Raw genomic sequence first — 60,948 nt, 5'->3', positions numbered from 1 at the left:
TTGTTGTCGAATAACCCACGGCCGGAAGTTTAGATGCGTAGGGATTAAATCACGAGTGCGACACTATAACGTACACGAATTATTTCGATTCTAACACGGTTTTTACTAAAGATTTATACAATGTATCTAAATTTTCTTGTGTACTATTTTATGTCAAGTTCCGCTCATAAAATTAAGTTTCGGCTGTTCTGTCGATCAGATCTCCGCCCTTCTGACTTTAATTCATAAACTACCGGATTATTGCGCTTGTTGAAAATGTATCGTCATGTTTTGTTTAGTTACAGCGCGTGATTTCAGTGTAAAAGCTCCGCCAATAATTAATGCAAATAACACATATACGATGTTCTTCTTTGTTTATATGAAATTTGGCAAGTGCCGTGTTAGAATCTTTATTATATTTTGTTAGTTATGAATGATGTGTCTGCAATTAAACGTTGTATACCTTCTTAGCCAACCAAATACCAAAAAGGTCCTTGTGCGGGCAACGAAAATATGTGGATTAAGTTACCATGTCATATATGAAACGTAATATTGAAAACAAATACAAATTGTGGTGCATATGTATATTATTTATTGCATGTATGAATCATAATAAAATTGCAACAACATTGACATTATGTGCATAATGCAGATAACATATGATACTATAACTAAGCTCTTACCATGTCAGTAATAAATATGCTGAAGCGAAGTGCAACACGAATCTTGAACACATGTAGTTAATACCAGCACGAGTTAAATACCTTTTGCATTAGCAACATGATAATAGTATCTTTTATAAAGACCTATAACATTATTTTAGTATCCATCTTCTCGTACATATCTTTGACAACAACTGTTGAAAATGTCGGTAACAAGTAAAGCATTGTTGAATAAAATGCAGATCATTTATTATACGGATTATTTAAGCATATAGAAGAACGACTTCGGTCAACAATTAAATATAAATTATATACTTTATTTTCGAAAATGTGGCACACATAACAAATAATATTGCAAGACAGTTAATTTAATTAACAATTCATATATTGGCAATAGTCTTCAATTTTTGCTACATCTGTATTTTATTATTTGTTTGGTGATTACCTGTTTGCGTTTTGTGGCCATAAAGGTTTATGTGTTTCACGTTTGTATATTTTTGGTATTTTTTAAAGCTTGTTAATGCTTACAATTACTATTTATTTGTATGCATGTATGACACAACCAACATGACAGGATATTATAACCTTGAGAAATCAAAAGAACAAATGACGTAAAATTGCTAGATCATTTAGTGAAATACGATATGAAACACACGTTTTTTATGCACAAGTCGTTACAAATCATTTGCGAAAAGTTATATGCATGGTATTTTCTAAAGTCCTCTAGACATGCAATATCGATACAAATCATATTTTCTTGGTACGGCAACGTTCATAAATGAACATATCAATATTTCCCATATGTTTGCAATTATATTGGTCAAATTTACAACCTTTGGCTTCTAAACATGCAATTATCAAATATTTATTACATAGTTTTCTACTATATGTGTCCTGTCAAACGAAAGTCTTTTAACAGGTTTATACAAATTAATCTACATGTGAATACATGTAAACGAAGATGACAAGATGCTTTACACATATTAAATTTATCAAAACTTAAGGTACACGTTCATATTTAAAGGTGCAACCGATAAGCCCCATTATGCACATATTACAGAATATCATAATATAAAATAAATAAATTATATATAAACAAATTACGTTAAATTAATTACATGTGTAACAAAGTAGTTGTTGCCATTTCTAACAAAACAAACCATTGTACAACACTTGAAATCGATACAATTATTTCGAAAACAATCGAAATTCATGTACACAGTGTGCACATTTGGTTTTGTCAAAACATACATGTGTAATTTAAAGATTTCGACACTGGACAACTGCTCCGTGTGACACTTATGCCGCCATGTGTGGTCAATGACGACTTGCATTTGTGTACAAAATGTCCGCATGATTAGTCAAAAATGAAAAAAACATTTTAGACAAGCATATTTAGTCACCTTCCATTCATATTTATACCGAACAGCACATCGGTGTTTAAAACGCATAAGGCACTGTTAAATGTTCGTTTTTATGTCAGTGTACGAAACATAAAACTAATTAAATATAATTTTAGGCGTATTACATATCAATGCGCCTATGGTGGATATAACCAATTGTAATATATGTTAAGAGAAAACAATACAAGAATAAATACTAAGTATTAAAAATAAAAGAAATCCGATGTCAGGACTGAAAGATATTGAAAATTTGACAACGAATTGAAAAAATATACGTCAATAGACTTATAACAACATTTGGATGTAAGGCTTCAGTGTTGTTAGATTTCCTTGATTTTGTTAAGGGCCCGGGATGTTTATTGGTATCTTGTTGAGAATTGTTTCGCCTGACGGTAGATGTAGTCTGCAAAAAAGGGACAGGCATTAGACACGATTGTAAGGTCTTATTAGGCGAAAACATAGTCGTTTGGATCCACTTATCCGATCGGGCTTACCTTTTGCGCCAAACTTACACGTGTTATGTTTGTTCCAGCTTGATTATTTGGTCCTGTCAGCTAATTCGGTCATATTTTCAAACTCAACAAGAACTTTTGAGTGTTCGGTCATTTAAGGCATTTCATCAGATTTGCTTAATTAACTTTTTAATAACCAAAACTAAAGTAAAAAAAGACGCCAATAAATATTCAGAAGGTCTCTGTATATCAGTTCATATCATTAAAAAAGTGGGAAATTAATCGTGTAAAGTTCAAAAGAACATTGACATAATAAATTTTTTTAAAGGTTCAGCCGCTTTTTGGAGATGTAGTGCGCACAAACAACATATGCTTTGTCCAAACACACGAAACACGCTGTCATATATAGATAATTAATATTAGTATTTTATGTACATGTATTTAAGAACTTTGGTACTGTTTAAGGAAGTCGAAGTGGCAAATTACTTAATGCGATTACTTACTCAAAAATTATTCCGCTTCCCACACAATTATTCGGGTTCAATAAATCAAGATAGCTTTGCGGACCGACAGTGCGCAATATGTAAAAAAATAATAGGAACAAATCACTCAACATTTCTGGTTACCTCCGGGTAGAGCGGGTACACGCACTGGCCGCTCCCAGGCACAGTGGGCTTGACGAGGAGATGCACGAGGTCCGCCGCCTGCTCGCCGCAGCCCAGCCGGATATTGCTTTCAATACACCGAGTGACGGACAACATCCTACTGAAAGCGATAACGATACAATGCTGTTTTAAAGGGACCGTCAACCAGATTGACAAAAAACAAAAGTTCTAAAATACCGTATTTGTTACAATAATTAGTTTATATTGATTAAAATATCACGACTGGTATATTACATTACTTGAAAAAAAAAATCATATTTTCAGTATATTCAGTAATACAATTTTAATGGGTATGTGTACCAGGTAACTACCAGTTAACTATAAATAACGCAAGTAGATTGATCATGATCGTCACGTTGTAAACCCAGGAATGCAAATTGTGGATGCGTAGTGAATTGTATATATTATATATATATAATGATCAATTTTCTTGCGTTATTTATCTTGTGTATATCGTTATGTTAACTATTTTCGCGATGTACTTTCGATTTCACACGAAATTGTATTACCGAACATACTGAAAATATGAACTTTTTTCAAGTAATCTAATATACTTGTCGTGATATTTTAATCAATATAAAACTAATACTTGTAAACAAATACGGTATTTTAGAAATTCTTTTTGTGTCAATCTGGTTTACGGTCCCTTTAAGTTGGAATAAATCGTTCTGTATTATTTCATACAAATGCGAAATGATCAAACATTGCATACTGGTACGAAATTAACACACCAGTAAATACTGAAATTAAGATAATCCATTCATCTTTTGTGTAAACAACTCAATTTAAATAAGTTCATCATCACTCATGAGCTGATATTCGGGTAAAAAATAAATAACGACAATATGCTATGCAAATATAAATATGATCAATACCTGAAATATTCTGATTTCTGGTCATTTCGTGACGATAAAGATCAGTTCAAACAAAATGAACGGTGTTTAATGACACTGAAATGCTTGTTTCATAACTTAAAAAAACTGTCGTTATAAGACTTAGTAGAAGGAACTATTTAGCCAGTACTATGCAAAATGTTCGTTGAAATGTGTTTAGCTTAAGCATAGTATGTACACTATAAATACTACGTCTGAAGGCGACATATTTATAATATTACTTTGATACAGATCGCTTGTATTGGAGGCCCCTGCTTCAAACGTTCATTTTCCAGTAGCTTCATGAATGTTTGTTATTTAAGAAAAAAAACTCTTGTCATTGGAATATTTACCATTGACTATAAATTAACTTTAAAACCGCACACCCTTATGGCCTGCTTACTTGCATAGCTCCTGTACATCCACTTGGTATACGTGCATCACTGAGCTGCTGATCTCCTTATCAAAGCACCAGTCCGACTTCTTGCCTCGATCAGAGAAACAAATCATATACTGGGCGTACACTGCAATAATAGGAGGATCATCCATATACAGATACGGCTAATACATACTATAAAGGCTTTATTTCGGGTTTTAACTACAATGAGATGAAGATTTATCATGTAAATCACATAAGGGTTGAAACGGTTTTATTAAATAAATAAGATCTACAAACAGGTTGTATGTTTTATGCATCGATGTATAACAAGACTATTGCCAAGCAATATATGTCCCCTAACGGCTTTACCATTGTCAGATTTTTTTTAATTATTTGTTGCCATAGAAACGAAAATTTTTGACGTAGGAACAAAATGAAATGACGTGCATAACGCCATATTGCAATCAATCCATGTTTCAAGATTCATGAAAAAATATGAAGAACTTTTAAAGTCATCGCAGGATCTAGAAAAGTCTGACGGACTGACAGACAGACAGACAGACTGACACACAGAGCGCAAACCATAAGTCCCATCCGGTAAAACCGGCAGTGGACAGTAAACCATAAATGACTACGTGAGCGAGTGCTCGATCCATGTATTATATAGACAACGCGGAATATAAACTTTTAAGATGAACGAGCACTGATACATTTGAAGAAATGAATGTTACCTTGTTATATCCCCACTTTCGGTGAGGGAAGTATATAGATTCGCCCTAGATATAAATAAATATGTTCGTCCGTCTGTCGGAGTTTCGTGCGCGCGTTACTAAATCAAAAATTGCTTTCCACAATATTTATAAGTCAAGTTAAACGTATTGCTGCAGAGTGATGCAACTTTTAAAACAAACCCACGACCATGTGATCCATACTAGTGCACCTTCGTAACTTTTTGGTTCATTTTTCATTCTCACGATTCGTGTCATTGTTTAGCACACAAATATTGTTAACTCGTAATAAACTGTCATTACTACATGTAATCTCAACTGGCTTATTAAACCCTTTTTCGGAAACATTCCGGGTATTGTATGTGAAAACGTGCGACGATCCCAAGGGAGGTAGTGTGTCTATAACTATTCGGTAATATGTTTTTTTTATCCGCCCATTAAATTTCAACTGATCCAACTCGTGAAACAAAAATGCACTTCATATTTGAAGCAAACCATAATGATCGGTGTTAAAAAAAATTAACGCGTTTAATAACAATGTACTATTACTTGATATAACTTCATTACGATCAATATCTCCAGCATATTTTAAAGCGCCCTTAACAGTCCGCCTCCAAAATCTAAGTTTCATATTGTCGTTTTACACTCTGCGTCAGTGTCTGCTTTAAATTTTACAACCTGACTGCGAAATGAATATCAATTTAAAACCTTTTAGGTACAACGATTGTCGATTAATTAAAATTATTCGGAAGCTACGCATTAAATCTTCTTGATTAATTGAGGTAATGCAAATAACCAGAGTTGACATTTCGTGAGGGTCTTTTAATACGATGTACGAAAAGTACACAAGCTGAAAACTTACCTGTAAATAAATCATGACACGTTAGTAGTATTCTGTTCCCTTTCAGCATAATACGTGAGCAAATTTATTTCAAAGCAGTCATCAGTCAAAGTAGTCAAAGTACAATATCGTGTACACCAGATAAACTCCGGATAACGCAGAGTGTGTTTTAGAACCGTTTAAGTTTTATATAACTAATTAAAATACAACGATGAGAAGAACCATGGTGAGAAAATTTATCCATTAAAAGTGTCTTACCAAATTTGTTAATAACGACAATGCATCTTAAACATTTCTCCGTAAACTTGCGTATACAAACGCGATATGTTATGCATTGATCCGTCAAGATACAGTCATTAAAAGATGGATGTGCATAGATCCGCATCGAAATACGTTCATAAAGACGCTGGGTTTTGATTAGCTCTTGCCACGAACAATAATCGAGACGATGAGTTTTTCTTCATACAGAAGACTTTGCAACGCTTTGTATACTTAAGTGAATGTAGGCGCTGATTTTTTTCAAAGCTCCGTCAACTTACGTTCATAGAGGCGATGAGTTTTGCACAGCTCTGTCAACTCTGGGTCGTCTGCAAAGGGTGTAAGTGCGGCCTTGATGTCCTTGTGATGGGAGGTCGGACAGGACTGGAGTAGCTGCCGTACACAATTAAAGGCATCCAAGTACGCACTACAAAGCATAGACGTAAGATATGACATTGCAACAAAACACTTTTCAAATAGTAAAACTCTAAACCGTTCTGGTGAAGAATTTGACGACCACATGTTTTCAAATTGACAAGCAACTGAAACTTTACGTCATCACCATTATAATCATTACTACCATTATCATAAAATAGCATTATATTGTTTAAAGTAAAGAGAATTACAACAACTATATAGATGGTTTTCAAATACTTTATTGGTTGTTTTTTAGCCTGTTCTGATTCGGATACACATATAAAACAGAAAAGAATATCAGTATTAATCAATATGGATTTTGAATCTCAGCGCTTACCAGTAAGATTCAATACTGTTTGCACGTAATGTCAGAAATTGAAACACATCTACTATGTTACTACAATAAATATTTAATAACCTTAATTAATGATAAACATATTAACGCGTAGATAATGAACCGCCCGCTATATTCGCGTGCGATTTGCGTCTCACATTTTAAGAATGAAACTTGCCATGTGTTACAGTGCATGTGATTCAGTTTGCGTTATTGTGTTGTTAAGGTGTTATAACCCTTTACATAAAATCACATGTGTGCTTCAAATCTAAAAATCTTTAAATCATTTTACGTTACGTTTTTCTGTCGAACTGCGAGCGGAATAAGTATAATTATGCTTTTGATTCAGGGAATATTGTCAATATTTCAATATTGCGTTATTTTTAAGGCGTTATTGCTCTTTTTATAAACAAGCTTATGTTCTCAACAAATGCAATCGCTAAGTGCAACCTTTCGAAAAGTATGCAACTGTTGCGGGAAGGTGAACGGTCTGACACAGCTTGGTGTATGTTTGTTTGGATGTATGTTTTATTATATAGTTTAAAGGGTAATGCATGCAGCTTAAATTTTATTTTCCTTAAAAAGATATCTGTAATTGAATGCAGCCTAAGAATACATAACCCTTACCTGCAGTATGCTCTGAGTATTTCAATATCGACGCCAGAGTATAGTCGCCGCTCGCCCCTGTCCACATATACTTTCTGAATGCTGTACTCCCGGAAGCACTCTTGTGTCGCCGCTTGCACCCGGTCGCTCGTTGGGCACAGTGCGGCGCATATCGGCAGAAGGCATACTAGAAAAAAAAGGGCGCAAAGAAATTGTACAGGCATGAGTATGGAGAGTTATCTATCAAGCAATACAAATAGCTAGGCACATTTAAGTGATGGCATGGATTTACAGTCCGAAATCACATCGTTATAAAGCAATTTGTTCAACATTTGTTTTGTATATCATATGACCTTTTGTGATTGCATAAACAAATGTTTAATTGTACAGAGCTTTAAACTTTACAGGCATGCGACGCACACGCGTCGTATTTGGACAAGAACATATACCGTGAGGCTTAGCCCAAATATTACAGTATATCAGATAAACTACTACCAAACATTAAAACAAGGCCGAACAACAATTAAACGTGCAATAACAACATCATACACGGTATTTTGTGGCATTTGAGTACTTTGAACAACCGCGGGAATCCCTCAACAGAAATCAAGAGGCATAACCATCGGCATTACCTCATTTTTATCACTAGAATACAAACGCCGCTTACAGTGTCTCTTATCTGAAACACAATCTTACATCGGCTCTGGATCAATGCAGCCTAGGAATCTCGTGTTCTGATAGATTCGTAAATTAAGTCATAAAACGCGCTATTGTTTTGCGATTACGGTAACATGTCATTGCCCAGATGAGTTTGCAATCATTGACTCAGTTTATTTTTACAGTCAAATATGTCAGTATGACTGATAATATTTCCAAGGGAGCTAGATAAAAGCCGGAAAATGGTAACTAGCCGCATCCAAAAATTAATAGCTAAGGTTTAAAATGTGTATTACATATTTTCGCAGAAACGTTTGTGATCTGATGTCGGTGCTGTATTTTCAAAGGAATGGGTTAATGAAAACTTTCGACAAGTTCTAGTCGAAATTATCAGGTCATGTGGCTACATCGTATAATGCATCGACTGTCCGACACCAAGCTTTTACCTTTATCATAAACAACAACACACCTCAAAACGAACACAGAACTGCAAAAATGCATATACAATCGGAAATGCTTTCTCGTTCTATGCATCTTATATTTGAATATCTGAAATTCTAAGCAGATATGAAGGCTGCTTTTATTATCATTTGCATGATTCATAAAGCCAAACTTTACATTTACAAAGTATTCATCTCACACATACCATATTAAACCAAATGACTGTAGGTTTGCTTTGGGTACTATACACTGTACATAATAATGGAAAGCAAATATAAAAAAAATCAAGATCGTTGAAAGTATGAAACCATGGTTATGCTTACCTATAATTTATGGTGAGTAGAGTTGAAAAAGTGAACTGAAAGTACATGTTTAATATTTTTGTAATACAGTGTTATGCATATACACGTCTATTAACTCTATATGGTTTCGCATCACCATGTAAATGTTTGTATTGAAATTGTAGTGTACTGAAGTCTCTTTTTCCCCTGACGTTTGTGACGCGCATGTGTACCCGACATTTGCGGCGGAATGTGTTTCATTTGTTCATTTATAAACTGGAAGCATTTTCCGATTTGACAAACTCAGATAATATAGGGTTATTTATTCTCAATGCAGCTGACGCCGTATCAACAACAATAAAACGTTCGCAGACAGTCCACAAATTCATATTACACTGTTTGCAATTTTTGCCGCTGCCAGTCAATTTCATTTTTTATTTTCAGATGGTTTTCCAGGTATATCTGCATATTAAAGATTAAACGACAATTCTATGTTGAAACGTATGGGTGAGATACTTAGAAACTGTTGAAGAAATGTTTATTTAACTTCAATAAATAAAATACAATATTTGCATTTGGTAAAGTTACAGAAAATCTATACAAGGCTCACATTTTGTCTAGTGAAAGAAATACTATTAAATAGCCACATTTTGTCTAGTGCAAGACATAATACACAATTTACACATTTGATATGGTCCACAAAATAATATTAAAAAATTAACATTTAATAAAGTACAATAAATAATATAACAAATTCACATTTGGTTTATTCCATGAAATAATATTAAATATTTACATTAATCGATTAAGCTCTCGCAGCTTAAATTTTCTAAAAAATAGAAAATAAATAGAAATAACGTATATTAAAGTAAGACTGGGTTAAATACAATAGCAATTTTATTTGAGCAAAGATATGATTTGAGTATTTCAAAAATTGCATTACATGTTTAATCTTCATTAAATTATGAAGCCCGATAAAACAACAACTGCCTTGAACTCTTAAGCACAAATGTTATAGATACGTATCATAATTTAACACAATTATTACAAACAATGATCACAAGGTAATAAAAGGTCCGACTTGATGAATAAATCAAAAACAAAAAGCTATCATTTGAGCATGTATATTTTTATACATGTTTATAATTATGTTTTTCTTGTTGTAATTCTCTTCTTGAATATTAAATAAATAAATAAAGTATAAAACTCAATTCAGAGCGTATATAAACGCACAACACTCTCACAAATAACTTATTATTATCTGTATTACTCTTTTTTCACGCATGTATGAATGTTTTACATAGATCACGATGAGCTGTAACATGTTTAAGTGAATAAAATATTGTTATATTCTGTTCTGTCTAGAATCATTAGTTATGTATACACTCCATTACTAAATAATATACTAAATAATATATACAAGTTTTTGTCCTTTATAAAATTGGTGCATGTTCAATTAGAATCTGCAATAATATTTTTTTCTATTACAAAAGATATTGATACTCAAGCTGGTTGTTTTTTTGCTTTTCGGTCGTGACCTTACGACACTTTGCACGAAGATTTGAGCGTCATAACAAACGCATAGATGATACTGCAGATTAGTTCGAGTAACCAATACCCAGCCAAGTGTTCGTATTTTTCTTTATATTAGCTAGAATGTGAACATCCAAAACTACGTTAGGCATTCGATTTCTGCTCTATATTAAATCTACAATGCCCAGTGTCGACTAACCTATTCACAAGCACGCGAATTATTTACCTCGTTATGTTGATAAGAATTGTTAACAGCGTTTTGTTGATAAAAATTGTTCAAACTATTGAACAACACAAATTGCGAAATCCATATTTATTTATATTCTTTTGTCCTTGCAAAGTTGTATAATGAGGTCCCCCGATACATAATAATTCTGAAACTATTGGTATATATGAGAACAATTTATTTGTTGAAGCCATTCATTTTTAAGTTTCTGCTTTCTCTTAGTTAAGAAATCAAAGCTAATTTAAGCTAATGTTTGCGATCGGATTATTTTTTTACAAAACTATTTTAAACATTCAACGAGCATGTAACTGTAGGTTGTTTGTTGGGATAATGTGGCCTAAATCATTATCATTACGTAGCAACTTCAAAGCCTCTCTGCAGTACAACTGCAATCGTAGGCGGATAATACATGCCGTGTTTGACATTAAAACTGTTTGAGCAATACAGTTAATAAGATATATGAGAATCTGATTCGAAACGTTAATTCGCATTTTATGATAGCAATACTTTATCTGTATCATCTATTTATCTACTTGCTTTTGATATCGGAGCAGTTCCGTTGGATAATTCCAGAAATCACGTTGCCATCTATTTCATGTCACATTTCAAAATTAATTTTAACCGTAACAAAACTTGCACTACAATTGGTAGATTATTATCCTTCAAATAAGAACAACTACTTCTCATTTGTGTTTTAGTTTAATTAGAACGTGTGTAGTACATCATGTGCTGAATTAACTACAATTTTACTACCCTTACGTAATAAATATACATAATTTTAAAACAACTAGGGCATTTAAGTATTGATCGTTTAAATGTATAACGTGTAAAATCGAGAAATCAACAAAACATTATTAGCACTTCATAAAGAAATGGTGCGGAGAATGGAAACAAACTAGAGAAGAAGTAATGTGTACCCTCAAATGTGTGTACCCTGAACAAACACCTAATTATGCACTGGATAAGGATCTAATGTTTCGATGCATTAATATTTTAGGATAGTGTATTAATACGAGAATCAAGTATTGCTTATCAGCGGCTTCTAAGTACCCACTAGTGCAATATATGTACCTGATCATGTAACTGATTTTTGAACCTATTATAAATAGTATTCATATCGGGACTATGGTTTGTTCCATGTAATTATGAATGGTCGCTTGGAAAGACTTCTTTCTGCGCTATTCATTAATCAATTATTGTTTTGAACGGTGACAAATTTTATATCGTATTTGATAAAACAGTAGGCAATAAGCCCATGAGTTTACATGAAATGTCTTATACAATATTTAAAAAAAAACAAAGTCACAGGTCATTCGAATCATAAACAACAAAAATATATCGGTACATTGTTAGGCAAAGTATTTGGGTATTTTAGAGAAGACAATATACAGCGAGAGGCTGTGCATAAATATATATACAAAAGTCTTGTCATATTAATATTATATATTATACGTATTTCTTATTTCCCATACTTTAAAAATGTACATAGCTAAATTTTTAACAATATTGCTCCTTTAAGAGGTCAATAAATCTTTAAACTTTAACATATTTGGTCTTACGTAATAACCTTGTTTTAAATAAGCTTTTCTTACATCAGTATATACTGTACAATCTATTACAAAGTGGTATTCATCTTCTAAGTAATTGCATAAAGTACATTTTCTTTCTTCATAAGGAATAGCTTTTGGTTTTTGTCATCTACCCGTTTCAGCTTTATGCTTATGTGCAGAATATGCCAGAATATCAGGGCAACGTGCAAACGGGTCACGCATACAAAACGATGTCGATGATTCTTGCATGCAACCTGTGCAGAATAGAGTAAAACTATATAATAAAAACGAACAAAACGAAAGCAAGTAGAAGTAAATTGATATTTATACTAATATTTATATTTATTAAAGTATTTTGTTAGTCAAGACACAACTACGAAAACGACTTATAATACTATTCCTACTACAACTACTTCTACTACTACTACTGCTACTACTACTTCTACTACTACTACTACTACTACTACTACTACTACTACTACTACTACTACTACTACTACTAATAATAATAATAATAATAATAATAATAATAATAATAATAATAATAATAATAATAATAATTATTATTATTATTATTATTATTATTATTATTATTATTCCATATTGTTAATTTATTAGTATTTTTGTTTGTTTTAGTATCGTTAGTATTATTCGTATAATTGTTGTTATCCTCGGCTCCATTATGTCTGCAAAACTAATGCAAATTCGTTGGTTGATAATGTAGATCACGTGCCACGCGTTTGTGGCGGTTACAGTGAACCATGACATTTAAACAAATCCCGAAGGGACAGATGCATCACATGCAGCGCATAAATCTTTGCAGCAAATGTAAACTGCAACAGCTGAAACAGATGTTTATTTGCTATGGGCCCAGAATATGTATTTCTAATTGACCAATTTAGCTCACTCGCTTTTGCAAATGTCTTAATGAACTACACAGCGGATCTGTTTAAGGTAGTGCACCTCTAATGGGCACATATCCAAATATAATCTAATTAATTATTTTCTTAATCAGCATCATTTCACTGAACTACATGCAATTTTGTAGGTAGGCTTTCCGTGCTTTTTAAAAAAATATACCGTTTTTTTCAAAACCACCCCCACGCTCAGCTTTTGTACAGTTTATTTTCACCCCTGGGGTATATAAAAGTTCCATAATTCATTCAAATTTCTAAATATGGGCATGCTGTTGGTGTGTATAGATGCAGTAAAGGTGTTTAAAATTTAAACAAGATTAAATAAGTATTCTTTTACAGACATTTATTTTTTACAAATTTTTATCTATGGAAGAGCGCCATGAAATGTAAGTGATTTCAGCCAAGTAAAAATTGGGTCGGTTAAAAACAAAGTGTCATAAAATTCAAAATAGTACCATTTAAGTTATATTTTAAACATAGTTTTTATAGAAACACTAAATACAGCAAAAATACCAAGAAATAGACAAATTTACCGTTTACTTTTTGAAATAAAAATAAAAATTCAACATGCATCATCCGTATTTTCAGCAGTAAATCACCCAATTTAGCCATAACGTTGTTTTAATTTAAAAAATTGAAGGATGTGCATAAAAATTTCAACATATTAACAACAAAACATAGCATATATGCATCATTAAATCAAATTACGTTAGAAAAGAAATAAAACGTGTCGCAAAAACTATGCGATGTCGGTAGGATTCGAACCTGCGCGGGAAGATCCCAAAAGATTTATAGTCCATCGCCTTACCCACTAGGCCACGACAACTTCACATTTGCGCAGGCTTAAATTAGATATGAATACGTAAACAGGTAAAAAGGCTCGCCAATCTTTGAAGAAATCGCGAAATCGTATTTTTTCAGATGATATTTGGATCAAAGTCAATATTTATTGTGAAAATAATGTATTCAAAAGGAATTACGTAAACATATAACAAAATTCGAACTTTGAAAAAAATAAAATGCATCTCTCGGAAATAACCGATCATTGAAGATCGACAATGGTCGTAAAATAAATCGCGGGAAATCATTAGAGGTGCACTACCTTAATATAACACATGAAATCACACCGCTTGAAAACCGCTGCTCGAACAACGGTTCGCAATAACCGAATTATTTATTTATATTTTATTTAAACCTTTTCATTGAAGCTCGATTGCATTAAAAGCCAAAGGCTTATTTGAAACGCTCCCGAGTCCGTTTCCTGTGCCTATAACCAGTACTTGGTGTCTTTAGAGGTGATTTCAAGAACGCTCACACAGTGGGGATGGACACGTTACCTCCCGGTCGCTAAGCGGACAACATTAACACTATTTATATTTTGCATATTTGTATATTGTGATAACTTCATATTCAAAAGCGGATGAAAATGTATCGTTAGTATAATAAATTGTGTTAACCATCAAGGATGGGTAAAATCGTATAATCGATTCTGATGATGTTGGTGTCAATAGGTTCATCAGAATAATAGCGTAGAGTTGTGGCATTTTTTCATCTAGATACTCTCACAGAAATTGTGACTTTTTGATTGCAAAGGGTCAAATCATGTCTAATATAGAATCGATCACATTCAATCGACCGTTTAATGTTGAACAAGTGTAAAATAAAAAAGTTGTTTAATGTTTTACCAGTCAAACACAAGTTCGTAACAGCCAATCTGAGCTTGATGTCAACTTATGTTAACACCTCGTAGAGAACGTGTCCTTAAGAGCAATTTTAGTCAATTAACAAAGATCTTAGAGATAACAATACCTGTTTTAATGTGCATGACATGTACACATGACAATATAATAAAATGATATTAACAATGATACTACTACTACTAATACTGATACTACTTATAATAATTGTTAATATTACAGACAGACAAACGCACAGACAGACAGACAGACAGTTTATTCAGACTTATACAAAAGACCACCGTCTTCATACTACAATATACATATTATTTTCTGTCAAAGCGGCAATGACAGTATTGAACAGTATTATTTAGAACGCATTTCTTATAACAAGAGTTGCTTTGCTATATTTACATGCATAACAAAGAAATGATTTGTCACATGAAACTAATAACTTGTGGAATTTATATACAGATGGGTAAATTTACGGCTTTTTTCCCTTTAAACCAGTGTACAATCGCCATATACATATAAAATGGTATTCATCTTCTAAATCCAAGTCATTACAACATAAACAATAACGTAAATTTCGTAGCATGTTATTTTGGGCGTATCTGCCAGTTTGGATTCTCAACGGATGTGAATAGACACTTAATCTTAAAAAAAATAATCGCGAACGTCTAGGAAGTAAATCTTAATATGTTTCATATTCCAAACAGCTTTTAAAAACTTTATACATATCTAATACAGTACTATTATTCATTTTACCGTACCACTCTTGTTTAAAATTGTCATAAAGTCTACATTTGATTTTGCTAACATAACTATAAACGTGTACAACGTTTGGATTTTCAAATAAATAACCGAATCCAAAATAATTTAACAGTCATGTTCTTGACATTTGGTACCCAGTTTGTATAACCTTTATTACAATCGCTAAAGGCTTGAACACAGCGTACATTTTGATATTTTCATTATTCATAACTGTCAACAAATATTTAATAATTTTAACAAACCTGTTTACATACAACGTATATCTACTTAATTTTCCATAATAAGCCATGTTACATGTATTTATGTTCATTTGTAGCAAGCGTTTGCATTTTTTTTTTAATGTATACGTTCTAAATAATCGGACTTCGTGAAACCAAATCCCCTGAAGCATAATTTAATATAAAACCCACAAAAGAGACAAAAAATTGAAGATATTTTCAGTTTTATTTAAATTTCATCGCATTTCGACAATAATGTATTCATGGCCTAAAATTCTTTTACCAAATGTTCCTGGTTTAGTTTAAAAATTCCAGTATAATTCAACACTGTGCCTAAATAGTTACAATTATCAACAACTTCAATACTATTGCCATTGTATACCAATTTTTCGTTTCCTTGTAATCTACCCCTCTTTCGAAATACCATTATTTTCGTGTGTTTCTGTGTTCACATTTAACCCCCAAAATATAAGTATAAGTTTTCTAAATGTGTTCGAACTTCAGCAGGTGACTTGCCTAACATAGCCATGTCATCAGCAAATAAAAGTTAAATAAACACAATATAATCTATGTTGAAACAAGAGTTAATTATATCTTGTAGGTAAAGTCCAAGGTCATCATCATCATCATCATCATCATCATCATCATCATCATCATCATCATCATCATCATCATCGTCATCATCATCATCATCATCATCATCATCATCATCATCATCATCATCATCATCATCATCATCATCATCATCATCATCATCATCATCATCATCATCATCATCATCATCATCGTCATCATCGTCATCATCGTCATCATCGTCATCATCGTCATCATCGTCGTCATCATCATCATCATCATCATCATCATCATCATCATCATCATCATCATCATCATCATCATCATCATCATCATCATCATCATCATCATCATCATCATCATCATCATCATCATCATCATCATCATCATCAACATCATCATCATCATCATCATCATCATCATCATCATCATCATTATAAACATCATTAACATCATTTTCGTCGTCATCGTCGTCTTCGTCATCATCGTTATCATCACAACCATCGCTTGAATCATTATAATCATCATCAATATATTCATCATCAACAAAAACAACAACATAATCATCATCATCAACAACAACAACTTCATTGCATACATAAAAATAGTCAGCAGAAGCAGCGGCAGCAGCCATGGTAATAGTTTTAATACTAGTATAGTAAAAATGTGAAATGCTTGCCTTTTTCGTTACAAAAATATGCGTTTGTTTAAAATGTTTTATGTTATTGTTAAAGCAATAATAGTGTTCGCTAAATAAGTCAAGATACGTTATGTATGTAATTATCGACATTTGTCTACAGTGTAATGCGCTTTATACAATATTCAAAAAGTCGTTGACATAAACATTTGGCGTAAAACATCTGTGATAAAATCGCTAATACAAAAATTTTAATTAAGTTGTCGAGTGTTGCATTAACGCAAAGGCGCCTTTAATCTGAACGATTTTTTTTATAATTTAATGTTTTCTTGTTCTGTTTATGAAATAAACTGCGTTTAAAAGGGAATTAATGTTTCACTTAAAATTAAACCAATCGGGTATGTCCCAATCATATATTAAAAAAACACAAAATGAATGCAGTATGCAAATCAAGTAGCTTATTTTCGCTTATACCAATTGCGTATGATAGCATCGCTTTTACTAATCCGTTTCAAGCGCATGACTTAAAAGCGAAAATAATTATGTTAATCTGCCTCAATAAATTATTTCATGAAATGATAAGCAAGTACTTACCGGCAATTAAAAACACATTTATTCGACAAAACGTACATAACGATTTCAATGTAACTTTATTTTTACGATGTAAAATAAATTCAACACTATATCTTCGCTCAATCATGTTTATTTTATTGTATATATCCAAACTGTTTTATTTTTCAAAATGTGTTTTGAATGTAACACTGTAGAAAACTTTGTCGAACAATAGCCCATCCCAATGATTTGCTTTATGTATAACAACACATCGTTGTATATTGTATCAGCGCGCGTTACTGTTATGCTCTTGAATTCACATAAATGTTCGAAAGCACGCTCCGCCTCGTTTGACAACATCTAACACGCATTGAAACAATCCATACGTAAATACCGCCCTATGGCTCGACGTTAATTGATTCACATGCATTACTGCTTCCGCTGATAAACACAACTACATTTAGCACAACGACATCTTTATGTTTATCTCGAGTTTTCAAATCAAGTAGTTTAATTTCAAAAAAATATAATTTAGTAGGATTTATTCTTTTCAAAACCTTTGAAACAATGTCGCGATATTCTTACACGATATATACGCACTCCATACAACGATCTGTCAAAGGGGCTGTTTTGTTTGAAATATAAACATACTATAAATCTTTGAGATATAATTCGCTCCGATATTGTGGGCGGGCCAAGCGGTGAAGAATTCGCCGATGTTCTCATAGATAATAAAATAATGGACAAGTCAATCGTTGATAGGGGACATTCATAATATTCATGTCTACATCTTAACTAAAAGACTATGAAAACATGGACCTCATTTTCTGAACTTCTAAGCAAATACGTCGGTTGACGATGTTCTTATCATGCAGCATTCTCAATTGAATATGGACTGTGTCGAGTTCCCCTGCATTTAGATTCTGCAAAAAGCACGGTTACGCCGTCATATTTGCCTCACCTCAGTAAAACTTCTCCGTCAATTCTTATAAACACCGATGTTTTATTATTATTTTCATTTTCACCATCATCATCGTCATCATCATCATCATCATCATCATCATCATCATCATCATCATCATCATCATCATCATCATCATCATCATCATCATCATCATCATCATCATCATCTTCATCATCATCATCATCATCAACAACAACATCATCAACAACAACATCATCATCATCATCATTTGTATCATTATCATCATCATTTGTATCATCATCATCATCATCATCATCATCATCATCATCATCATCATCATCATCATCATCATCATCATCATCATCATCATCATCATCATCAACAACAACAACATCATCAACAACAACATCATCATCATCATCATTTGTATCATTATCATCATCATTTGTATCATCATCATCATCATCATCATCATCATCATCATCATCATCATCATCATCATCATCATCATCATCATCATCATCATCATCATCATCATCATCATCATCATCATCATCATCATCATCATCATCATCATCAACAACAACAACATCATCATCATCATCATCATCATCATCATCATCATCATCATTATCATCATCAGTATCATCGTCATCATCGTTGTAATAATAATAATATTAATAATAATCAGGAGAAGCAGTAGCAGAACAAATATAATAATAATCCTAATCACTATCACCATCATCGTCATCGTCATTATCGTAATCCAGATCCTAATCATCATCATCCGTCTCCTCTTTCTCGTCCTCCTCCTCCTCATCATCATCAACATCATCATTATCATCATCGTCATCATCAACACCATTATCATTAACATAATGACTGTCATGATCATGGTTACATAATCATCATGATTAATATAGAATCATACTGCTTTTTTCATTATCATGAACAACACCAACAACAACAAACTGTTCAACCATCACCAACAACATAAAATCATCATCAACAACAACAAAAACCGGAACAGTAACACAGTTTACTTTATTAACCTTATCGTCCTCACCAGTACTGTGCTCGCTACAATTCAAGGAATACATTCTTTTTCGAGTGGAGCATGTTAATCATGATAATGATGATGTTGACAATTATAAAACATGTGCGTTTTCTGTGTTAAGAGAACGCTTGGATTGATTTATTGAATTATATAGCATTCTTAACTAGACGGATGGAACATTTCAAGACAATCGGAACTGCAACTTTGGTGAATGATTTGAAGATACCCTACTGTTAATAACTTCCGCTTATATTTTTGTTTTCAATTTCAATTCACTAATCATGCGTTAATTACCAAGACATCGATGTATTCCATCTTGTTTACATTTTAGAGTTTAAATTCACCTAAGATTTTTTCTAATGGACATGTTTATAGTTTTTGTTGAGCTGATAAATCATGGTAGTTTTGTGTTCTGTTTGTAAATGTGCCTTTTAATGGATGTCAAGTGGAAAGGTTTAGACTGGCATACCGGGGATTGTATAGCCGTGGTGAAAATAGCATGATTACCGAATCATTTCAACGTTACGCTCCAAATCGTTTACATCCATACTTCTAAAAAAATGTATGACGTGATTTAAAGTATTTTATAAATGACATGTACTGACTATATCGTAATTGACGTATGCATTTTCCTTAGAAAGCTGGTATCGATACATAATACGCTGAAGTCGAATTCATGAATTAGGTATTCTTTTTTTATTTACATGAATCATCCAAAAGTCCAAGAGATGAAAACGCAATACTCCTCAATGAATTAGGTGATAAGGAATTCACCATATGCTTTATTTGAGCGCTAAGCAAGCATGTTTTAATTGCGCATATAATTACTTATATGTAAATTTATCTGAATAGTGTTTAGTATTTAAATATACAATCACTGACTTTTTTGAACTACGGATGTTTCTCGCCATTTTTCATCGGATATTTGTTAACACATTTGTTTTTCTAAACAAAAACATATATCGGCTACATTACCGGAAAACATTCCCATGGTTCAATGTCTGCGGTAGAGTAAGGGTATTTAAGAGTTTTATAAATATTTGGTGAAAATTGTTGCTGGTTTATTTCTCAACTACATCACTGATAAATAGAAAAAAATAACTGATATTTTCGATGAATTATACGCGATGAAAATGTATTACGAAATGATAGAAACACGTGTAAAAGGTATTTCATCGATATTTAAATTGGGTAGATTATATATCAGCAGAACGTTATGTTTCTCATTAAATTAAACTGTAACAACATATTACACTTGGTGACCCACTCAAAAACCAAGCAAACCGTACGTATGATATGTTCCAGTAAATGGTTGAAACATATATTGATTAATAAAATACTATTTTGTATATCAGTATTGAACTGTTATAATCCTGATACGATTTGAGTACGCAACATAAAAGGTCTAAAATAAACTACCAGTGGATTCGGCTCTAATGCACTGCCAACATTATTACTCTCAGCATGGTTCATTGTCGATATTGTCAAACAGACAAACACCTTAAATTCACACGGGTTGGTATATGGTTCAAATATATGACTTCCAATACAATGGTTCTGTTATCAGCTCAAGTTTCAGGTTTCACCATGGTACAAATTATTATGCCGTCCAGCGGCGGGAATGATTCTAAATTATCTAAAACTGTTTTCAATTCAATGGTTGATATTAAATCCTTGAACTGAAAAGTTGCATTTAGTCAATTAGTTAATTTTTTCAATACGACACAAATTCATAAATTATCCATGAATAAAGACGGGCTGCATAATTTAATGAAGTATTCGCCGAGGGTACACATCATAAATTGGACATAACAATTTAATTATATTCGCTTAGCTTTAATTTGTCGGTTTCAATGTCAGTTTATTTGCAGAATTGAAAATTATCAACAGCAAGATGACAACCTTAGATGCAAAACACACAAAATCAAATTGTCTTTATTACAGTTATATAATTATTCACGACTGACAAAGGGGCATCACATTAGATTAATATAATAATATAAGACTAAGAGAACAATCGTAGCAAAATAGTGGAACAATTCCAGTTGATTATTCCGACCAAGCAGCCCAATGTCTTCAGAAGCATTTAAAATATAATAAAAATATAATAACTAATTAAATTTATACATGTAGAAATACAAGTGGCACGGCCCTTTTGCGACGCCATTACTGGGTACGGAGATTAACATTCAGCGTGTGCCGAGCAAGAGCCGAATTTAATTCACGTCTCTCTATCACAATTGTTTTGTCAGTAAGAAATCGTGAATCTTTATTTTCCGCACATGTACATCGTTACTGGACTTAACTAAGCCGAATTGTTTATAACCAGTCATATTGCTTTTTTCAAGACATCATTTATCGTTTGATTTAGAGTAACAACTTTACTGACTGGATATGAACCACTGATCTAATACGAATACAAATTCTGCAAGTTACTTGTCTTAGTAAATGACAAACGAATATTGTGAAAACGATACAATTCAAAAACTTATTGTTCAATTAATTGGTGATCCAAATAATCCGCTCTTAAATACAAATATATATTAAATTGTTTAAAAACGAAACGTTTGTACCAGATAATCTCTCGAGGAAAAATACTTACCTAACCAACGAATTACTTGTTGTAATTTACTTTACATCTTTTTATGTTTTAGTTATTGTTTATTGACTATCAATGTCCATTTTGACGGCTGAATTAGTGCATAATTATGCTAGGTAGCTAGGTAGATTGAAAACCAATAGCAGCAAAAACAACACCATATCAAATGCAACATAGGAAGACAGAAAGATTAATATGGATAATCGGATACAAGTCGTCAATATTCAGAATTAAAGAGTTTATACTCAAACAGTACCGCTGTCAAATCAGAACATCTAATGAACACATGCAATACGTGTTTAATATCAGTATCCTTTGCTGTCAAGAATTCTTAACTGTATATACGTTCTCTTCAAAAGAAACCCAAGGCGATACAATGAAACTATTCATACAATTTCTTCACAATGTACCCTCGATTACCAATATGTTTTCCTATCATGTCAGGACTTTAATATAAAAAGCAAGTCAGAAAGTATTAAAACAGAAATACATCGGTAATTGGGTATATACTGGGGTCAGCGATAAAATAAAGAAAGAAAGTACTAGCGAACAGATAAGACACGAACTATGCGAACACTTTCTTCGCAATTAACCCGCCAATTGTCATTCTTATCGTGCCACGAGTTCAATAATCAAAGAATGTCAGTATTTGTTAAGAATGAAGTATATCAGAGATAGGTTTATAACATAGACCATCACTGAAAAGCAGAGAGAAAATGATTGATATATTAAAAAATGGACAATATCAACAACACATGGCACATATTGATGACAAACTTAATCACAAGAGGAACATGCTATTTTCGGGCACTTGGAATCTCTTTATAATCTAAGTAAATGGTTTATTATTATCTATCCTAATGGTTTGGCATAATTAGCAACGACGGCATTGAGTTAAACTTGATATTTTCAGTGAACATAACGGGGATTACCTATTTAAAATGTGTGAAAGTTGAAAATTATATATTGTTGTTTCTCTCAAATAGAGTGTTGTCCGGCTGATACAGAAAACCAACAAATGATAATAAATACAAGTTTTCTATCCTTCCATGGCATGCCATGAGGCCGATGCACATAACATCCCTGTTATAATACCACACAAACATATTTCTGCCAGTTGAGAAAATATATTAAACTTATTTGCGATTGATTTATGATATTGCCCATTTGCATATAGTTCATCTAAAAAACAGATGTTTGCTCGTTCAGGAATAGGTCTTTAGGAAACAATGCGTAATGTTACTACCGTGGTAGTTCTACATTTCGCTGCTCTGGACATACGATAATTAAAATCATATCAACGGCAGTTTTAACAGAGTCAACTCCATATGCAAATTGAACGATAACTCGGATGGGTGAGCTTAAGTATGTTTTTAAAATGATGTACTTTGCTTTTGTTTTGTTCTTTGATCCTATAAAAATATGTCTTCTAATAGATGGCAAGTGCTTAGTAAAAGCATGCCTTGCTTACTTCGGATTACGCATTTGTGTTGGTATGGTTCGTTGTTTTCGGGTGCTTGTTTTTTTGTGTTGTTGCATCTAAATGTTTGTCAGTTTGTCACTTGCAATAACTAAAGGACCGCTTGCTGTAATGAGATTTCCCTCCGTGTGGTGCAACAATATATTTATTGTTACATCGGAAACTGAACTGCAACAACTGTTCGAAAATATATTGATAATGGTTTTTGCTTTGGTAATTATTCCGAAACTATGGTAAAGTAACGATAAAATACTATGATTTAGCGACTTAAAGCCTTTAAAATTGTAGCTATATTGCACATTCTATCCATTTGTATTGATACCTTGCTATACACTTCTTACATACCAATCAATCAATTCAGTTCGTGAACGTGTCTATCATGTTAAATCTTCTTTCTCCTATACCACTCCTCTATTATATAATATCAGTTATACATGTATATCTATTTCTTGACAATATATAACGTTTTGTGCGTCTTGAACTTGTTGAAAGACATGAAGGGCATTTCATATTGTCTCATAGACCATTTGCGCATAGTTAATGTCGCATCGATTAACTTCTTATGTGTGTGTGTGTGTGTATTAATGCCCAGTATGATTGTGGAGTACATGTATACAAATTACCAACTTGTTGAAACATTGTCCATATTCAAATTTTTGTTACTACCTGCTAGTCGTATATAAAGGTTCAGATGCTAATTTGGTAATGTTATACAGAACATACCAATGTATATAACTGATCACTAAACATAAATCATGATTTAAGCTTGGGCTGCCGCCTAGGAAATATCAAGCGGGAATTCGACAGACCAACACATCATTAAGCTCAATTATAAAATAAGTCATTCATCCGATCTTTTTCTGCTTCTTATCACATACCTAAGTTAAACATTAGCATTAATTTATATATTTCTTCACAACTACTGACTTTGTTGATATGTTATACCCATTATAAGATAAGTATTTCTAAGCATATATTCTGTTAAAATGTATATACACGAATTAAGATATCGTTTATCTGGCGCTTGTTTTGAGGAAAACCATTACCACTGCCCGATGAACAGTGCTGCCAGCATACAGAAGAAACGGTATGTAAATATGCATGTATGTAACGAATATTTGAAGTAAGTTTGATAAAGTGGTATATTGACCCAAGGTTCGTTAACAGCTCAAACAAACATAAAGGTGAATTCACAGTAAACCAATCCTTCTTTTAAAGTAAATTCCGTGTTCAAAGAGTACCTGAAATACGGGTAATAACTCTTGGTAGAATCATGGTTTGTTTACATATTCATCAAATATTGTTACATATAACTATTGGTTTAAATTTATGTCAGATACACGCGTACAGTCAAGTTAAACATTGTGCACTGACAAGAAAACGTCCTATATAGTTATTAAATGTCCCTTCCCACGTTTAATGATGAGAGCAACAACTTTTGTCTAACACTCAAGATGAAATTAAGACATTAAACAAAGTCATACAGGAATATTGTTGCTACCACCGATAGGACCTTTTAGAGATTTTAGCAAGTATTGAAGTTTGTCATGAAATGCTTTATATTGATATATATAAACATTGGATCTAAAAAGCTCTAGTAAACAAAACATGAATAAAATTTAAGAAAGAAAAAAAGTCACCCTCACCTGGGCTCGAACCACTGACCCCTGCAGTAAAAGTCTACCACTTACACCATTCGGCTATCGTCCTCATACAGTGAGTGAGGTATTTTATACTCTGTATAAGCAATCCTCGTAGTATCGCACACATATAACGACTACAACATAATTCTAAAAACATATTCAATCGTTCCGCGTTGCAACGCTTTATAATTTTCAGGTGTTTAAATTGTGAAAAGATGCTTAATTAAAATGGATATTTTAAAGCATGTTCAGTTTTACTATTTTCTCACAAATATCATAACTACAACGGAACTTTGCGAATCTGAAACATTTTTTTAATTTTGTCAATTTACAAAACCGTGAAAAGGCCCCTTTAACAAACATTTATGTTTGGTGTGTGTCGAAAGAACATGGTCTTGTTTCATTGCAAAGGAAGACGGATTGAACATTTTTATTACTAATATATTTTATAGGAATATGCTTGAAACAGGTTTACGTTAAGCACATGAAAGGCAAACTTATTTGTATAATATTGGTATCTCGCTTACCATTTAAATCACAAATTGAATTATTAGATACTTAAATAGCTGCGAAGGAAACCTTAAATATCAAAGCAAATGCTGTGAAAGGCTCCGGTCTTTGATATTCCGATATAATGTAATATTATGAAAGTAATTTTAGAGACAACCAAAACAAAAAGTTATGTTAATGAGAACGTGCAAGATAGCAGGATAGCAGTTTTAATGCCGCATGCCAAAAACAAGAACGCATATGAAAAACCTTGATTTTCTCCAGACGACGCAAGCGGTCTTGTTTATAATCATGTGAAAATATGTGAATGGTTGTAGAAGGCAGGAGAAATTTGTTGCCGATGCAATGTTATTATCAAATCGTTTACGCCGTAATTACATCAGACAGTTTTATGAAGAGGGGATAAGATGATGAAACAGAACGTTTCTTGCTTAATATAAGCGAAGCATACGTTTCATGGCATTTATCACTGAATCACTAAAATCACTATGCTTTCAAAGCTCGATGATTTAGTATAATAAGAACAAGTGTGTGACAAGGCGTGTTTCCTTTTTTCATAAGAACAGACCACCAATTCATGCCAAAATTGGTATTATCATATTTATAAGTAGGCAACCCGTTATTACTTAACGCATGGACATACATAATACAGATGTGTCTTTATACTTCCGTTATAGAATACTCAAAGGAAGTAAGTTTTTTTTTTTTTTTTTTTTAAATATTTATCAAAAATTGGGACATGAATCGTACATACATCTTTTAATAATGGTAGTTAAAATGAGTTTACGTCTTTTTGTGTTTTTGATGGCAAAGAAGCAGTTACATTTATACCATTAAATTGCGATGAGAGACTCGTTTTGTACTCTATATCAGCCGACCTAATGTAAAATACCTTGATGTGGCAGTTCTACAAAAAAAGTCATATACTTTATGACTACAGTAATATTTTTCCATTATCATTAACATGTATTGTTCCTTCGTGATATTTTATAACACCCGTAATCAGGTTATAAGCATATTTTACTTTTGATTAAACTAAAGTGATGTAATAGTTACTTTACGATCCAATGAATTTTGATGCAATCTGGTTCAACCAAATGTGTTATAACAAACGTTCGATATCGCTGTTCGAAAATTGTGGTCTTAAAAGCAACCAAGTCATCTTAAAAACTAATTCTTAATAATATAATGTTAAAAACACTGTGTACTATTTACACGTAGAATAAATATTTCAACAATAATAACTTTGTATGGATTGAATTTACCCTTGCAATATAAGAATTGCAAAAAACGCAATCAGTTTTCCGTAGTGTTCTTTAAACGTTCGCTAATAAAATTCCTAATAGTGTACATTATGAATATGAATTACTTATAAATCCATTATGTAACCGATGTATATCAACATCACTATGCAAACAAATGTAATCCTAAACACGCGTGGTATATTTTTGTAAGCTATTATAGTATATGAAACAATCTTTAACAACAATATCACGTTACCATTGTTTGTCAACAAAACAATGCCAAGCAACATTACATTTGTAAAATCTAAAAGAAGAGTGTATTCGGTGTTTTTCGAAATCAAATGCTTAGCAAAACATCTAACTGTTACGATGCTTATCAATGCGTATTTGTTAAAAATGGTTTTTAATAACATGATGTTAGCAACTAGTGCAACCAAGCAACTAAACGTAAAGTTTGATCGCCAATAACGTCCCAAGAAGTTTATCATTTTTCGCAAACGAAACATTCTGTTTCTCTAACGCCTATAAAGATAACTGATCAAACTGTATTTTAGGCAAGCATCCTTTGTTTCTTGGAAAATTTATGTTCTTTTGCCAGTGATGACCTAGCTATTTTTTATTATGGATTGCATATCAGCATCTAAGCACTGTGTTCTTAATAATGAAAATTCGAACTTTTTCATAAAAATCATATAATCATTCAAGGTAACTTTTGAAAGAACTCAGTAACATAAAACCTATCACATAAGCTGCTGTTTACCCGTTTTTTTTTCATGCACCTTTTTGAAACCCAAGTAACGTCGACAGGAGCTAATCACGTAAGGCAAAAATTGACAAATGAGCGGGTTGTCTCAAACAGTTCTTATCAAATTTTGAATATATGATTATAAAATTTGGACAATTATAAAGGTATTTTGATTTACTAAGCATATTATCTGAAACATTATATGAAAAAATTAATGTAAACAAAAGTTATGTTTCATCTTTTAATTTTCGTGTAATGGATCCAAAAAGGAAAGATCGTTCCATGCCTACCCACAGAAAGGCAAAATCTAAAGTAAAGAAATATGTGAAAAGAATTAAACAACACTGGGACATATTGTCAAGTTATTTAATCAATGTTCAACTTTTTTTTCATTTACATAATGCAATAAAAGCACAAACATAAACTTGAAAAGTAGAAAACGATAAAACAATTAAAAAATGGAACTTGTTATTATACAATGTTTGTAATATGTTTTAATAAAGCAATTATATTTCTTTTTGGATTTCACCCAAGGGTGGTACTTTGAACGATGCGGCTACGACCAGTAGTTTTTCTTTTGAGAAGACAACCTACATCCAACAGCTAAACATTCCCGCCTTTGCAGATTGACGATTGATCGTGAATTCACGAATAAGCATGATGCGGAGCTTGTCTCATGTGGATCCCACTATTAGAATCACTTGATAAATAAGGATCTTTATAATCAGTTTACTGATACAAATAACACAACTTGATCTATAGTGATGAAGCAGGTGTACCTTCTTACCATGTCCTAACATGTATAAGTTACATTGTTTTGTTGTGTAATGTGATATTTGCAGTAGTAACTGGAGACCAAGTTACCACTTTTACCCATGGACAGCTGAAGATCAGGAAGGTGACTGTTGTCTTGTCATGTGATTATGTTTTCACAGATGATATGTTCTTTTGTTAACTACATACAATTTTAAGTGATATCGTAGCTGGAAAATACATTTAAGTTAAGATGACCCTTTAAAACATGGCACTAGTCTATTATACATAACGACTCATTTATCCATGCAATTTAATGTATGTTTCCTCAAAAACAGCGTGTGGCTTTTTAAATATTTATATTTATATAGCTTTATTAGATAACTAAACTCCTATACTTTTATAAAGGCTGTGTTTAATTCACATATTTCTGTAAATTGGCAATTGCTGACAAACATCAGCTTGTTATTGTTTAAATGGTAATTTTAATGTTTATCGACCTGCAAATATGTGATAGTTTTGCCGTAGAAAAACATGCTTAGATTTGTCATCCCCATGCCTATGTTAATATATCAGCTGATTCCTGTCATATTCTATGTGTTTTGACATGCTCCCCGCATTCCAATAAAAACGTGATTCTAGGTCACATAACCCCAAACCGGAACTCCTGTGTGCAGGGTTACATGACAGTCAACTTGATACTTAGCACACATTGTTCAGTGCATGCTCCCTAGGATTTGTAAAATACATTGCAAATGGTATGTTATCAAATTGAAGGTATATTTGTAAGCAATCAGAAAAAAAGCCATGGCTACTTTTTCTGTTGATGGTCCCCGGCTTTGAAAGTAGGTCATACAATTTGAGCCCAAAATGGCCGCCTGCACAGCTGTCAAAACCGGTGTTCCTATTTTAAGGTAAATATTTTTAGTAATAATATATAGAATTTAATGACATGTATTTTGTTCAAAAGATTATGCATTTATCTTTCCAAAGATGTATGATGACATAGTGGCTATACGCTTGATCATGATCATAAAATTTGATATCGAACTTCAACTATTTTATATGTAATATAGAAGTATATTAATTGCGCATGCGTAACCTATATACTGGAGTAAATTTTCTGCTATTTGCAAAATACTCGCCGATGTTAATCATGTTGAAACTTAACTTTACATATTTTGAAATTCACATTGAGAATAACATGTCCATTTGAAATAGCATAATATTGTTAATAACTATCTGTAAATTAATTTTTAGTCTTTGTAATTTTTTTTCTTCGTACCGGAAGTGATCCGTAATTTGACTGTACTTAAAATTGCATGTTTTGGTGATTCATGGGGAATCATTTTAGAATATTTAACCAAGGAACGCGTGTTGTTTTTTTTTACTTCAGTCAGTAAATAGATAACTTTGTAATAAGTTCATTTTACATAAATCTGTTAACTACTATCCAATTGTCTGCCAACATCACTAGTAATATGTTTAACTGCACAGGCTGCAGTATGCTGCCTACTTATGAATCCATTAATGTGATGCGTAGACAATGACAGGAATGTCAGTTTTACATGAGTGTCCTTTGTTACATCATAAAACGAAAATCTTATATAATTTGCTCCCGAAATAAGTACAGTTTTTGCACATGATGAATTTATATTGCTCGTGTGTATGAAAACTTGTGAATATTTAACAATGTAGTAATTACACAACTCTAACATTTAACGTTTGATTTTCTCTAGCTATCAGGACTAACGTAAACACACGTCGAAGCGACACACGGAAAGGCTACTGGTAAACACAACAATTTTGTTTTAAATAACTGTTACTGAACATGTCTAGATAGTTGATTCCTATTTATGTATGTGATTGTTTAAGTTATTATATTCAACTCAGAGTTTCAATATAAAAAGAAATGCTGAATGTGTAATATCATTCAGCTGACAGTGTATACTAGACTGTGTAGAACACACCGCATACTCCTTGTTTGTTCATACATGACTGCTTTCATGTTTTATGCACGTTGTGCCGCTGTTACATTTTATGTAGTTTAGACTTGAATGAAAAAGGACTTGGAACAGTATCAGATATATTAATTTAAAAGTACGTTAACAACGACGTACGCACATTATGACACGCATGCTCCTTGTCAAATTGTGTTGCTTCACAAATACGACTGATAATTTAAGAATAATTTGATGCCGTTATAATACCGGGGTTGATGCGCAAAACGAGACGTGAATCAGATATTTGAAGTGATATGAAATGACTGGCGAATAAACCACCTACAAAGACAGTCATGTGATACAAAGCTGTATATTTATACTTGTCCACACACAACACATATAATATGCAAACGTGGTATCGACTTATAATCAGATAATAGCAATTGCGTCATGCGGGAACTTATTATAGAAAGTGATGCTAATTGGCTATTGCAGTTAACGTAAACATTGTTTGTCTTTTTAATGGTCTCAGTATGTGTACTTAGCAAACACATCAATTAACCTGAGAAATGTTGCTAATGATAGATGGTAAACAGCAAAAATGAGATTGGTATAATTCGCCAAATGTAGCATGTTACGATTTTTATCAAAATACCGTTACGACGAATATATTTAATTCCTTACTGGAAGCAAAATGTTTCAATCAAAGCGTTTCTCACAAAGAATAATCTTAAGGACTTGGTAAACAAAACCGGATGTAAATAAAGGAAACAATCCAAGCGTATAACCTATGCTTGTTGAGTTCACGAGTGCCAGGTTTAATGAGTCGTGTTCTGAGAAAACTGGGCATAATGCATGTTCGTAAAGTGTCGTCCCAGATTAGCCTTTGCAATCCGCACAGGCTAATCTGGGACGTCACTTTCCGCTTTTATGACATGTTTCTTTCAAATGAAGTCTCTTCTTAGCAAAAATCACACAGGCTAATCTGGGACGACACTTTACGCACATGCGTTATGCCCAGTTTTCTCAGAACACGACTCAAATTATCGCGCAATTAACAGCATTTTTCTGGCTCAGATATATGTTTACGGAAACAAAACACGCAATGAACGCACAGGAATCTGTGGTAATGTCTTCCAAACGTTGTCCACATTGATCAGTTCGAATAAAACATTCGACATTGTACAACAACTCCACATATGTTCCAAGTATAAAAGGTGTTGGCATTTAAATTGCGTTTATGAATAAAATGATTGTTATAACTAACATGGCTTTATGCATTTATATTGTCTGGACAATTTTTAACCAACAGAATGTCTTCAGAAGAAGTTATGCGGAATGTCATGCGGAAACGGGGGTTTTAAGCAGTTTTACCTCTCAAGACGGAACTTCTCCGATAGCAAAGCCCAGAAGTTTAATCTGTGATACCTATCGAAAATTGCTCTTATAAAATGAGAATTAACTTTCTTTATAATAATCTCGTACATCAGTATAACTGTGTTTGTAGATCATCTTGTATGACACACATAACTGCATGTTCCGCCCGGTCTACATACGATGGAATCAGGTTTTCAGAGATGCTTTTAAGTTTATATGTGATGATTCTTATTAAATACAAATTATCTAAACACATTAAAAACTACAAATACATTCCTTTTTAATGTTTAAAATATGTTTGTAACAAAAACCATCCAAGCGCGAACGTCTTAATGCCTTCAATAAGGAAACCGGTTCAGTCTTGAAAACAAACGGCTTTAAAAACGAAATGCAGCTTAACCTTTTTTGAAGATGTTTTCCTTTAGACAAAAAAAAATGCCTTACTAGTTTAAACGTATCAGAATACTCCTTTTTGTGGTATAATACATTTTGCAATATCTCTTTACTTTATTGGCATTGAAATTATTATCATTCATTAATTTTTGATTTATAAACTTGTATCCGACCCTTTGAACTTATGTTTATGAGTTACTCGCAGGCTGTTCTGGATTTTTGCTGGTTGCAAAAGCCATTTTCACATTGCTTCTGATGGGGGAAAGGGTTGAAATTGGGTGTTCGAACTTCGGGTAATATCAATTCATCGATTTGGTTATCAAAAGCATCAAATCATTCTCACTGAAGACGAGGTGTCGATTATGCGTGTTCTTGTTTCATTTGATCTTTCCTTAGATATTAACTTATGGTTTAATGGTGCGCAAAAACAATTTAGTATTAAAAACGTTATAAAGACGAACTGTATTATCATGTAGATTCATTTGATTTAATCAACAATTAACTGTTTTCTAATTATTCTGTGCCACTTGTGAGATTTTATTTCCCAATCAAAATTTTGAATCCCCATGCTTTGAGTTTACCATTTAACAGTGATGACCCCAGTTATATAGAATACGTATTTTATGTGTATTTGGTCTTGTTTGGGAAGTTGTCCACTACCCGGAAAAGAAAACATGCAACGAAAATGTTGCTCGCCGGCTTATACAACTGAACCTTAACTTTGTTTATATTCAAATTAGACTTAGCACATCTACATCGAAACACGCTGCTTAAAAAAAAAGTTAACAGTCAACTAAAGTAAACAATGTAGGCATGGATCAACTGGTAACAATACCCGCGAAGTGTATCAAACTCAGATAAACCATTCAATGTCGGTTAAATTCGTGAACTAATTGGAAACGTTAAACAATCTACTTTCCGTTAAATATATATTTGTTGTTCAAATTTACAATTACGTTAATTGTATGTGTATAATTGTGTCATTAAATCGGTGGGTAAAAAAAAAGACTTTCTATACCGATGGAGTTTTTGGAGATTTAATATTTCTATACCTCTATATGTATTATGTAAATATGTCACGTCAAAAAATTTCATTAAAATATTCTTTTCACTTATATATATTTTTTCTACCTTAAACATATATCTCAGTATCCATATCGAATTTTATGAATTTTTATTTTGTCAGAGATATTACCCCAAATTCATAAAGAATGTTTGCGGACACTGTCCATTTAACGGCATAATACTTTTCTATTCATGTTTCAACACATTTTAACATGTCTTAATATACTTATCTGGATTGTATGAACCGTTTTATAACAATATAACACAGATCGAAGTGGCGAAGTGAATATAGTGTTCCCCTAGCGATCGGAAGGTCGCGGGTTCGATCCCCACTGTGGGTTTTGTCTGATGATTTAGTACACAGACACCATGGAACTTGTCCCAGGAAACTGACTCGAGAACGTTTCAAGAAGCCTTCGGCTTCTATGCAATCGAGCTAAAATAAATAGGGTTCAACTAAAAATATAGTAGTACACTAACACATATACTGAATCAAATTAGAAATAGTCAATGTATGCGGCGTCGATCATCTATCCAATCTTGACTTAATTCATCAGATTGCATTGTTTAACTTGCATTAATTATATTTTAACTTACACGAGGCAAATTGTATTCCGAGGCAGAACAGCACACTAGCTTTTTCATGTAATTACTTTGTTTTCAATCATTTAACGAACGTTTCGCTTCTGCTTATAGTTTATAACTTTGTAATAAGATTCTGAACATAATTTTAATTGAGATACAAAGTATTTTCTTCTAATATATTAAGTGATGAAAACCTGTTTTGTTCAACTGATGTAAATACGTTTTCGCAAATAAAAACGACATATTAAAACATTAAGAAGTTTACTTTTAAATAATTCATAATTCTAAGAAAAATACGAGATGAATGCATATTTATGGATTTTCAGATTTCTTATGTTACTCGAAATGGGGAAGAACATAGTTTCCTTCTTCATGTTCATGTTAATTCGTATGTGTGTGTGTGTTAGGGGGTATGGTGTATGGTGTATGGTTTTGAAACGAATTGCATACTAATTGTATCCAATCAATCCCATTTGGATCATCCGGTACTTCGTTATCGCCGGAAATCTGTTCATGTAATGGCACGAATTGTTGATACAATTGTTTAACATCCTTCATGATTGACACGCAAATATTTGAATTCTTAATTTTCAATTTTTCTGTACATAAAGTCATTGTCCTTTGATTATGAATCTTTTAGTATCGAATCGTTTATTATGTTTCCTTCCAACCAGAGATCTCATAAAAACAGTCCAAATCGAATAAAAATGTAAAAGCTGCATCAGTAAATAATAAGGCGCACATTTCAAGGTCGTATCGCTTCCATGACTGTTCATGGTGATGGAGCACTAATACAACATATTCTGAGGAATGTTTCTTTTCCGCACGGGTCCTCGTGAGAAAATGATTCAAATTATTGGATGAAACTTATGTGTAATATTCCGTTATATAAAGATATTCAGTTTAATGCTATTGACTCTAGGGTAACTTTCAAATCAAAATTGATCGAGTGTGACCTTAATGTACAGTGTATCTGACATGTTGATAGGAAATGTTCAGTAACATCCTGAACTGTTTAAATAATTGCTTAATTCTGAATAATTCGCAATTTTTGTTCATCTCATACGCGTATTAAATACGTTATTTGTTTCGCAGCCACAATTGTTCCTGTTTAAAGCCAAAACTGTTCAATTATGATCCGGTTGCATTACCCGTACAAATCAATTGATGACCAATCACTGAACATTTTGTTATGGCAAGATTAAGGTTCGAACTCGAACGCGAATCCAAATGTTCAGCCCTTCGAAATGAACGAGCAAGTTCTGACAACTCAAACAACTTATTTGCGACTGAATTAAAGGTACTACATTTATTATTTAAAAAAAAATCCACTTTTTAATATTATCAAACGTTGGAATTTCTGGAATGCGTGTATTTCCATTCCCATGCGAACTATCTGCATACATATGTCATACTGAATTATCGCATGAAAGACTCGATAATAACCTTAAATCAACAAGTAATTAGTTGCCATCATTTTTCGTCTTTCCATTAACCAGAAAGATGGTGTGTCCGTTAGCTATAACCTATGTCAATGAGTTTAATAATTTGCATGCATCTTTACAGCATGTTTTGTTAGACAAGTCAATATTTGTTAACATCGAAAAGTGATTTTAACGTTTTGAATTCTACAGGATACGATACATCTTTGTTACGGTTAACAATTGTATAAATGAGTTGTTTCTATTTAATATGATATTATAAAAGAAAAGTAGAACATGAGCTCAAACATTCCTATCCTGATAGAGTTTTTGGAGTATTTTTGTTTACTAGAACTCGCGATAATATGTATATTTAGCTATCGCAGTTCTGAAATATGAAAATACACTTTTCCATTCACGTTCCACAGTTAACATACACATCCGTGTCCAGATCCGGAAAGTATAACGTTTCATATAATGTACATAAACACACATAACAATTCGCTATTAACTTTTACAGCATCCCACATCTATATCTCAGTATCTATATCTGAATGTTATAAACCTTGTTTTACTACTATCCCTTGTTTGGTCTTTTCGCTGATATAGTACAATCAAACACATTCTATTTTTTTTCAGCAAAAGTCAATTAAGAAGGTATCTACTATCTGACGGATCTTGAATTGGCATATCAGAGGGCATGTTTCAGATAATATTTCATTAAGCACATGTATAGCTTACACAAGGCGCATTGTATATTCATGCAGAACTACAAACATGGTAATACATTTAATGACTTTTTACACAAACTGTGAAGTTTGTGTGTCTGGTTATAGTTTATATCTTTGTTATCAGACTTTAAACATATTTTCATGAAGGTACGAAGCGTTTTCTTGTTAATGGTCTTTTTATTATACTTCAAAAAACCATTAAGTTTCGTTCAACTATAAAAAAAAATACCTGTTTTTACAAAGATTCGACATTGTTTAAACGTTGCGCCACATACATCAACATGGTAGTGAAATGCTTGTTAATAGGTATTTGTAATGTCTGATAATATATTTTTAGATCTCCCTATATCTTATAGTCCACGAACGGGAAGAAGGTATAGTTTTGCTTTGCCAATCGGTCCGAATTCTCGTTTCGCTTAAAATACCTCGTCCATATTTGAAACGAATTTCATCTTTACTTCCATCTAAAATATTTGCTCGTCCATCCGTCTGATAGTCATTCGATTCGTCCGGTATTTCGTAAATGAAATAAAAGTGCCATGCATTGTCGTCAACTAATTTCAACGGATTAAGAAATGCTACCAAAAGTTATAACAACAATACATTTTTATTTCTTCACGTTCTTTATTCGATGCACTGTCCATTGCCAATGTAACTATCCACAATAACATGTCAAACATAATAACCGAATGCAAGACTCGATAATAACCTAAACTCAACAACTAATAAGTTTTATCTTTAAACACCGTGTTATTGTTTTTTATCTGCTCATTAAAATGAAAGATAGTGTGCCTGAAAGCAATAATCTGTGTATGAGAGATTCATAATTTGTATGCAACCTTACATCATTTCATTTTCAATTGCTTTCAACATTCCAATAAAAACCAGGTTGTTTTAACATTCTTTACAAGTATAAAAGATGGGGTTGCCAGGAATTGTTTTCACGATTATCGCGCGTATGCACGAGTTTGTACATGTCATCAATTACAACTAAAATATTCTTTTATATTTATAACGTTACATTATTGTGTATATGTGCTATAATCGGCTGAAAATACACAGTGTTATAAATAACTGATTATTTTGGACAGAAAACATAATCATTATCTGTAAAAAGCCATTTCATTCAGCCTTCACGTTATTGTTCCAAGCTCATTTACTGCTTTCTGTTTTCTTCCTTAACAAGACTTTATTTTATTAATATGAAATACCTACATGAAACAATTGCATCTGTTTTTATGTATCATTAAAGATCTTGCGCCATCTTCTAATGATATTAAAACTGTACATTTCGTTTTGAAAAACTCAATAATTCACCACTATGGCGTTTATCCGAGAAATTGACAAACTCCCGTGTGTGTATACATTGGTAAAATTCATAACGCGTAAGATGTACCCATTCCGTAAACTAATATGTTTGCTTCAAGGTATTATTCCTTTAAATTTGATTGAGCGGTTGTTAAATACTTTAAATTTATTAATACTATGATTCATTAAAACAGACTCGTGTAGGATTTGCATTAAAATTAAATAACAAAGTTGTTGCCGATATGATTTAAATTCCTGAACCTGTTGTGGTATAATGTATTTGCTTTCAATTTAATTTAAAAAGCTGACTCCTTTTACGCGTTTTTTTTTCGCTTTTTATTTATGGATGTCATTTTTGTCAGATGATCATATACACTAAGATTTTTAACAGCCTTTTTAAATGAACCTCGATTTTAAAATCAGATCCTACGATTATGTTCTTAATTTGCTACAGACTTAGGAATGCTATCATATCTTTGTATCGGCATAAATAAGTCAGACGTTAATGCAGTCTATAAGGCCCAATGGAAACCGCCAATAAGAGGCTAATCAGCACCTATACTGAAAGTCGTTTTCAAATGTATTTATTTTCTAATAATAATAAAACAGTCGGAGATATCCTGATTCATCTATTTGAGTCTCTATACAATTAGCTATGCATGCGGCTAAATAGATTGTCTGTGCAATTACTTCTTATTCCCATTTCAAACATGCTTCCTTTACGTAACATTTGTTTGAAGAAATTTCTGTTCATGCTTATGCAGAAAAGTTCAAAGCAATATTTAAGGGTTGGTATTAACCATTACATGAAATTATATTGTATATCGTCCTTGTCTCCATGACATTGTGTTGTAGTATGCTCCATTTAGCTGCTGAAATAACAGTTGTGTTTATGAACATGCTGAATATTGTATTGATTTGTTATAAACAAATGTTAACTCAGAAAATTAGTAAAACTTACCTTTTTAAAGAAAACAATAAATGAACAAATTGATAATAAACTCAATAAATATGCATAACAGTAAACTTGTAATATAAAATAAAGAAAGTAACGAAAGAAAAGTTGCAAGTAAAGCAGTTATAGTGGTGCTATACTGAGATATAGCTCGAGGTCGTTAACATTTACAGACGTCAGAAAAAAGGGATAACGAATTACATTGTATACTGCAACCGTGATCACAACTAAGAACACATGCGGCTCGCACAGTTATGATCTGTTTGCAATTAACTGAAACAAATAAGTTATTGTCTTTATTAGCATACTCTTTAAGCATGCATGTATTTTATAACCAATAATCGCACACAATTACATTCGACCATTTCGTAATTATATTCATATTATTTCATGTATTCAATAATCGACAGCTCAACCAGTAGTTAAACACACCACCCGCGCGCGTAAAAAGTGTTCCGAATGTATGATTGATAAATTACTGAAAGCTTTTAGACAGCATCAGTATATCTCCATTGACAGAACATCTGGTATTTTATTCTCATCGACACATACCAGGTTCATATTAATTGTAGCCTACATGTAATGCATTATAAAACATGAGTTTCCTGAACATGCATCGAAAATTAAATATATTATTAATAAACATAAATTTAATTAATTAAAATATTTTACAAACTATATCGCAGACAGGACAACTTTATTTAACGTTAAACGGATTTAGCGCAATTACTTTAAGTAATGGGTACTAAGTTTTCGGAGACCCTAAAATAAAATGAAATCATAATTTATTTATCGTCGGTATGAACTAACATATATATAACATAAGCTATGTGTAGCGTTTGACCGACCTTAAAAACAGTAGCAAATTGCAACACATCATGAATGCATGGCCTACATAAGACGTAGTTATAATAAAGTACAATGAAAGCAGTATTCTTTTAGCACAATATTAAAATGTAGGAAGAAATATAATATCAGTACTATACATTCAAAATTAAGAGCTGTGTGAAAGATTGCTGATCTTGACCCAAGGAAGGGACCTAACCTTTCATAAAAAAGGTGTAAAAATGCTGACAGAGAAAATGGAACACCAAAGTGCCACAAAATAAAAAGGGCTTAAAGGAAATTATCACCTCAAATCAGATTTGAAGGGAACTGATCAGCAAATTTCATACAACACAATCAACAAAATACCACACTGATGAATGCAAAATAAAATATCATTATAAAAGCAAAATAATACAATACTAATGCTGAAATCATTATCCCGCATGTGTAACTAGCACTGTTCTAGAACTTCAAAAGGCGAATGATGAACAAAGAAGCATTGATTAATGCACATCACAAACATAGTCTAATCAACATTTTAATTGAATTCCGGTCATTAGTTGCTGAGAAATAGCCCGGACAAGAATTGCACTATATGTACAGTTAATGGAAAATTTCAAAGGGTCATAACTCTGTGAAAAAAATCATCTGACTAGAACCCGCTGATAATATGCACATGTCCTCTTGGTAGTGAAGCTTCCCATAAATTTTAATTGAATTCCGGTCATTAGTTGCTGAGAAATAGCCCGGACAAGAATTGCACTATATGAACAGTTAATGGAAAATTTCGAAGGGCCAATAACTCTGTGAAAAATCATCCGACCAGAACCGGCTGATAATATGCACATCTCCTCTTGGTAGTGAAGCTTCCTATAAAGTTTCATTGAATTCCGGTCATTAATTGCTGAGAAATAGCCCTGACAAAAATTGTGCACGCACAGACGGACACACGCACAGACGGACGCAGCGGCGACTATATGCTCCCCCAAAAATTTTGGAAGAGCATAAAAATCATCCGACTAGAACTGGCTGATAATATGCACAGTCTCCTTTTGGTAGTGAAGCTTCCCATAAAGATTCATTGAATTCCGGTCATTACTTGCTGAAAAATAGCCTGGACAAGAATTGCACTATATGTACAGTTAATGGAAAATTTCAAAGGGTCATAACAAACTCTGTGAAAAATCATCCGACCATAACCGGCTGATAATATGCACATCTCCTGTTGGTAGTGAAGCTTCCCATAAAGTTTCATTGAATTCCCATAATAAGTTGCTGAGAAATAGCTCGGACTAGAATTGCACTATATGTACAATGGAAAATTTCAAAGGGCCATAAGTATGCGAAAAATCATCCGACGAGAACCGGTTGATAATATGCACATCTCCTATTAGTAAGGAAGCTTACCATAAAGTTTCATTGAATTCCAGTCATTAGTTGCTGAGAAATCGCCCGGACAAGAATTGCACTTTATATATACAGTTAATGGAAAATTTGAAAGGGCCATAAGTCTGTGAAAAATCATCGGACCATAACTGGCTGATAATATGCACATCTCCTTTTGGTAGTGAAGCTTCCCATAAAGTTTCATTGAATTCCGGTCATTAGTTGCTGAGAAATAGCCCGGACAAGAATTGCACTTTATGTACATTTAATTGAAAATTTCATAAGGGCCATAACTCTGTGAATAATCATCCTGAGCTAGAACCGGCTGATTAATATGCACATCTCCTCTTGGTAGTGAAGCTTCCCATAAAGTTTCATTGAATTCCGGTCATTAGTTGCTGAGAAATAGCCCGGACAAGAATTGCACTATATGTACATTTAATTGAAAATTTCAAAGGGCCATAACTCTGTGAATAATCATCCGAGCAGAACCGGCTGATAATATGCACATCTCCTCTTGGTAGTGAAGCTTCTCAGAAAGTTTAATTGAATTCCGGTCATTAATTGCTGAGAAATAGCCCGGACAAAAATTGTGCAATGGGGGGGGGCATAAAAAAAGAAACATTGACATATACTATGGAGTCAACAGCATGCCTTAAGACACCGATATTATATCATAAAAAGAATATTTTGTAATATCATTTTGCGTACAATTATTTATATGAATCCATCTGCAACATGCACTTTTATGCGGGATGATGTGATTATATTGTGCATGCCCACTTGCATATTTTATGTGTCTATTACACCTTAAAATATCCAGTCGATGTACTAATGAGCTTATTTTTTTATGTTTCATCTTATTAATGAAATAAAGCTTACTTATATATAAATTGTTTATAAATAGGCAAAATAATCGAAAAAATGCAATCTTTCTTTCATAGAAAAAAGTGATTTTCTTGTAAAAATAAACATGTTTGGACATAAAATATGCAAATCAATATTCTTTTCAATATTCAATAGTGTTTGGTGTGACCGCTACGGCATGTTTACAATAGCTTCTTTTAATTGTAGAGACATGTGATTACTGCTATACTGCTTCGTAAACTAAGGAGAAACGTTTCGATGTAATGTTTAGAGGATATTTTGTATCATGACAGTTTTTAATTTATTGTAATTAACATGTAATTTACAATATATTCATATTCCAGTTCAAATGATATGCATCCAATGTTTACTGTGATTTTTGTATTATTAGCCAATGCACAATTCGGATTTATTCATTGGGGACCTATCATGAATGAAGGTCATCAAAGGTCAAAAGTGACGTTAAACAGCTCTGCCGAAAAATATGATGTTCTTGTCCAAATGTGCATTCTGTTGCTGTAAAATATGCAAGTCAAACCCAGTATGTGCACAACTGTTATTATTTTCCACAAATATAGCTAATATATCATAGTTTTGCTAATTTAAAGGCACTTAAAAGTCAGAAGAAATTTTCTTGCATAATTTCGGTAAAAAAAATCTTGTTAAAATGTGCATTTGTGCCATACAATTTGCAAGTTTGAGCATAAAATATGCAGGTCAAAAAAATAATTATTTGTGCTTAACTTATGTTCATCTTTTAAAACAAATATAGCTTATTTATGATGTTATCGGGTTTATATCGTTAAACTATATTAATATTTTCTCTCTGAGGGACGTTTCTTGTTTGATTAATTTGTTAGCAGTCACATAAAAAAACAATCTATGTAATATGGATCTTTTACACACAATATTGCTGCTTATTCCTGTATTTGCACGATGATGATCTGCAATATTAACTATATGGTGCTATATTCTTAAATCTTTTTGTAAAAAGAAGGGATGTAGTTGACACTTGTTTGTAATTTCATTTCATCGTTCCTCATAAGTTGTAACTCTATTGCTCTGGTCTCTTTCCTACCATTGAGTAATTAAATGGTAATTCGATTGAATGCGTTTTAATTCCCTTTTATTATTGTTTAATTTGAGTTGAAATGCTATGTTAAATTTTATATACATTTTGAATCATAAATATTGCTGGACCAAGTGTGAGGTTGAGCGCTCTAAAACCAGTTAAAACCCCCAAATCTTTGCATTGACCATTCCAAGGCGGTGACCCCAGCTTTATTCTTCTATAATTATGTGTATGTTGTTTCGTATTGCGCTGTTTCGAACTGTTTTGGAAATTGGTCATTGGCCTTAAAAAAGGACCAAAAATTGTACATAAGAATGCAATACTGCTCCAGCAGCTGGAGTATCACTTATTTAAATGATTATAACAATTGTACTTTTAATTATTATGTAAAACAATAAGTAGTTAGCAACAGATATCCAAGAGATGCCTCTTTGATTGTGTTCAAACATCAATAACAATATCAAATAACAATAACAAACATCTTACAAATGTGAATTATTTATTTAATTTTCAAAAAAGCCTTTAAACAATATTTAACACATCATTCTATTGTTAAATTATTATTATTACTGCTCCAGCAGCTGGAGTATCACTTATTTATACGATTATAACAATTGTAATTTTAATTATTATGTAGAATCTGGTTCTAGAGGTATGGATCCGTATCTCTAGCCAAACCACGGAGGTTTTGCTACAGGTACGGACCTCCCTTTTTCACGTATTGTGTGCACCTTTTCATACTTAAATTGTTCCACACCTATGTAAGATCAATAACAACAAAGTATGTACCTTAGTTTTAAATCAAATGCAATGTATCCACTCGGCGGGACTCGTTTGTTATTACATTATTTATATTATATCTAATACCCTATGTTTGCAGAGATGTAAAATTATGGTAGTTCAGTTCTATACAAAAAATGAACAATTGATTAAATACATTAATTGTCATAAAGTGAAACAAATGCTGAATTTCATACCAATTTTATAGCTACAAGAATAATGGTTCTAAATATATTTTTTTCAAATAAAAAACACTACATAAATGTATTAAACAAAACATTTGAGCCAGCCTCTAGGAAAACATTACTTAGTGCATGTGCATTGTCCCAGATAAGCACGGGCAGTCAGCACAGGATATTCAGAGTGAACACTTTCCGCTCAAATTGGATTTTTATTTATTACAGAATTCTTTAAACGAAAAATTCCATGTCCGGTGTGCAAATCCTAATTTTGCAAGATTATTCAGTTTTCCAAACAGACCGGCTCGTTTATTATTCATTTAAATGAAGCACATGCAGCATAAAAAGAGAAGCTGAATGAAACTTTATGGAAAGCTTCACTACCAAAAGGAGGTGTGCATATTATCAGCCAGTTATGGCCCGATGATTTTTCACAGACTTATGGCCCTTTAAATTTTCAATTAACTGTACATATAGTGCAATTCTTGTCCGGGCGATTTCTCAGCAACTAATGATTAGAATTCAATGAAACTTTATGGGAAGCTTCACTACCAAGAGGAGATGTGCATTTTATCAGCCGGTTCTCGTCGGATGATTTTTCACAGAGTTATGGCCCTATGAAATTTTTCATTGTACATATAGTGCAATTCTTGTCCGAGCTATTTCTCAACAACTTATTACGGGAATTCAATGAAACTTTATGGGAAGCTTCACTACCAACAGGAGATGTGCATATTATCAGCCGGTTATGGTGGGATGATTTTTTCACAGAGTTATGGCCCTTTGAAATTTTCTATAAACTTGACATATAGTACAATTCTTGTCCGGGCTATTTTTCCCCAACTACTGACTGGAATTCAATGAAGCTCTATGGGAAGCTTAACTACCTTGAGGAGATGAGCATGTTATATGTGGGTTCTGGTTAGATGATTTATTTAGAGAGTTATGGCCCTTTGAAATTTTTCAGTTTTTAAACCGTCCATCGTATTATTTTGTCCAAAGTTATGCCCCTCAAGACGTTTACTTTTATCTGAATATATAGTGCAATATTGTGACTAAAAAACGGTTTCTTGTTTTACATCACTTCGTGTATAAACTATGATTTAAGGGAAAACCTATGAAATGCACACTAAGAATGCTTGAACCAGCATCCTTTGGATTAAAAAAATCACCTCACTGTTTAATTGCATCGTGCATGTCACATTTTATATACGCGATACATGTGATGAAATACTATTGAACAAAATTAGAAACACTCCAATATTTTCAAGGTTTTTGTGTTTCTAGTGCTTATAATATGACTAATGACTACGGATGATTACTCATAAACGAATCTATTCTTTCGGTATGAGTTATTTTTGGTAATACTTCTCCAAATGTACAATGTTCTTTGCTTTTTTAATCTGAGCCAACAAGAGCGCCGACGGCGTTGAAAGTCCATTGGCAAGATACCGGGAAGTTTCTGCTCAAGCACATGTAAAAGAAACAGTTGACTGAATAAAAATCTAAAAGGCTATCAAAAGAAAAGAGTTTCAGAATAAGTACACATACATGAAACAAGAAATGATGAAATATTGCAAACCATTATATATCGATCGGAAAACCAGAAATATGTATCAACGGAGCTTGGGATTTGGCGAGCAAATAAATGCCCGGATGTTAATGTTATTTATTTATTTCTTATATTTGCTCTTGTTTTAATTAACGTTATCATTACGATACATCATTTCTATTTACGAGACTGAACGACCTTTTCATTCGGAAGCTAAGGTCAAAGTTATATCTTTGTTTTTCTTTTTTTGTTACTATTCATTATACTATTACAACCGCTTTATTTTCATTTAATGAGAAAGGAACAATTCGTTGTTGTTGTTGTTGATGATGTGTTGTTGTTATTATATTAAGCGACTTATTTACATACGCAAAGTATTACACGCACGCTATATTTTTGAGCACACGTTCTGAAGTTTTTAATCTGTATTCACATTTTTTTAAATAATTTTAAATACTATGCAAAAAAGTTGCAAAATAGTTGCACATTAAAATAATTTGACCCCCTCTCTTGCCGCCCATGATCGCAAGGTTTGCCTTCACAAACCTTTGTCGCCGGGTGGTGAAAAGTGTGCAGCCAGTCCGGAACTCGGTGGCATAGAGGTGACATTCACTCCTCTATTTTTAAATTGCACTCCTCTTTTTTTCTATCTCGTGGCCTCGACTTAGTAACTCGAGTCCACAACTAACTAACTCGTGGCGACGAGATAGCTACGCCGTGGCCACGAGATAGAAAAAAGAGTACAAGACTAAATAAAAGAGGATTGCAATTAAAAAAGAGCGGTGCTGTAAATACAAAAGGGGTGCATTAAACAAAAGAGGAGAGATTTTTAGCCGCGAAAAAGAAAAAAGAGGAGTGCAATTCAAACAAAGTTGAGTGAATGTCACCTCTATCCCACCGTACGAAACAGAGTGCTGTGTGTAGCAAAGTTTAATTGATGTTTAATACAGAATGTACTACAACAGGATATCAAATGAAATGTACGAAAAAAACAACAACAAACTGTTGTAGTGTCACTAGTATTATATACACATGCAGTTAAGCTCAAACAAAGCACAAGCAAAAAAGCATCATAATGAAAACATAATAAAGCAAATGAAAGAAATCAAGATGCAATATTTCTCGGACAATGCAAAAAGCAAAAAGGAATTACAGTGAAAACAAAACAAATGAAGGGAATCAAAACATGCAAACAGTAAGCTCAACTTGGTTGAAAGCAGGGTATACAGACACAGCCCATCCCGTCCCATGATGCAACCAAACTCCGGAACTGATTGTTGTTGCCTTCATTTCTGTAATGTTGTGGCATGGAGTTCCAGAGTCTGGCTGCTCCTGATCGGAATGAGCTGAGCCCGTATTTAGTAGTTCTCACCAGTGGTACTTCAGCAGTGTTTGTATATCTAAAAGAGAAATTATTATTTTGTTTAATATTAATCAAATCATGTAAGAACGTAGGGCATTTTTAATTTATTATATTGAAGGTTTCTATAGCTATTGATCGCATACGTCTTATTTTAAGAGATGGTAGTTTGGAATTCTCTAGGAGAATTTCATTATTAGAATTATAATCAATATAAATAAAACGTAGTGCACGTTCTTGAATCTTTTTAATTTCCTTAGTGTTAACTTCTCCACAAAAATGCCCATGTTTATGGACAATAATTATAATTCGATAAAATAAAAGAGAAGTAAATATTAAGTTTACTTAATTTGCTTAAATTGTGACCTATTCGCTTAAGTACATTTAGTTGCCTTGATGCTTTGTTTTACAGATATTTGAGATGTGAGAATATAAATTCAGTTGGAAATCTATTGTTACACCTAATAATTTTACTTCATCTTCACAACATGATCTTTTTAAACAAATTAGTATTATTTCAGTATAGTGCAACCGCGCGTTTGAACGGTTAGAAAAATGTCGGATCAGTGTGGGGACTTCATATTACAAACGTGCGGTTGCACCTTACTGAAAAATACTTGTATGTTTTAAAAGATCATGATCATGATCATATTTGTATTAATGTATTACGATTTAACTAATCTAAAAATCGTATAGACTCGCTTTAAAGGGACCGTCAACGAGATTGACAAAAAAAAATCTAAAATACCGTATTTTTTTACAATTAAAGTATAATCCATTTTCTCAACAATCAGGATTTGAATGATTTATTGGGGATTCTGTTTTAGAATTTGACGAGTCGTCAAAAGCACCGTGGCCACGATTAGCAGTGAATGATATTACAAATCACCTGTAACTTGATTAGATCGGAGCGAAGGTCGAGTGATTCAAATGAGAAGGTAATCGGCTACTACATTAAAACGGTTTTGGTAAGAATACCGTTACTGCATTTTATTTGTTTTGCTAAACATTTACAATTTATTAAATATTACACACGAACAAATTTACTATATTCTGATTAAATAAAAAAGGCAGCTACTCGGTGACAGAAACGACTGAAAGATATATAAATAATTGTTGTCCTCTATCGGTTTTACCGGAGGGGACTTATGGTTTGTGGTCGGTGTGTCTGTCTGCCTGTCTGTCAGTCCGTCACACTTTTCTGGATCCTGCGAAAACTTAAAAAGTGCTCCATATTTTTCATGAAACTTGAAACATTGATAGATGGAAATATGGACATTATGCACGTCATTTCATTTTGTTCTTACGTCAAACATTCTGGTTGCTATGGCAACAAATATATATATAAAATCTTACAATGCTGGAGCCAGTAGGGGACAAATATTGCTTGGCAATAGTCTTGTTCTATTTGTATTTATTGAGTTTTGTTGAGTATTTTTGAAAAAAAAGAACACAAAAAAACCATATAATATGTAATACATTTTAAGATAAACAATACAATCCGAATGGAAATAAAACATAAAATGTTGAACACAATAAAATAACTTTCTCGACGAAAGAAAATGCAACAACTTTAAAATCGGAAAATCGATCCTGGTAAATAAATGTAAGGTGTGCTGGTAGGAAATACCTTATATATTAAAATATTGCTTGTATATGATACATTACAATACACATGTTCTGGTCGTACAACGCAGAAGTTGTCAGCTCTTGGCGGTGATATAAACTCAACACTAAACCAGCGTAAAATTAACCACGCTTTGACAGTTGAATAGAGATGGATTACATTGTACGTTAACATTGAAATATTTTCATCGTCTTACTTATTAGAAACTGTTTTACGGAAGTGGTATTCATACTTAAGTCGTAGGGACAAAAAGAACACATATTCACCTTTTTATTAGGCTTTGAAAGAAGTCTTTACTGACGTGTGTTTGATATTATTAACAAGTTTTATCTGAAAAGGGAGAACACTGTTTTGCTTACAGATTCTAAGGTAAACAGAGTGACCCTTTACGGTATATAAAGACTCAGTTTAATCCTTTGGCTTTAATTTCCCCAAAAATAACAATATAGTAAATAACCGTATATTGTGTTACCTGCTTTGGCCTGAATGAGGCGACACGTGTCGTTCTGGGGGTAGGGTAAAATGACAGCATAAATATATTCATGACCAATCTTCACAATCACAATTAATGAAACAGTGTATAGACGAGGTTATAAAACGAGTGCAATTGGTATAAAATATGTATTGATCATGCGCTACCCCGTTTTCACAACAGGATTTATCGGTATCTTGAATTTTAAACATAACATTGTTTCATTTTTTTCAGCAAGAATTGTGTAACATCAAGTAAATCATAGCACTATTGAATAACTCGTTTGTTATAATAACTTCCTCAGTATAACTCGATTTTATCATAAAAGAACAGAACGGTTTCTTTCATGTTTTGCATATACAGCTCATCGCCGTTAAAATTTATACAATTACGGTTGGCGTTTCGTGAGAATTTCACCTGCATCAGCTACATGGTAAATGCAGAGTAGGTACACAATGTCAAACGCATTTAAACAGAAACGATTATTAAATTATTCTGTATCTATTTTGTTTTAGTAAAAATATATAATTATTATATACTACATATACACCATTTGTTACAGCATTGTTAAGACAGACATACAGGCAATTTTAATGGCGAATACAATCAGTACATAGCCATTTAAACATAATACATATTTTAATTAAATAGCATGTCAAGGAAATGTAATTGATAGAAATTAGTTTACATACGGAGAATGTTCTTCATATATTCGATGTGAACTTAACCCAACAAACAAATGACATCTTTTTATGGTTGTTAAGACGTTGTTCTGCGACGTTTTTATCACGTCTTATTTTGAAAGGTTTTTTGACGTCTTTTCGTGGCGTGATAAATTCGTCTTTTGCGACGTCTTTATTATGTCTTTTTTTTGTTGTTTTGGAATGTTTTTTGACGTCTTTTCGTGACGTGAAAAAGACGTCTTTTGCGACGTCTTTATCACGTCTTATTGTTAAAGGTTTTTTGAGGTCTTTTCGTGGCGTGAAAAAGACGTCTTTTTCGAAGTCTTTATTATGTCTTTTTTTTGGTTGTTTTTTGGATGCTTTTTGACGTCTTTTCGTGACGTGAAAAAGACGTCGTTTGCGACGTCTTAATTATGTCTTTTTTGTTGTTTTTGAAAGGTTTTTTAAAGTCTTTTCGTGACGCGAAAAAGACGCATTTTTGCGACGTCTTTATCACGTGTGTTTTTGGTTGTTTTTGAAAGATTTTTAACATCTTTTCGTTACGTGAAAAAGACTTCTTTTGCGACGTCTTTATTATGTCTTTTTTGGCTGTTTTTGAAAGGTGTTTTGACGTCTTTTCGTGACGCGAAAACGACGTCTATTTGCGACGTCTTTATCACGTGTGTTTTTGGTTGTTTTTGAAAGGTTTTTTATTTCTTTTTCGACGTAAAGAAGACGTACTATATTTCAGACGCAAAAAGCAACAAAAACATCACATATCATGTTTTACAAATATAGATTGCAAGTGTTCATGAAGCCAAGCCTCGTTTGCGGGGGTACAGTATAATCCAACAAGAGATGTGTTTGTCAGAAACACAATGCCCCCTAATGCGCCGCTTTATTTTTTTTACCTTTGACATTGAAGGATGACCTTGACCTTTCACCACTCAAAATGTGCAGCTCCATGAGAAACACATGCATGCCAAATATGAAGTTGCTATGTTCAATATTTAAAAAGTCATTGCTAAACTTTACTGTACATTTAAGTTTTGGGACAGATTTTTTTTACCTTTGACCTTGAAGGTTGACCTTGACGGTCACCTTTCACCACTCACAATGTGCAGCTCCATGAGATACACATGCATGCCAAATATCAAGTTGCTATGTTCAATATTTCAAAAGTTATTGCAAAACTTTACTGTACAGTAAAGTTTTGTGACAGAATGACAGACAGAAAGAAAGAAAGACAGGCCAAAAACAATATAAACATAAAAACTTGAACCTGCATATTTTCATGCAATTTTATTTGCCTTAGCATAAATCTACATAGAGCAACGAAATTTTGGTTCATTTAAATAAAGAGAATCAATTTTTTAAGTATGTTCAGTATCCTTCAAGTCAGCCCTTAGAAGCCAACTCAAAAACCTACCGTACGTGATACGCAGGGCAAGTATAATAGCTTGCCTATTTCTTTTAAAAGACTATATAAATATACAGCACTGTAGTACATAATCAATAACAAAGTCACGACACAGCACGTTTTGAGTTACATATCTGAACATAATTAAACAAAATGCAAACTAAAGACAAACATAAGTTGTTATATACAATTCAGTGCATGCTCTCAAAAAGGTACTTGTAAAAAATGCAAACAGGTAAAATTACCAAGAGGGAACGTAAATTGTAAATGTTCTAAAGAGTGCTCTAAAGAAGAATCTGATATATGCCATGGTACAATTGAATATCCCAATAAAATTACAAAGGAAATGTCAAGGTTTTTATTTAAAATTAAGTATTTATATTGGTACATACATAAACTACATACTGGTCAAGTGTTAAAAACAAAAGGGCAATGACAATGGCAAGATTGGTGGTCCTTGACCAGCTATTTAGCAATCAAATGGGAATAACCAAAGGTGTGACTAAACATTCCACAATGATATATGTTATGGTCCAGAGTCTATCTGACTGCACATTGAGGTGAGGGTTTTTTCTAGCCTTCGGCCCACGCCGCCTTTTCTGTCAGACGCGTAATTCAAAATCTTTGAAACCACATCCTAGTCTTTTTCCGTATGGCTGATACTTTGTATTGTAGGACAATATGAAGTAAATGTATCATACTATTCTTTATAGCAATGACATGTTTATATACTGATGTTAATGCCTAATTCTAGACTACCTATTCGATACAATAGAAAGTCTGAAAGCAAAAAATGTTTGATCATATCTAATAAATAAAAAAATCATAACCATTTTAACTGTAGTCTATAAATGCCTCGTTTAGACTTTCTATCCTTAACAAAACAATAAACAGTCTTAAGGCTTGCTACACTTCATTTCATTAGATAAAATTAGAACATAACTTTAAAAACATCCTTATTGATACAGGTGTTGAAGTATATTTGATTATTCACTGCCAGTATGTTTTTATAATTTAAAATGGCAAACAATCCATAAAGTCCGCGTTAGGTCCCTCTTTATAATGTGTAAGTAACAACATTATGTACATAACAAATGCAAGTTGAGTAACAACATGATATGTGCGGTACAACACATCAGAATACATTAACTTGATGATACAAATGTAGTATGCATCCCTGAAAAGAGCGATAAATATAACAGCCCAATTTTTTATTAATAGTCCATTAATTGATGTAATAAGCTCGATAAATGTGTACATATTTTGTCTTTGTATGTAATACACTGTAATATATTTTGATCTCAGTTCCGTATATTATTTACATTCAAAAATAAAATTAAACTTATTTTCGAGTTTATTACAAAAAATACACTTTCTTAAATCTGTCTAATTTAATCTAATTGAATAGTCGCAGGTGTAGCCCATCTGCGTGTCTCAATATTTTATCTTTGTGATGACATGGATAATTTTGATAAACTTAATCAAAATTAATTTACATAATTAGTATAGCAATGTACTTTTCATCTACAATTTAATCTTAACTACCTATTAACTAACAATAGACAGTCTTAAAGGACAGGGCTAACTCTGCCATTTACCAAATTTAGCCGATGGCTTCAAGTTGAATAATTTGGTTTAATAATTTTATATTCGGCTACATCTTTTTCATTATTAAAACCCATAACATAGCAAACATTACAAGATTGTTTATATATCGATGCAAATTTGACTTAAGAAAGAGAAGGCTCGCCCCGAAGGGCATTGTTCACAGATTGTCAAAATGACACTATATGTTGTAGACGGTTGATGAAAATACAGTTTAGTTTATGATTTGTGATTATTTGAAATTGATAAAAGTATAAAGTGTTACAAACCCGAAATGATGGAATATGTTGGAATAGCTTGTTTCTGTAAATTCCTTTAAATTTTGTAACAACACGTAGATCACTCATATAAATAAAGTATAAAAAGCAGACTTCTTATAACAGTCCGGATTGCCGAGTGATCACAGCAGTTTGAGCCCCGATAAGGCAAACTTTTTTCTCAATACTTCTCGTTTTAAATTCTATTCATGTTAGTATATGTATTTAACGCCTCAATATTTAAGAATATATATATATATATAAAATGCAACAAAAGGCAGTCTAAGTATCAGGCTTACACAATAGGTCATAATTACAAGAGTATACGTTAAGATTTAAATTGTAAGCCGTATTAGTTGTTACTATTAATGCAATTAACAGTCACATAGAAAGTTAACTAATCATCATGATCTAAGATTTGCGTACTACCCCAAATATTTTCAATGTCTCTTGACTCAAGGGACATTGAAAATATTTGGGGTGGTACGCAAACTCTAACATAGATTTATCAATAATATGCATGTTCTAAGTGGAAAAAGGGTTATAATTATTACAAAATGCTTGATAGAGATGTCTGCTCTTGTATATAGATAGGGGTTATGTTGGTGAAGAAGTTTGCAAAATATGAAAGCAATATGTCAAGGGACATTAACAATATTTGGGGTGGTACACAGACTTTAACATAGATTTATCAATGATATCCATGGCTGATGTCACCGTTGATGGCTTGGTACGCCAACCCTCACGGCAGTCACGGTCACTGGCATTTCGAACAAATCTTTTATGAAAAACTCTTTTTCAATGTTCGTGTAGTTCGGAAAGACTCGCTTGACAGCTACTCTATTTCACAGTTCGTTTAGTTCGGAATGACTGGCTTGACAGCTATTCTATTTCACTGTTCGTTTAGTTCGGAAAGACTCGCTTGACAGCTTCTGCAAAAGTACACATTTAGGATTAGTAATGATCATTTAAATACATTTGCTTAAATATCCCTAGATTTTTAATTTATTAAAACATGATATTCACTTTTTCATCGACAAGCATTATTGTTAACTTTTCAAATATTCAGGGCTATTAATTTTGATGTACGGTTTTAAAACCTGAAATATTATGGCAGTTTAATCTAAAATTACTATAGTCACCAGAATAACACATTTAATTCAAGTTATCAGTTTATCTGCATACAGTTTTGTACAAATAGCATTTTAATAACCACAGAAACAAAATCCAGGAATAGTATGTACCTGAAACTATCGTTTGTGATCTGCCAGAACAACCTTGAAGATTCACCACTGGAAATGCGGGAAGGCTGCTGAGGGCTGGGTCTGGGCAACAATGGTGTGGAATATTTCAATGAAACAACGAACCAAAACTATTCTTAATATGTACAAATACATTCAAATTGTATACAAATCCAATGTAAGGGAGTGTACATGTACAACTTAAAAAAAAACAAAGTATGAAAGCACGGTAAAATGTACCTCGCGAATATATATTATTAACGTACAATCCAAATTCGTACTGTACCTTCAAGTTATTTACGCAAACATCTACATGTGCGTTAATAAAATAAAGTTAATTATATGTTATATTCAACAAATACTAACTTGAAATTTAAGGAAGATCTCCGAAACAAAACGCGAGACACAATTCGCTATATTCCAGTAACCCATAATTCATTTCGGCATAACCAACTGATGACTTCCGGTTAAACGTAAACATTGATTTTTCTTGCGCAATAACGAAAATAATCAACTTCGGTAAATACAGTATGTATCAAAATGTCTTTTGTCAAATAATGTAGGATATGTTACCTAAAGTATATTGAATTTGGTGTATATGCACTCAAGTAATTGTCTTTCGATGGGTTTTCAGCCGATTTTGATTTTTTAGTGGTACAGTAGTGGGTGGGGGTAAAATAACACATTTTCATTATTCGTTTAAAATTTCAGGACAACAATTGATGCACAAATGTTTTGTTTCAGATTCCATTTTTCATCCTTCAATTATGCCTAATTGTCATGGACGAATAGCATGATGGTCCTGTTAACCATTACTTTTTGTGTGCCAGAAAGTTATAAATGTCCAAGGCAAGTGTAGACTTAAATTAAATCAAGCAATTAATCTGAACACCTTATTATAAGATTCTATAACGTATATCTCTATACTGATCATATATATAATTAACCAAATTATACCTGTTGGAATACTGAATTAAGTGTGCATTGTTCAAAATAATTTATTTTGAACTGAACCAGGGACATATGTTGCATATGTCCCTGACTGAACATCAGTATAAATATACCAACCTGTTGCAGTTTTATCTATTTTCTTTTTAAACAAAAATATCTAATGTTAAAATATAATATTTACCTCATATTCATTTATTGTTAATTTTTAAAAACCATAAATCATATTTTAGCTTTGTTATTTGTACACATTTTTGTCTAAATAAACATCAAAGAAATTAAAAGCACTCCAGTTAAAATGTGCTGTTCTTCTGTTGTTTTCAGACTTGACAAGGATAAGTCGGACGATTTGTTACTGGCTATAATGTTCGAAGCTGTGTAAGAAGTACATGGACACCATCAAACATCACGGAAGGTGTCGTTATACAGCAAGTCAAATATTACAACCGCAGTGACAGACAGGGACTCTGGTGTTAATGGAAAGCTTTTTATCTCTAAGAACTATATAAACAAACCATTTTATATTTATTTTTGCATAATCAAAACAAAGTGTAAACATTTATTTATGTTTTTTGCTTATTTGTTTAATATTACTGTTATTGATGAGATGCGTATGCAATCTAATTATGCATGTTAATAAAACAGTGGTTTCATAACAAACAAGAATTGTTTTTGAATTTGTATCACGCGCAATTACAATTTTGTATATGGATGGTTGCAAATTCCTTGATGTATGGTAGAATCCTAACACAACATGGAGTTTCATGTAGAAATCTTCTATAGTATGTGAGATAGAGTCCTCATAAACATCAACAACGGGCAATAACTCTGATTTAAGAAAGTGTATGGTTATGGTTCTTGTGCACTACAATTCTCCTCATTTAAAAGTTTGTGACATACGGATGGACAGACGACGCCAATTCTATATCCCTCCTCCTATGGCAGAGAATAAAATATAACCCAATGAGGCTTGTTTGTGGTATTTTAAGTTTCTTTAAGTTCCAATAACATGCTCACATGGGTTTCTTTACTATATCAAAATAAACACTACATAAATAATTTCATAATAGTAAGCATACAAATTTCACATTTTAAATACAATAGTAATTCAATATCAACTTCATAAAGAAGTAAAGCAGTATTCACAAAGAAAGTTTAACTTGTCAATTTATGAATTTGCAAATCTTGCTATACAAACATATCAAGCATCAATTAACACTTAACAAGTTATCATACAAATGTCTTTAATTTGGGGTTTACTATGTGGTGATTTTTAACCAACCACCGTTCTTTACTTACGTTCATTTATCTTTGGGTAAAATGTTCCTTTTAGTTAATATATTAAAAGCGTCCATTGATTTCCGGTAAGCATTGTTGACATTTAATTCATTGTTGCAAATATGCCTAGAAATGTATCGTTGTATGTTTTTTTTATTTCCATTTGTTTAATAAATGTTTATTCTGTTGATAAAGACCAGAACCTCATTATTATTCTTTATTATTAAGTCAAACCACTGTTACGTAGATTTCAACTGTATCACTATGGAAATATCCGAGTAACGCCGCATGAGCAGAAAGTATAAAAAAGCGCGTTTCTTCTATGAATAGTCAGTTTTACTGCCGACTTTGTTGAGTTAACATCGCGAAAATGGGTAATTTAATTATATTATTAACATACATTAGGGACTTAGGGCACATAGAGACTGGCTATCCTCTGCAAACGTTCTGAGAGCCTTGAAGTTGGATTCCTACCCCTCAGCAGCCCGGGTCGCTTATAGTTGATATATAAGTCACATACCTTCACATAACACTACAAGGCTCCATACCTAGGGTAACGAGTCACACAGACTCGGAGTCATAACGAAGTGTTCCGAGACATAGGTCTCCATACATAGCTCCGAGACATAGGTCTCCATACATAGCTCCGAGAAATAGGTCTTTATTCATAGCTCCGAGACATAGGTCTCCATACATAGACCCGAAGACATAGGTTTCCATACATAGTCTCGAGGACATAGGTCTCCATACATAGGCCCGAGGACATAGGTTTCCATACATAGTTCCGAGGCATAGGGTTCCATACATAGTCCTGAGACATAGGTCTCCATACATAGACCCGAGGTCATAAGCGTAAATAGTGAGGTTCGAGGTCATATGAATATAGCATTTGATTACATTTGATTTACTGTTCCAAACCCATTATTGTATTAATAACCAATCATAAAGCTAGGTAGCTTGAGGAAAATTATATACTATTGTATTGTGCTTTGGGTTATTGTCTGAACCATACTAAAAAGACCGACGCTCGGTCGAAGGCACGTTACAAAATTTGGTGGCAGCGGTGGGATAGCAGGATATCAGACCGTTATCCGTTACCCACAGCAACAGTATGGCGTCAGGTGGAGACCGAGAGCTCGATGCGTTGTATGAAGAGCTAGAGCAAGTTCGAATACAAAACCAGAGGCTCAGACTAGAAAGTGAGATCTCCGGGCTACAGCTAGAAATGGATAACATGGACACAGGGTCGACCGACCGCAAAACACTGTCTCGAGGTGCGGGTATGAAACAAGAAGCGTCAAGCCAATGTATCTCGGAACACACTCGAGCACCAGACCCGAAATATGCTGAAGATACCCCGAAGTATGTGACCAAAAGACGGAGTACATCGCGACCCCAGGCGGAGACCCCGAGCAAGGAGCGTACCGCTATAATGAGACCTGCGACATATGATGGTTCCGGGTCCTGGTCCGATTATAAGCGCATTTCGATGCTTGTTCAGAATTGAACAGATGGACTGAAAAAGAGAAGGGACTATACCTTGCCGTATCGTTGAGAGGTCAGGCACAGGGTGTATTTGGAAATTTGTCCAAACAATGCAATGACTATACAGAGCTTGTGATAGCTTTGCAAGAAAGGTTTCAGCCGCCCAATCAAACAGAATTGTACCGGGTGCAGCTTCGAGAACGAAAACAGCTTGCATCGGAAAACTTGTCAGAACTAGCGCAGGACATCAGAAGGCTGACAAATTTGGCTTACCCTACTGCCCCAGCCGATGTTAGAGAAACCCTTGTAAAAGAGCAATTTTTAGATGCGCTACATAGCGTAGAGTTGAGGATACGCACCAAACAGGCTAGACCATCGAGTCTGAATGATGCTGTGCGTCATGCAGTCGAAACGGAAGCCTACAACAAAGCTGAGCAAAAGCACCTTGCCTCGAGTCAGGTGCTGGCAACTAGTACTGCGGAGGGCGATAGCCAGATCAAACATCAGAACGTCCTCAAGTCCTTGCAGTCTACAATTCAACAATTACAAAACGAGTTCCGTGAGTAAAAACGACAAAGTAATAGTGTCCCGAGATCATTTCAACCTAGGAATACGAGCTCAGATAGACCACGGAATAACTTCCGAACACCTAGATGGAACCCTAGGCGCACTAATGTTCCCAGGTATAATAATAATCAGAGGTCAAATACGAATGCGTCACATAAAATGGACCAAAGTACTGGTGACAAGCGTGGAGAAGTTAAGAAATCCACTTTCAATGGGGCCGGCTTATTCTTCGTAACAGCACACATCGATGGTTCTGCTGTAAGCTGTCTTATAGACACAGGAGCTACACTTTCGCTAATGTAAACACACACCTGGAATTTGAACTGTGGAAAATGTTCCGAACTCAACAGTTTTGACAAGGACATTATCGCAGCATGTGGAACGCCGCTTACTATCAAAGGTCAAACTACAGTAGACCTACGCATTAATGGGGAAACATACCCGATCCGACGGTAATAGCAGACATTGATGGAGAAGTCATGTTAGGTCTTGACTTTTTCAAGCAATATCAGTGTCATATTGACTTGGCATCAGAGCAGATACTAATTAATGGAGACAGGTGTTCTATCAAAAGCAAAGGAGCTTCAGGATGCGCTGGTAGCACACCAGCGTCGTATGATTTTAAGATAGAGCATAGACCACGTCGGTTGCATGGAAATGCTGATGATCTAAATTGGAGGCAATTTAGACAGTGCGGTGAATATTGTCCTGACACAAGAGATGTAAAACCTACAGTGGATATCATCGAACAGAGGAAACCCCATGATGCTGATATACTATTAGATATTGTCTCAGCTCAGAACGCTTACGCAGATGTTTCACGTCTGAAGCAGTGGATCCTGGATAATGCACGACCAAATAATGCTGACGTTGCAAAATGCAGTCCTTTCCTCAAGACACTACTTAATCAATGGGAGCGTCTTGAAGTCAGAGATGACTTAGTAGTGTGGAAATGGGATGTGTTTGGGACCAATATTGTGTATTGGCAGGTCATCGTTCCGTTCAAACAAAGGCGAGTTGTGTTGAAATACATGCATGGTATCAAGGCACCAGGACACCTCGGTATTAAGAAACGTTTGAAAAGATTAGACAACGATATTACTGGCCTGGACTACGACATGATGTGAAAATCTATGTGAGCGGTTGTGACGTTTGTGTTAAACGCATGAGTCCTGCTCGATCAAAAAGGAGGACCATGGCGAAAACGAAGACTACCCCAAGTACAAGCACCTCGTTTTCAGTAAGCAAAAAGGATGTACCGGTTACGGTTAGCTTCTGAGACCATATTATAAGGTGTGCCTTGAAGAGACTCGCATGCAAGGAGTGTGGAGTGAACTTCAAGAAGGTCGTATACCTTAAACCGAACGAGGCACGATAAAGTCTCGCAAGGCAGTGACAAGGGATGTTCTGATTCTGCCAGTGCTTGCGCGAGTACAGTGAATGATAAGGAAGATCACGGTGAAAGCGGCTGGGATTCCGATCCCGAGGTCAGTGTGGACGAGAAGGGCTCTTCTTCAGTCGAAGATAGTGACCTCGAGTTAGGTAGAACAGTTAGAAAGAGAACGGCTCCCACTCCTGTTCAAGCGCCGGTCAAGCGCGCTAAAGGTTCGGAGTCCGAACGCCCTGGACCCAGTTGTAAAGTCAAAATCCTTGATGAACAGTGTGGAGGTGTTCATAAGGTAGACACTGGGAAGTGGTTGCGCAGTAGCGGCGTTCGAGCGGATGACAAACCGAAGGTACATATGAGAGAGAATGCCGTTCAAGTCGACTGTGTTGTCCAAATGAACAAGAGTACACAGGATGCAGTTATCGTTGCTGAAAGGGGGACACAGACACGAGACACCGTGCAAGTGCTAAACGAATGTCAGAGCAACAAATTGCACAAGTGCAATTTTTGTAGCATATATTCTGAGGATATGGCAATGTTCTTCATCCGCCAGGGTTGCCATACCAATGGACAGCCTTGGAGGTGTAAAGTGTGCGGACACACATGTAATGACAGGCAGTCATTCTTTATCCATGTCACAATGCAACACATTGCTTAGACTGTGAAATATGGTTGTTTTATTTTCTGTTAATCATTGAAACTTAGGTAAAGTGCATATTACTGTTACAGAGTATTATAAAGTATCATGTTTTGTTAATTATTATTGTTCTTTTAAGACTGCTTTGATTTGCAATGTTATGTTGTCTAAAGAAAAAAAAATAATATAAATACATGAATAAGCGGGACGCTTAAAATCGGAGGCGTGGGTAATGTGGGGCTTTTTAACCTACCACCGTTGTTTACTTACGTTCATTTTTCTTTGGGTAAATTGTTCCTTTTAGTTAATATATTAAAAGCGTCCATTGATATCCGGTAAGCATTGTTGACGGTTAATTTATTGTTGCAAATATACCTAGAAATGTATCGTTGTATGTTGTTTTTATATCCATTTTTTAAATAAATGTTTATTCTGTTGATAAAGACCAGAACCTCATTATTATGCTTTACAATTAAGTCAAACCACAATTGCGTAGATCTCAACTGTATCACTATGGAAATGTCCGAGTAACGCCGCATGAGCAGAAAGTATAAAAGCGCGCGTTTCTTCTATGAATAGTCAGTTACAGGTCGGACCTCAAAAGACCTCGTGAAGAGGCCGGTAGGACCTGTAAATAAACTCTGATTTAAAAAAAAATGAATAGTCAGTTGTACTGCCGACTTCGTCGAGTTAACATCGCAAAAATAGGTAATTAAATTATATTATTAACATACATTAGGGCCTTTGGGCACATAGAGACTGGCTATCCTCTTCAAACGTTCTGAGAGCCTTGAAGTTTGATTCCTACCCCTCAGCAGCCCGGGTCGCTAATAGTTAATATATAAGTCACATACCTTCACACAACACTACAAGGCTCCATACCTAGGGAAACGAGTCACACAGACTCGGAGTCATAACGAAGTGTTCCGAGACATAGGTCTCCATACATAGCTCCGAGACATAGGTCTCCATA

At 33.4% G+C, this 60,948-nt stretch overlaps 1 protein-coding gene across 2 annotated transcripts; it reads right to left on the bottom strand.

The window, feature by feature from the left end:
• Window positions 1-556: 556 nt before the first annotated feature.
• Window positions 557-18,172, bottom strand: LOC127868688 (uncharacterized). Of its 2 annotated transcripts, none has more exons than XM_052410638.1 (6): window positions 17,674-18,172; window positions 7,618-7,783; window positions 6,521-6,666; window positions 4,437-4,557; window positions 3,111-3,261; window positions 557-2,447 (listed from the first exon to the last, which is right to left on the bottom strand). In XM_052410638.1, exons 1-6 carry the CDS (start codon window positions 17,777-17,779, stop codon window positions 2,271-2,273), a joined length of 867 nt encoding a protein of 288 aa, XP_052266598.1. In that variant the 5' UTR covers window positions 17,780-18,172; the 3' UTR covers window positions 557-2,270. The 2 variants fall into 2 exon arrangements, with proteins under 2 accessions (XP_052266598.1, XP_052266606.1); XM_052410646.1 differs by having other exon boundaries at window positions 3,123-3,261; window positions 17,674-18,159.
• Between the last annotated feature and the right edge of the window lie 42,776 nt (window positions 18,173-60,948).

This window comes from Dreissena polymorpha, chromosome 1 (genome assembly GCF_020536995.1).
Source record: "Dreissena polymorpha isolate Duluth1 chromosome 1, UMN_Dpol_1.0, whole genome shotgun sequence".
NCBI classification, from domain to species: Eukaryota; Metazoa; Mollusca; class Bivalvia; order Myida; family Dreissenidae; genus Dreissena; species Dreissena polymorpha.
The sequence above is the reverse complement of the archived record's forward strand: the minus strand, read 5'-3'. Positions and strand labels throughout refer to the sequence as shown.

Bases quoted from the DNA above. Each gene is read 5' to 3' on its own strand.
- LOC127868688 (XM_052410638.1), bottom strand. From the start codon at position 17,779: ATGATTGAGCGAAGATATAGTGTTGAATTTATTTTACATCGTAAAAAT. The intron at 7,784-17,673 runs GTAAGTACTTGC...TTTTTTTTCTAG, and splicing joins AAATGTGTTTTTAATTGCCG to TATGCCTTCTGCCGATATGC. The intron at 6,667-7,617 runs GTAAGGGTTATG...TATGCTTTGTAG, and splicing joins ATACTCAGAGCATACTGCAG to TGCGTACTTGGATGCCTTTA.